The 72,089-nt window shown below is 40.4% G+C and overlaps 2 protein-coding genes across 2 annotated transcripts; one reads left to right on the top strand and one right to left on the bottom strand.

Moving 5' to 3' along the window:
- Positions 1-39,580: 39,580 nt before the first annotated feature.
- LOC128535825 (E3 ubiquitin-protein ligase TRIM39-like) lies at positions 39,581-43,216 on the bottom strand. The gene is made up of 7 exons (XM_053509889.1): positions 43,130-43,216; positions 41,745-42,301; positions 41,511-41,606; positions 41,209-41,442; positions 40,950-41,112; positions 40,825-40,860; positions 39,581-40,145 (listed from the first exon to the last, which is right to left on the bottom strand). Exons 1-7 carry the CDS (start codon positions 43,188-43,190, stop codon positions 39,598-39,600), a joined length of 1,695 nt encoding a protein of 564 aa, XP_053365864.1. The 5' UTR covers positions 43,191-43,216; the 3' UTR covers positions 39,581-39,597.
- A 25,112-nt stretch (positions 43,217-68,328) lies between these two features.
- On the top strand, positions 68,329-70,940 carry LOC128535816 (uncharacterized). The gene is made up of 2 exons (XM_053509881.1): positions 68,329-68,481; positions 69,658-70,940. The coding sequence occupies exons 1-2, from the start codon at positions 68,452-68,454 to the stop codon at positions 70,621-70,623; spliced, it is 996 nt and encodes a 331-aa protein (XP_053365856.1). The 5' UTR covers positions 68,329-68,451; the 3' UTR covers positions 70,624-70,940.
- The last annotated feature ends 1,149 nt before the right edge of the window (positions 70,941-72,089 follow it).

Here is a 72,089-nt window from a genome sequence, read left to right as displayed (position 1 = left end):
AAGTAAAGGGAGGCAGGTGTTGAAGAGTGGAAAGGCAGTTGGTGCTGATGACATACCTGTGGAGGTATGAAAGCGCTTAGGAGAGGTGGTAGTAAAGTTTCTAATTAGTCTGTTTAACAAGATCTTAGAGAGTGGAAGGATCCCCGAGAAATGAAGAAGAAATGTATTGGTGCCGATCTTTAAGGACAAGGAAGATGTGAAATATTAATAGCAATCAGTAATTTCTAAATTTTTGGAATAAATGCATATGGAGTGTTCCTTATCTACAATTATTTTATTTGATTGTCCTGCTGCTTTTATATGAACTGATATTGATATTTTGTCATAAGAACCTAATTGTTTAATATGAGCAACTAAAAAATGTTTAAAAAAATAATAATAAAAATACATTTAGTGTACATTTCGAATGTTTAACCTGATAAAACCTATTTATACCCAATTATTAAATATTAATGATTGATAAAATGTAATATTAAACATTACATGTTGTAGGTGACATTTACAAAACTATACCAGATTTTTAGATGAACCCATTTGGTTAAAAAAGTAATAATAATTTAAGCAATAAAAGTAGGCTGCATGATAAATGTTCAGCTGGACAGAAATACACTGGACTAATGTATTTGGCCAAACCTGTCAATCATTGAATTCAGGTGTTTCGGGTCCCTAATCCCCAGTGAAGGGCAATCTTACTGCTTCAGCATACAAATACATCTTGGACAATGCTATGCTTCCAACTTTGTGGCAAGAGTTTGGGGAAGGCCCTGTTCTAATCCATCATGACTGTGCTTTAGGTATTGTGTGATGAAACTATACTGTGTATAGGTAATATATTATTAATAGTATACGGTATATACAGTAGTACACTCATTATAGTATATACTTATATAATAAAAAGTATATACAGTATACAGCTAAACTTTGGATTGCGAGTAACGCGGCTACAGAAATAAGATAATAACAAGGTGGTAATATTTGAATTTAATACAGAACATAGTAGATGTTATAGGTAGAGGGACAAACTTGAAAGAGAAAGCATTAATTAGCAGAATAAGAATTGGTTGCAGCCCACCTTAATAGCACACTATTTATAGAAGTGTCTCTGAGTCCCTTTGAGTGGGGACACAACAAAGAAATGCCAAGAAAGTGAGACTTTTGAGCATGTATTGCTCTTGTGCAGGAAACATATGCAGGGGAGGCTAGACATGATTGCACAGCTCCAAGACCTACTAGACATAACAACATGGTATGAGTGGGGTTTTTTTGTACTTTTTACACAAAACTTTATTTGCTTGTTTATCACTGTCTAACTGCCACGTTAAATTATTGACAATCATGCACGCCTCAAATGCTTTTATAAGGCACTTCCTCTTATATCCTTTTTGTTCAATTTCAAAACCCACCATGAAAACTCTTCTGCTCCAGGCCTAAACTGCTTTAACTCAAGGAACGCCTTGAATCATGACTGCACAGCAGTACTGGGGGACGTAACTTTTTAAAGTAACTAATTACATTACAAAATTACTGTCTTTAAAAAGTAATCAGTTACATTACAGCATTGCATTCTGATAAAAGTAACTAGTTCGAGTACTTTTCCATTGCAGAAAATGAAAACTCCTTTGTGATTCCTCATGCATGTTGTTTTAGTCAAGACTCAACAAAGTTTGGGCCATAATCTGTTAACTACTAATACCAGAGGTGTGGACTCGAGTCATGTGACTTGGATTTGAGTCAGACTCGAGTCATGAATTTAATGACTTTAGACTCGACTTGACAAAATATAAAAAGACTTGCAACTCGACTTGGACTTTAACATAAATTCGCCAGTTCGCAAAATGATACCGAAGGTAGTTTCGTTTGGCTATAAAAAATTGGCTATATGCGCGGACCACTGAGCTTCTACGGAACGCAGTAAAGGCCAAAAAGGAACTAACTCTAGCCATCAGGATGTGTTTCCCTTGTTATCTTGGACATATTTAGAATGATGAACCTCAGCTGAGTCACTTGTAGGCTGTAAACATGTCAGTACATGCATTGTATTGTTTATATTTAATCACTGGTATACACTACCCATGATTTGTTTATGCTATTTTATCAAGGGATTTCTTTTAAATACAGTATATATTTAATACAAAGACCACTACGAGTCCTCACTGGACCCACTGCAATTTGCGTACCGTCCTAACCGCTCAACGGACGACGCCATCTCCACTACACTCCATCTTGCCCTCACACACCTTGACAAGAAGGACACATATGTTCGAATGCTGTACATAGATTTCAGCTCAGACAACACTATCATCCCCCAACAACTGATTGGGAAGCTGAACCTGTTGGGCCTGAACACCTCCCTCTGCAACTGGATCCTGGACTTTCTGACCGGTAGGCCTCAGTCAGTACGGATCGGGAACTGCACCTCCAGCACCACCACACTGAGCACTGGGGCCCCACAAGGCTGTGTGCTCAGTCCCCTGCTGTTCACACTGCTGACTCACGACTGTGTAGCAACACACAGTTCGAACCACATCATTAAGTTCGCTGATGACACAACCGTGGTGGGTCTCATTAGCAAGAACGACAAGTCAGCGTACAGAGAGGAAGTGCAGAGGCTAACGGACTGGTGTAAAGACAACAACCTGTCTCTAAATGTTGACAAGACAAAGGAGATGGTTGTTGACTTTGGGAGGACACGAGGCGGCCATTCTCCGCTGAGCATTAACGGCTCCTCTCTGGGAATTGTCGAAAGCACCAAATTCCTGGGTGTCCACCTAGAGAAGGACCTCAGCTGGTCCATCAACACCAGCTCCCTACACAAGAAAGCCCAACAGCGTCTCTTCTTTCTGAGAAGACTGAGGAAGGCCCAGCTTCCACCACCGATCCTGACCACCTTCTATAGAGGAACTATCGAGAGCATCCTGAGCGGCTGCATCACTGTCTGGTTTGGGAATTGTGCCATATCGGACCGCAAAACCCTACAGCGGATAGTGAGGACAGCGGAGAAGATCATCGGGGTCTCTCTCCCCTCTATTGAAGACATCTACACCACACGCTGCATCCGCAAAGCCACCAGCATTGTGGCTGATCGGACACACCCCTCTCACACACACTTCACACTCCTGCCATCTGGAAAAAGGTACCAAAGCATTCGGGCACACACATCCAGACTGTGAAACAGCTTTTTTCCACAAGCCATCCGTCTCCTCAACAAAAAGGGACTGGACTGATAAACACAAACACATTCACACAAACATTATCACACAGCTTAACTCAAGTACCTCAAAATATTGAGACTGGACTGACTAATCAACACAAGTGCAGACACACTGACCTACACCACCAAATTATCGTACACACCAACCTGTAAATGCTTCACTATTTTTAACAATCTTTTGCACAATGATCATTACTGGACTACATTTTGCACTAATTCCTCAATTCTTGCTGCTGTTTTAAGAAATGTTTATGTTTACCCACTACCTCAACACCATATTTTATGTTCTGTTATGTCGTGGTTGCGCACTGTCACTTTGTTGTTGGTCTTGTTTGCACATTTGCATGTGCACTTTATGTTGTCTGTAAAAATGTTACTTAGCTAGTTAGTTTTTGTTAATGTATGTTGTAATTTATGTTAGGTCTCTCTGTCCTGTCTCTGCTAGCCAGCTAACTAGGCCTCTTGGTTAGCTAGTTTAGTGTCTATGGTAATTTATGTTGTAAATTTATGTTGCATGTAGCACCTTGGTCTTGGAGGAACGTTGTTTCGTTTCACTGTGTACTAACTGTATATGGTTGTAATGACAATAAAGCCAACTTGAACTTGAACTTGAACTTGATTTCTTTCATATGCAGTTTGGGTTTATTCAAATAATGTGACCTAGTGAATTGACATCACGCGGATAAAATGCTAATTATCTCGCATGATAATAATAATAATAATAATAATAATTATTATTATTATATAATATTTAATTATAATAATAATAATTATTATTAATATTATGATATATAATATTTAACTATAATATAATAATAATAATTATTATTACTATTAGTATTATTAATGTCTTGAGACTGTATCTGACGGGTCTCTATTTTGGCATTATGGTTTTGCTGAAAAGGCATATTTGATATAAAATATCAGACAAAATACTGACATGTTTACAGCCTACAAGTGACTCAGCCGAGGTTCATCATTTTAAATATTTCCAAGATCCTTGGCTAGGGTTCGTCAGGGACACTAACTGTCCTTTTTATTCTTTACCGCGCTCTGTAGAATCTCAGTGGTCCGCGCATAACCCATCGCGGGCGGGCCTTCTCCTAAATGCGCGTTCCCTGTGCCCTTTTCATGGGAGTAGGGCTAAAAAAACGCATCCTGATGGGGGAACAAACTTCGACACAGCATGAGGTAGCCTACGTGAGTGTATCACACAAGGTAGGGAGCAAAGTTCTTTAATGTTATGTGAAAAAAACAACGTTATTGTTTGTATGAAGTAGCCTACTTCATTGAGAATATGTGCTACCATTTTACATTGCTACTAGCATTTACTAACATTTGTATTTTTATGTATCTGAGCAATGTTCTTTCATAAAAAAAGGTTTGTTTAATAAATACAGATCTTACAACCATACATAATCTGTATACATTTTATTTTTCTGCTAAAAAGACTTGAAAAGACTCGAAAGTCAAACCGTAGGACTTTGGACTTGACTTGAGACTTGTTGCCTTTGACTTGGGACTTGACTCGGGACTTGCCTGTCTTGACTCGGGACTTACCTGGGGACTTGAGGTCAATGAGTTGAGACTTACTTGTGACTTGCCAACCAATGACTTTGTCCCACCTCTGACTAATACCGTATCTCACCTACGCAGTTTTGCACGGTGGCTGCAAAAAACAAGTCATCATGATTCACCGCAAGTTTTGGCGCTGTGATTATGTTTCCATCTTTCTGCACGTCGGTCCTCACATAGTCAAACAGCATAGGTGAGATAGGGGTATAACAGCAGGGTTAACAGAGGGGCACAGGTTATTGGGGCGGGGCTTGTAGGACGAATTTCACACAAGCACACCAACGGATTGGGAATGACTGCTGTCTGGCTCATGGATTACATACGTTGTCTGTATAACGGAGTTCTTTTTTTGAAAAAAATAACTAAATAACTAAGTACTTAAATGGCAGACCTAACGCGTAGATTACTTGTTACATCAAAAGTAATCCAAGTAGTCTAACCCGTTACTTTGTAACACATTACAACCAACATTCCTCCACAGTAACATGAGCTACATTTGAAACATTTGAAACACAATTCCACTGGACTTGGGTAGGGTGGGATCTCCTTTAGTAAGTACGTCATCATGGGAATCTGAGGGATCACCAGAAACATTTGTTCTCTCAGCCTTTGTAAGCTCACATGCTTCCCTGTGATGAAGAGCTCATTTTTTCCACATGCATTCCCTCTGTATTTAATGTTAATCTACAAAGATATGTAACACTCACTGTAAAAACAACACAGGAAGCAATTTATTCATCTTATACTGTGTATAGTTAATATATTATTAGTTAATATTGTAGCGTTTTTCACTGCCACGAAGGGACTAGGAGAGACGAGTGAGCTTCCTTGCTGCCCAATGCAAATGGCTGGGAGTATTTTATTTAACATGGCACGAAAAGTCACACAACCACACATTCAACACAGATCAACAAGACACACTTCTAACTCACACACACACACCCTGGCCGAAGCCACTAACCCAAACACCTTTCCTCGACAGGGTGAACACCTAACAACCCCCTCCTGCAAAGCATGATGGTTACTAGTCCAAAACCCTGCCCACGCCACACTGCCCCCACCCGAGCTGTGACCGTCCCCGGTCACGATGGCGAACTCAGTCCTGAAAGCGTGACGGTGGTCGGCGCTGGCGTTGTGAACGCCGGGGTCTTTTTGCGGGGGAAGGAGGGCCGCTACCCTCTCCCTGAGGCTGACCGGCCTCCACAGAGTTTGAGGTCCCGCTGGCGTTGGGCTGGTAGAGCGCGAGGCGATCCCGGTGGAGCACGACCACTCGCGACCGCCCCGTCAACCTCACCCGGTAGACTACATCAGAGAGCTGGGCGATTACCGTACAGGGGCCCACCCAGTGAGACATGAGCTTAGGCGAGAGCCCCCTTTTCCTTCCGGGGGAATACACCCAAACCTGCTCCCCAGTGGCAAAGTCTCACCCTCGGCTGTGAGTGTCATACACGCAGCGCTGTTTAACACCGGCGTCCGCCAAGTGTCTACGCGCCAATTAGTGGACACGGAACAGTTTGTCTTTTAAGGAACAAAAATAATCCAACCCAGGCTTCATGGGTAAATCAGACTGGGGAGGTGGCCCGAACACAAGGTCCACAGGCGTGCGCAACTCGCGCCCGAACATTAGCGCAGCTGGCGTCAGCTGAGAGGACTCCTGCACTGCTGTGCGATATGCCCACAGCACGAGAGGCAAATGTTCGTCCCAATCCTTCTGCCGGTCGCTGGTTAGCATGGCGAGTTGGGTGGTGAGCGTCCGATTGAACCGCTCCACGAGGCCGTCACTTTGTGGATGAAGAGGCGTGGTGCGGGTTTTTTTCACCCCGAGGCGCTCACACACCGCCGCAAACAGCTCCGCCTCGAAGTTACGCCCCTAATCGCTGTGTAACTGCTCCGGGGCGCCAAATCAGCTGAACACCTCATCCACCAGCACTCGGGCGGTGGTGGAAGCGCTCTGGTCCGGCACAGCAAACGCCTCCAGCCACTTGGTGAAGTAGTCCATAGCCACTAGCACATACCGGTTCCCGCGTTTGGAAATGGAAAACGGCCCGAGAATGTCCACGCCCATACGCTCCATAGGTGCCCCCACCCGAAAGTCTTGCAGGGGTGCTCACGAGCGCTGGGTAGGGCCCTTCTTTGCCGTGCAGACGTCGCATCTGTGAACAAAGAGTTCACTATCCGTGTGGCAGCCCGGCCAGTAGAAACGAGCGCGCAACCGCTGCAGCGTTTTAGTGACTCCAAAGTGTCCCGCGCCCGCGTGCCCATGGACCATCCCTAACACACGTGCCCGCAGAGTCCGCGGCACCAGCAGCTGAAAAGATTCGCCAGCGCCGCACGGCCGTTCCCAGTGGCGGTAGAGTAAGCCCCCCCGCAACGCGAGTCGATTAAACTGCGAATGGAGGGCTTTTTCCTCTTTTCCCAGGTGAGCAACTGCGGCATAATCCGGTCTCTGGCCCGCGTTAACCCAACCTAGTACCCGCTGCAGCGCCGGATCCTTCTCCTGCTCGCCAATGAGCTGATCACAGTCCATCTGCGGCACAGGCGGAACGACTACAGGTGATGATTTAGGCGACGCAGTCACTCGGCTGCACGCCGGCTCGGTCGGCTGATTACCGACGGGGGCTCCGGAGGACTGCGCAGGGAGGATGTTCTCATTCACGGGGGTCGGAGAGTGTTTGATGTCGCGACCACCCACGCGCTCTTCAACCCGCTCGCAGTGCCGACAACGCTCTTTGCTACACGGCCGGCGGGATAAAGCATCAGCGTTAGCATGCAGTTTTCCCGCTCGGTGCTGAATGGTAAAATTATAATCCTGCAACTGCTCGAGCCAGCGCGCTAACTGCCCCTCGGGCTCTTTAAAGCTAAGCAGCCACACCAACGAAGCGTGATCGGTCCGCAGCGAGAAGGATTGCCCATATAAATACGGCCTAAAATGTTTAAGGGCCGCGACGACCGCTAACAGCTCGCGCCGCGTGACGCAGTAATTTTTCTCCCGTCCAGACAACGCGCGGCTGAAGTACGTGATAGCACGCTCTTTACCCTCGGAAACCTGAGACAGTACAGCCCCTAGCCCTACATCGCTTGCGTCCGTGTCGAGGACAAACGTACGAGACGCGTCAGGATATCCGAGAACGGGCGACGTGACCAGAGCTTCCCGTAACCGAGTGAAAGCGCGCGCGTGCACCCTGTCCCAGCGAAACGGCTGATTCTTTTTCGTGAGCCCGTGCAGCGGACTAGCGATCGTGGCAAAATCCTTCACGAACCGACGATAGTATGAGGCTAACCCGAGGAAGGTGCGTAGCTGCGACACGTTTAACAGTTCAGGCCAATTCTGTACCGCAGCAATTTTGGCTGGAACGGTGGCAATCCCTTGAGCGCTAATCACGTGTCCCAGAAACACGGTCTCTTGCCGCAACAGCTGGCACTTTTTCGGGTTGAGCCGCAAATTCGCCCGCCGTATAGCCAAAAATACCTCCCGTAGGTTAGCTAGCGCGACCTCAAACTCCTTGCCGTGCATCAGTAAATCGTCCAGGTAGACGACAACGATTGCGAGGAATCTCGGCCAACACTTTCTCCATCAACCGTTCGAACGTAGCTGGAGCGTTACATAGGCCGAACGGCATGCGCCGGAATTGCCATAGCCCTTGCCCGATCGAGAACGCGGTTTTAGGTCGCGCTTCCAGGGCAAGCTCTACTTGCCAGTACCCGCTACGCAGATCTAACGAGCTAAACCACGCCGAGCCCGCAATGTGTTCCAGCGCATCATCTATTCGCGGCAACGGATAAGAATCTTTGCGCGTTACCTCGTTCAACCGCCGGTAATCGACACAAAACCACCACGATTCATCCTTTTTACGCACCAACACAACCGGTGAAGACCACGGTCCGGACGCTGGCTCTATGACGCCCGAGTCGGCCATTTCACGCAGCTTCTGCTCGGCGATAGCTCGTTTAGCTAAGGGAAGGCGTCTCGGATGTAACCGAACAGGAGCTGCGTTACCCGTATCAATCATGTGCTGCACCAAATTAGTATGTGTGCACTCGCGCTCATCTACCGCGAAAATGTCCGCAAATTTATGTAAAAGGGACTTCACTGTGTCGGTCTGTGTCGGACTTAGCCCCATGCTGCTACACTGCATAAGCTCGGCCATTATTCTCGCTCGGTCTGCTACCGGATGTTTACATGGCGCGTCCACCGAAAGTTCCGCCCCCCTGGTGCGCGCTACTAACACGTCCGGCTGCGCTTTGGGAACTAGCAACCTGGCTAACCCGAAGTTACCACGTAACGTTCCGTCAGCGAGATTTAGTACCGCACCCCACCTTTCTAAAATGTCCAACCCCAAGATACAATCATCGTCAATGTCTGCCACAAAGAATGGATGAAAAAGACTGATTGCACCTACTTGTATTCGCACAGTGCGACAGGCCCGTATCTCCAAATAGCTCCCCGACACGGTGCGAATAGTCAAGGCTGGGGCCGGCAGCATACAACCGCGCTCGCCCTGTTTTAATACTCCCCAGCGCAGCAGCGAAGCGCCTCAGACAGGGATGACGGTGCCGCTAACCGAATGTGCTCGCGAAGCCTCGACGGCCGAATTCCCCGCAGGAACGCACGGCGAGCTAGCTCTTCCTGCTGGACGGGCCCGAATTCCGAGTAGCCCCGGCGTGCGAGAGATCTTAAGTCCATGGCGAACGCCCCCAGTGGCTCGGAGGCGCTCCGCTCGCGGGTCGCTAGCTCTTCGCACGCGGCCTCCTGACGGTCACCCGCGCCGAACCGGAAGTGGAGCGACTCCAGCAGCTTCGCCCAGTCCTTCCTCTCATCCGCCCGGAGGTCTTCCAACGACCGCAGCGCCTCGCCCTCTAGCGAGAGGGCCACCCGGACGGCTGTTTCCGCCGGGGACCAGCCCGCAAAGTCGGCGGCTAGCTCCACCTGGGCGATGAACGCGTGGGGCTTGACAGCGCCATTGTAGGACGGCAGGTGCAGCTGCAGCTCGCCTTGCCAGCTGACGGCGCACGGAGCTGTAGCTTGCTCCGGGGTGCGCTCTAACCCGTTACTCTCCATCCCACTTCTGACACCACTTGTAGCGTTTTTCACCGCCACGAAGGGATTAGGAGAGACGAGTGAGCTTCCTTGCTGCCCAATGCAAATGGCTGGGAGTATTTTATTTGGCATAGCACATAAACGGCACATTCAACAAGTCACACAATCACAAGACACACTTCTAACTCACACACACACACACCCTGGCCGAAGCCACTAATCCAACCACCTTTCCTCGACAGGGTGAACACCTAACAACCCCTCCCGCAAAGCATGATGGTTACTAGTCCCAAAACCCCGCCCACGCCACAATATTTACAAATGGCTAACCAATCCAAAACATAATCCACACTCGTAGTCAAAACAGGCTTAGGTCATATCAACAACAGGACTAGACAGTTCTCTCTGGTACTATACTCAAATATACAAAGGTCGAATTGAAAAACAGGAACACAATACAAAGACGCACGCGGTGGCACAAAAGGCATCTGAAAGGAGTTTGGGGTGGTCCTTTTATTCTGGTTGGTTGATGAGATGAACCAATCGCAACGTCCAGTGAATTATCTGGAGGAACACCCATCTGAAAAACAAACAAGTACCCAGAAAGAACAGCAGAGGGCAGGATCACGCAAACTCATAACACTCCCACCCATAAAATAAAACATAGTATGTTTTAAATACTCATTAACACGGGATAGAGAATCAGCAATTACATTTATGACAAATGTTCAAATTGTAACCTTGACAAATTAACGACCAGCGCATGAGACGATGGTTGGCATTGGACATGCGTTGGAGAAATATTAATGGGTTATGGTCCGTGTAAACATTGACAGGTTGTACAGTGGAACCAATGTACACTTCAAAGTGTTGGAAAGCAAAAATTAATGCAAGGGTTTCCTTTTCGATGGTACTATAGCTTAACTGATGTTTCAGGAACTTTTTTGAAAAAAAAACTGATGGGATGATTTAAACCATCATTCCCGACCTGTAATAGTACAGCGCCAGCACCGCTACCACTAGCATCAACATCCAACAAAAATGGCTTTTCAAAATCGGGGGCAACAAGCACAGGGTTTGTACACAGCAACAATTTTAGAGCATTAAAAGCAGCTTCACATTCAGCAGACCATTTAAATAAAATTTCTTTTCGGAGCAGTCCTGTTAGAGGACTCGCGACTACAGAGAAATTCCTACAGAAACAGCGATAATACCCGATCATTCCAAGAAATCGACGCAGCTCCCTTTTGTTCTGAGGAACTGGAAAATGAAGGATTGCATCAACCTTCGAATTCAAAGGACGAACTTTACCACTTCCAACCTCTTTCCCCAAATATGTGACAGTAGCACATCCAAATTCACACTTAGCCAAGTTCAGAGTAAGGTTAGCAGCTTTAAGTTGCTCAAAGACTCCATGCAAGGTTTTAAGATGATCTTCCCATGTATTATCATAACACACAACATCGTCTAAGTAAGCCCCACAATTAGACATGTTGGACAACACGATAGACATAAGTCGCTGAAAAGTGGCACCTGAATTTCGAAGACCAAAAGGCATAACCCGATATTGTAGGAACACGTCAGGTGTGGCGAACGCAGAAATTTCAGATGCGCGCGCCGTAAGGGGCACCTGCCAATATCCACAAACTCGAATATAGTCGAGTTTTGTCACAAACTTTGCGTTCCCGACACAGTCAACACAATCTTCCATGCGTGGCATGGGAAAAGAATCAGCTTTTGAAACTGAATTTACCTTCCTGTAATCAGTACAAAATCGTGACGACCCATCTGATTTGGGCACGATAAGACATGGAGAACACCAAGGACTAGAACTCGCGACAGCCAAATTATGTTCAAGTAAATACTGGGTTTCTTGTCTCATAAGTTCTCTTTTAACTGGATTTACCCGATAAGCATTTTGTTTAATGGGCGCATGTGAACTGACATCAATGTCGTGCATTAACACTTGTGTCATTGAAGGAAAATCACTGAACAAGGTTTGATAACTCTGAATCAAGTTTCTAATATCAGCTTGGTTAGAAACTGATAGGTGAGATAACTTGGAAGAAAGGTTCAACAAGGTTTCTGAGTTAGACAAACGTGCAGTAGTGAATGTGGCACTATTCATCATCAAATCATCCTTTTCTGGCGAGTATTTTGCAAGGGACACAACTACTGCTGCAACGGTGACAACAGGACGCTCCATCACAGAATCGTGACGGGTCATATATGCTTTGAGCATGTTGACATGACAGACCCGTGACTTCTTCCTACGCTCAGGGGTGGGAACAACATAATTAGTATCACTCAATTTTTCCCTAATTTCATATGGACCAGTGAATTTAGCTTTCAGTACTGCACCAGGCACGGGTAGTAAGACTAAGACTTTCTCTTCGACACAAAATGAACGTTGAACAGCTTTTTGATCATAACGAAATTTCATTTGGTCTTGTGCCGAGTCAAGCGATTGTTTTGCCAGTTTCCACATTTTGTGTAGCTTCTCGCGAAAAGAACTAACATATTCTGGGACGTCTTTCACGGGGGCTTGGTGAGTAGGGGATAAAAATTTGCTCCTGCAAAATTTTCAAAGGACCGCGCACCGTGTGTCCAAAGATCAGCTCTGACGGACTGAATCCGAGCGACGCTTGAGTGGTGGTTCGAATGGCAAATAACAGAAGGGGAATTTCCTCACCCCATTCCTTCGGTTGTTCAACGCAAAAAGTTCGAAGCATAGACTTAAGTGTTTGGTGGAACCGCTCGAGTGCACCTTGTGACTGAGGATGAAAAACAGTAGATACTTGGTGCTTAATATTTAACTTTTTTATGGCCTTAGCGAACACTTTAGACATGAAGTTGGTTCCTTGGTCCGACTGAATGCATTTAGGCACTCCAAAAGTCGTAAAACATTTGATGATGAAGAGGAATCGCTTCAGGATATCTAGTCGATGCACACATTAAAGTTAAGAGATACAAATCTGTACAGATATACAACATATGTTTTGAAATTTCCTACAATCTTCCATAGATACAATGCACACATTAGATTTTTTTTAAATACGTGTTATTTTACAATCCGCAAATGTTGTCCTACAATGTACATATTCAATGCTATGAAAACAAATATACTTAATGTAACAATGTAGTCTGTTATATTATGTGCAAAAAAATAAATCTGTAGGACAAAAAAAAAAAAAAACTCAATCCGTGGCGACAGTTTTGCAATTTGTCCCCTTAGTTTATAAACCGCACTCACAAATACTTAAACTGTTCCCTCAGTTTAACAAATCGTGGCCACGGATTAACAAACCGTACCCATGAATTTCCAATTCGTACTCTCAGATACCGTACTGTTTGCGTATTTATTCTTAACATCAAGACTTATTTTGGTGATTTTATTATAAGCTTTTTACCCAGAGTTAGATGCATGCTGCACTGTTAATGTTATTATTAAATAAGGCCTATTATTACACTGCATTCAGTTAGAGAGCAAAGGAATGACAACAAACTGTACATTATTTGTTTTGTATTACTTTTTACCTTCTCTTCTCCAAACTCACACTGCATGATTTTCAAAGTCATCGGATCACCATTGTTTTCACACTGCACTATCTGTGGTAGCATTTAGTTGCTGCTGTGTTCACACTGCACAATGAATTGGCGACAGGAGGTTACACACTGCGTGACTTTAGCTACTGCTAAACGCACACAAGAAGTGATAAGGAAACAACGCAAGATCATGCTGACATTGCAGTCTATAATTCCTCCCTGAACAAACAATAAAAAAAAAAAAACGTCCTTGTTTAAGGTCCCATATGGTCAAAACTGAAATTTCATGGCTTTTTTCATGGTAACTGAGGGCTAGGGGCTATGAAACTACGATATAAGTTTCAAAACAGTCAATCCACAGTAAAATGCACACAGCCTGCATAAAGTAGCTGTGCCTTTTCACAAGCTGCTGTGACGTCCAATCAACTCAGTCACCGCTTGCAGTCACCACCTCGAGCACCAACCACCATCCCACCCTTCTTTTGCCAAAACATCACGTCCATGCTATTGCTGAACAACAATAACATGAAAAGTCGAAAAAACGCTGTTCAGTTGATAGATGTCGAAACTACATCATTGCACAGGCTTCCGAACAACATTAATATAAAAGACCAGTGGCATGTCAGCTTCAGCATCTTTCACACAGCCATTCCATTAAACTTTAAAAAAAATTATTCAAAATTTAATTTAGTTAATAGAAGTTAATTGAAAATCCATTTATGACATTATTTTTGACAGCATTCGCATTTTACATGATTTTTTTTACAACAGCCCAAAACTTTTAACAGTACTACAGTAAAGCTTTGAAGGTAGGTTTTTCAACCTATCCACAATTAATACGATTCTGTTTAAAAAAATAAACTGTACACATACGAGGCGGGAAAGATGCCAATAGCTACACAGTATTTAAGGAAGTATTTCTATTTGTTACGACGTTGATATTTAAACCTTTGTAGTCAGGTAAGCATAATTCATAATGCTTCCTCTGTAGTGAGCCTGTGTGCTCCTTTAAACTGTCTGTTCTGCACTGCTATCACGGTTGACTGTTGTACCTTTATACTGACAGTATCACACGTGCTGCTTGGGAGTTAACCATGCCCACTTATTTAAATTTCGTGGAATAGACAAAATAAAATTATATTCCACGGTAACGATATATTCCGTCATACTGCCCAGCCCTAGAATACCTTTAATACAAAGTCCCCTTTAGACAAGTCAGTTCATTCCGTCACCATCTTTGAAATGCCTCTCAAGCATGCAAGTGCAGCTCCTATCTCTTTGAATGGAAAAACATCAACTTCTGTAAAAGTGTTCAGTAAGCTTACAATTAAATTTCATATGTGAAAAGACCAATGAAATCTGACAACAGTTTCATAAAGCTTGTTTCTTATGTTCACATACCATCAAATAATACTTTTTTTTTTTTTTTTTTTTTTTTCCGGCCTGTCAGTATCACAGATAACACATAGCAGAGTGTATGTGTAGCTGTTCTATCATCATTTACAGCCATTTTTTTTTTTTTTTTTTATTTATTTATTTATTTTTGTTTGTTTCCCATATTATAACAGACAAGACCGGGGGATCAAAAAAAGAGAAGAGAGTAAAAAAAAAAAAAAAAAAAGGAATAAAAATAAATGAACAAACAAACAATTGAGGGGAAAAAAAAAAAAAAGGGAAAACACAAAAAAAATAAAAAAATAAAAAAAGGGAGGGGGGGTGGGAGGGGGGAGAGAATACAATCAAAATTTGCTTCCGCACCTGCCGAAGAAAAAGAGAAAAAAAAACAACAGAAGACACAACAGCAGAGAAACCGCAGCCACAACCAACACCTGCACGACTCGCGGCAAACCACAAATCCCAAAACCTGTTGATTAATAAAATATTTTGAAATAAACATTTTGTTTTGAAGCAACAGCAAAGACAGTGTGTGTGTGAGCACCTGTTTGTACACCAGTGTAAACGTTTGTGTGCACACCTGTGTGTGTGAGCGCGCTTGTGTTCATAGGGCTCTTCCATGTAAATGTTTAATAGTGTGTGTGGGGGACCACAGTCCCGTCTCGCGAGGCATGGAGCAGATACGGCGGAGACACGGGTCCCAGACATCCAGAGGCCCCCCAGAGCACAGGAGTCTCAGGAGAACCACCGCAGGGACAGCCCCCCCACCCCGAAAGGGGCAGCGGAGAGCCCAGAGGGGGGTCCTCTAGCAGCCCCAGTGCAGACGCCCCAGGGGGCCGTGGTGACAGGACCGCAGGCTCCGCCGGTGGTCGTCCACTCCGAGGCAGTCCGGTCCCTGGGTCCAGAGATCCCAGGGCCCCCCCCATCCACCAGCCGGTGCCCAGCCAAGCCAGGAGAGCCAGATTCCACCCAGCGACCGCCGCGAGTGAGCCAGCGCTCACCCGAGCGCCCCGCCCCGGACCGAGAAACCAACAACCCACCAGCGGCTGGGGGCACCCCACAGCTGTGTGTGGTGGCAGAGCAGGGGGGGCCTGGGATGTTGAGAGAGGTGGAGTCTAGGACCTGACCTGACACCTAAACGTAGACAGCCAGGCACACACATACACAAACATACATTCCCACCCTCATACACACAAACAAATATTCACACACTCACACATGTAGACACACAAAAATAGACAGTATACACACTCACACTCCCCATATACCCACTTCCCTCCGTCGTGGGGACAGAAAGACCCCCCCTGGTCCCCGCAGCAGCGGAAAGGACCACCAGCCCAGACCCCGACCGAACGGCCAGCTCCTCCTCTCAGCCCCCGGCCCTGGACCGCGGATAGAGAACGGGGGGGTGGAAAAAAGGAAGACCCCCGCTTCTCTCCTCCCGCTCTAATGTAGTGTTGGTGTGTGTTGTTCTAAAGTGCTTTAAAACAAGGGAGGGGCAAAACACTAACCACCCTCCGGCAGCTCGTGTCAGCTCTGCCCCTCCCAATAACCCTAAATGTCTACATGCCACTTAAAATTAGGAAGTGGGCACTGGCACCAGAGGTAAGGCTGATTAAACAGCCCGCCCTCTGGACGCCATTCAGTGTGCCCACCCCCAAGGCCCTATATGTATGTGTAACATGACAGTAAGTAATGAGAGTGTCTAAGATGTGATATAAAATTGAGATGCAGGTGGTCACAAGGAGACAGGGAAGGAAAACCTCCCCTGCATTCCAGCAACACCCCCGCACCCCAAAGCCCTACCTGTATGGTGTTGTGATGGAGCGGGAAGAGGGAAGCATCGGGGATGGGGAGAAAATAATCGGAGGGGGCAAGTACCCCCCCCTTGGGACCAGCTCCCCTACTGACCCCCATAGGCACCCTTGTTGCCCAAAAAAAAAAAAAAAAAAAACCGCCCAGGGCCGGGGGCCCAGGCTCATCCAAACCAGGGCCCATGGCAGCGGCCCCACCGGCCACCGCAGAGCCCGGGGCAGCCCACCAGGCCCCACAACAGAGGGGAAGAAAAAGGAAAAAAAAAAAAAATTAATAAATAAAAATACTCCCACCCCCACATTCAGTCGACTCCCAGACTACATAGAACAATAGACACCCAAGTTAGGCCCGTCCTCCTCCTGTAATGGACCCCCCCTGCAAAGAGGACACTTGCAGATGGTAGAAACACGCTCACCAGCTGAAGAGGCCCCCCAGCTCCACCGATGCGTCGAAGGTTCCCGCCCAGGGTCGGGCACCAGGGCAAGCACCAAGCCACATCCCGGCAGCACACCAGCCAGGACCCAGGCCCCCCAGGCCCAGCCGGAACCCCAGCCCAGAGGTAGAGCGCCCCCAGGACCCCAAACCCCCCCCCGGACCTATCTCGGAGCGGTACGGCCGCCAGGCCGGCAACCTACGTCCGCCGACACGGGCCTCCCCAGCAGCGCCGCGTTGCGGACGGTAGGGTGGGGAAAAAAAAAAATTATAATAAATAAATAAATAAAAAAATAAAAAAAACACCGCCCAGGAGCCACCCACGCCCTCTCCAGGCCAGGACCGCAGCCCCAGCGCCGGACCCCCCAAGAAACCCACCCCCCGAGAACGCCCAGACGCCCCAGGCCAGCATGCCCCCCCGCCGCATCAGCAACCAGGACCAAAACCGGACAGAACTGCGGCCCCCAGCCACACTAGGTAATGGAGCCGATCAAAGGAGCCCAGAGAGATTGATCTAATGTGGCAGCAGACGCCGTGTCAAGACTAATATAGTCTAACAAACGATCTCTATATTGGTTGATATTAAGATTATTTCTATTTTTCCAATTCATGAGGACAGTTTTCTTAGCAATGCATAAGGCGGTGAAAGCCATGTGGATTGTGTTGACCTCTGTAGTGACACCCTCTAGGTCACCTAACAAGCAAACTGAAGGAGAGGCTAGAATGGAACATTTAAGACACTTTGATAAGTCTTCACAAATCTCATACCAGAATTTCTGAACAGGTGGACAGAACCATAGAGCATGTATGTAATTGTCAGGTGTGTTGTTTTGGCAGTGTGAGCAGTTGTTAGAAGCTGTAAGACCCATCCGGAACATCCGATGACCTGTGTAGTGCACTCTATGCAGAATTTTGTATTGTATTAATTGTAAACTGGGATTTCTAATCAATTCAAAAGGTTTTAAACATATCTGAGACCAGAAATTGTGGTCCCAGCTGACTGATAAATCTGCCTCCCATTTTGCAATAGGAATCGATACTGATTCATCTATTTTGGATAGTGTCCTGTATATTTTAGATAATAATTTGGGGGTCCTGAGGTTAAGGAATTCTGCCACTCTTGGTGGTATTTGTAATTTGATACGATCGGAATTAAATTTCTTTTTTATTATAGATTTAACTTGTTGATATTCTAAAAATCTGTTCTTGTTAATCCCATATTGATTGACCAATATATCAAAAGGAATAAAATCTGTCCCTTCGAATATATGTTCCAAGTATTTAATACCTTTACCACCCCAGTCCCTGAAGTTTATCATATTATTGTTTTGTACTATGTCAGGGTTGTTCCATATGGGAGTGGGTTTGCATGGGATTAGTGAAGACTCAGTCATTTTAAGAAACTCCCACCATGCTGTCAGAGAGGAGCTGATACTGATACTTTTGAAGCAAACATGTCGTTTGATGTTTGAGCTAATGAATGGTAGATCTAAAATCTCTATATTATTGCATAGTGCCTGTTCTACATCTAGCCAAGGCTCATCTAAGAGGGTGTGTTTTAACCACCCTGATATGTGTTGAAGCCTGTTGGCTAAGAAATAGTGGTGAAAGTTCGGCAGATCTAGTCCTCCTTTGTCCTTGGCCTTTTGTAGTGTTTTTAAGCTAATACGCGGGGGTTTACCTTTCCAAAGGAATTTAGAGATGGAGGAGTCTAGAGATCTAAACCAGTCAGATGACGGTTTGCTTGGGATCATTGCAAATAGGTAATTAATTCTTGGCAAAACCATCATTTTTATTGAAGCTACCTTTCCCATAAGTGATATGGGTAGAGACTTCCATCTGGTTAGATCATCTTCTATCGTCTTTGAGAGTGGGATGTGGTTTAATTTTGTTAAATCTGCTAGCCTAGGTGAGACATTAATACCTAAATACTTAATATTTCCAGATTGTAGTGGAGTGGAGGAGGAGGACTGAAAGGAGCAGTTAATCGGAAGAACAGTAGATTTTAACCAGTTTATTGAATAATCTGAGATTCTTGAGAAAGAGTTTATTAATGTAATTACCTCAGAGAGAGTGGTTTGTGAATGCTGGAGATAAAGTAACACATCATCTGCGTAAAGACTAACTTTGTGTTCTATATTCTTGCATTTAATGCCTTTAATCGCTATAGTCTGTCTAATAGCTGCTGCTAGTGGTTCAATAAAAATTGCAAAAAGTGAAGGGGAGAGAGGGCATCCCTGCCTGGTGCCCCTCTTAAGATGGAAGCTGGAGGATGTTTGGTCATTTGTCCTGACACATGCTGTTGGAGAATTATATAATATTTTTAACCAGTTTATGAAGGAGTTTCCAAAACCAAATTTGTGTAAAGTTGCAAATAAAAAATTCCAATTAACCCTATCAAAAGCCTTTTCTGCATCTAGAGACAATATTGTAATTTGAAGGTTTTTATTACATGAATAGTCTATCAGGTTAAGTAATCTGCGCGTATTTGTTGAGGAATGCCTTCCTTTTATGAAACCAGTTTGGTCTGGATGGATTATGAGAGGGGTTACCTTCTCTATTCTTTTTGAGAGCGTTTTGCAGATTATTTTAATGTCAACATTAATAAGTGATATTGGACGGTAGCTGTTAGGCAGTACCGGATCTTTGCCTGGTTTTAGTAAGAGACTAATGTTAGCAGAATTCATATTTGCCGGGAGTCTGCCATTTTCCTTAGATTCCTGCAACATTCTGTTGAATGTTGGTGCCAGAATTGTCCAGAATTCTTTATAGAATTCCGCTGGGAAGCCGTCTGGACCTGGAGCCTTTTTATTAGGCATACTGTTCAAGGCTTCCTGGAGTTCATCTGATGTCAGTGGAGAATCCAATGCCATCGCTTGGTTGTCCGATAATTTCGGAAGAGTTATATGATCAAGAAACTGGTCAACTTCTTCTTTAGACGGGTTCATCTGTGGTGAATAAAGAGATTCATAAAAGTCCCTGAAAGTATTGTTTATTCTTTCAGGGTCATATACTGTGTCTCCAGTTGAGTTTTTAACAGCATATATAGTTGTTTTTTCTTTATTTATTTTTAACTGGTTAGCTAGGAATTTACCAGATTTGTTACCATATTCAAAGTTTTGCCAGCGGAGTCTTTGTGCTAAGAACTGAGTATTTTTATCAATAATTTCATTTAATTCTAGTTTTGCTTTACATCTTTTCTTCAATATTTCCTTCTCCTGAGAGGATACATAAGCTTCTTCTAGAGATTTGATTGTTTCTTCTAATTCCTGAATATATTTATTTTCTCTTTTCTTTTTATGTGATGAGAATGAGATTATTCTACCTCTCATCACAGCTTTGCCTGCTTCCCAGAGAACAGATGCTGAAGTTCCAGGCTGGTCGTTATAGTCTAGATATAAAGCCCATTCTTTCTTAAAATAATTAATAAAATCTTCATCTTTAAGCAATGATGTATTAAATCTCCAGTTTTTAATTGGTGGAGTGTCCTTCTTGTTTTTTAAAGTTAAAGATACAGGAGCATGGTCGCTGACAGCTATGGTGTGTATTTCTGTGTCTGAAATGTCACCCAGCAGTGAGCTGCTGACTAAAAAATAATCCAGACGAGAGTGACTGTGATGAACTTTTGAAAAAAAAGTATATTCTCTACAGTTGGGGTGAAGAGATCGCCATGCATCGCAAAGTCCGTAGTCGCTCATGTACTGTTTAACTATATTAGTAGATTCCCAATTACGCTGAGTTCCAGCTGTGCTGAGCCTGTCCCTTTCTTTATTTAGTCCAAAGTTGAGGTCTCCACCAAGAATCAGTGCACAGTCTAGATGTTCAGAAAGTGCAGTAAAAAAAGTGTGGAAAAAGGAGGGGTCATCAACATTTGGACCATATATACTGGCAATACATAACTTTTTATTAAATATAGATAATTTAATGATTAGATATCTACCCTCTGGGTCTATAACTGTGTTGAGTACTGTAAATGTAACATTTTTATGTAATAAAATTGCTACCCCCCTTTGCCTAGAGTTATAGCAGGCTGCGAACACATTAGGGAACTCAGCTGTTTTAAGTTCATCTATAGCTGTGGCAGGTCTATGAGTCTCTTGTAATAAAACAACGTCTGCTTGTAGTCTTTTAAGTTGGTAGAATATTTTTAATCTTTTCTCTCTGGAGCCAGCTCCATTCACATTCCATGTGACAAGCCTTAGTGCACCCATGGATGTGTGTGTGTAGCTAGTATTGCCTGCTGTGTGTGAAGCTTAGATGAATGAAATATGAGCGAGCGTGTGTGTGTGTGTGTGTGTGTGTGTAAATACAGGATGTCCTGTATGTCTGTGTGCGCTAAGAGTACGGTGTGGTAGTATTGACGCTGAGTGAATATATATTTGGTCGTGCCGTGCCGATGTGTAAAGATATAAAGTGCTGTGTGTGTGTGTGTGTGTATGTGTGTGTGTGTAAATAAGGCGGGTGATCAGTACAGTGAGAGAGGTTAGTATTAAGAAAGACAGCAGAAGGGGGAAAGAAGAAAACAGGAGGGGATGCATGAAAAATACTCAAAAAAAAAAAAAAAAGAATAAGAAACTTGACAGAAAGAAAAACATTTATATAACCACATTTAAACGCTGTAGAGACTGACGGTATCGTGGTAACATATCAAATTCGATTACTGGAAGAAAAACGAAGAAATTTAAGAAATAAAGCGGATTCTTATCTGGAATGGTGTTAGTAAAGCCAGGGAGTTGTACTGGAGTCGCGGTTGAGCTGGCCGTTCACTTAGAGACGATCCACGGCGATGACCGCTCGGGAGCCCTTCTGGATTAGAGAGCGTCGAATTGGAAACAGAATTTTGCGCCGTTCCAGGATCTCTTTGGGAAACTGGTCGTTTACGCTAAAGTCCGTTCCTTTTAGCTCCCTGCCGCGACTTTTCACCTGCTCTTTCTGTTTGAAGAATCCAAATTTGGCCACGATAGGACGCGGCTTCGGAGCTCCAGGTCTTTTCGCACCCAGCCGATGGACTCTTTCGAGGGTGATGTTTTCCACGGTGTCTTCCGGAAGCTTCAGATACGTTTTCATGAAGGTTTTAATCGTAGCCTCTGCGTTTTCTTCGGCAGATTCCGGGATACCGGAAAACACCAAGTTTTCTCTCATGCTGCGAGATTGAAGATTTATGACGGTCTCTTTTATTTTTTTATTTTCCTCGTTCAGATGGGTTACATTATCATTTAGAGACTTGACCGAGTCCCGCAGCGGTTTTTTTGATTGCTAGAGCAGCCAATGTGCATGTGCAGTCATGAACGCGAATGTGTGAACGCTTCTTGTTTTTATGTGAACCAGAGCCTCTAACAGCTGCTGCAGTGACGCGATGGCTTTATTAATCAACAACTATCTCTTTCAATTAGAAGGCAGGGTTTATTTGCCATGTTGGATGGCACTTTGTTCCTTTTATAAGTAATAGGACTGCATAATATAAAGTCGTTGTTTAATACCAATTATTGATATGACAATGTAAAACTATAATTAACAGTGATGAGATAAGCATGTTAGTAATCTAGACAGCAAGAAAAATACACAACTTAACGTCAAATTATTTTTTTCTCTAAAACCCTTCTGTCTTTGACCTTATGCCAATCCTCTTAGTTTCTGTTCTCCTTGTTTGTTCTATCCGTCAAAATTCCGTTTTGGAGCTCCAGGACACTGTAGGAGAAAAAAAAGGAGAATCATTAAAATAAAAACAAATTCATCACCTGAACACAATACTTTTTAAAAACTTTTTTAAACAGCACTCATAAATTTGTAAAATATGAATTAACTGCATAAATAAAAGAATAAATAAGTGCAAACATGAGCAATTATGAATTATTTGCATTATAAATCAGAAAAGGTGTGAACTTTTTGCACCTGCTCCACAGTCTAACATACAGTAAAGGGCACATAAAGGTTGTGGCTTTGCTAATGATTGCGTTCAACATTAATAATATACCCATTACACTTAAAGCCATGACCACTAAAATCTGACACGGTTTTTCTCTAAAACCCCTCTGTCTCTGACCTTATGCCAATCCTCTGAGTTCCTGTTCTCCTTGTTTGTTTTGTCCGTCAAAACCTTGTGTTTGGAGGCGAATTCCATTTTGGAGCTCTAGGAGGCTCTAGGAGAAAAAAAGGAGGCTCATTTAAATAAAAACATATTCATCACCTGAACACAATATATCGTTGGAAAAACCAACATTAAAAAGAAAAAATATATAATAATAAAATAAGTACATTTAAAAAAGAAGTTGCTAGTTTTTTTTTTTTTTTTTTTTGGACCAATATGACAGCCAAAAACTAAAATCTAAAGCTAAAATATATACTGTTTTGCTTTTGATGCCAGCTGCCATTTCCATTTCAAATAGCACTGTAAATAGTAAGCTCTGAAGACATTTTAAATAAAACACAGTTTTCCCTTAAGGGTTAGGACTAGGCTACTTCACAATTATACCAATCTTGTATCAATGAAAAAATATTGCATATATAAGTCATAGAATTAGCATATTCATCAAGTCTGGTTGTGTGAATGTTGCGGTTCGATTATCAATATGAGTGGCACCCGCTACAGATTGTAGTCAATAAATCACACGGTCCATGTCCATTAAAAAGCTTTACTGTAAGCATACGTCAATATGTGTGTGGTTTCTACAAATGAACAATAACAACAAAGAATGAATATACAAAAAATACAAACTGTACACTTAAGAGCAGTAACAGTAATATTTCAATAATATGGATAACACAGCAGCATATGAATCAGGTTAAATGTATCTGAATCAAGCAGATATAAATCACATCAGATTTCTATATATTAATATTCACTTTAAGTGGACTATTAGATAAACAAACAGAACGTGGCCTTATATTATCGAAACTGCTGCATTTAAAGTATCTCAAATCACACGCAATATGTCTGTGTGATTGTAGCATACATACTAATTATTTCACAACAATGAACAACATCCAATAGCAAGCATTGTAGTATAACCTTATGATAATTCAATTAAGCAATGAACATATAAAACAATATTAAGTTACTTACTTCAGAATTTACGCACACAGTATGGTAAAATAGACTGAAATGGGACCAGAGTGGCGCACAGCTTGCTACAGAACTATCTAGAAAGTTAACAGCTTTTGTATGTGCCTGGGCATGTCCTACTTTTAACCAATTAGATTGCAGCAATATTAGTCACAAGTTTCTAGGCACAGTAACTTAAAGTTTTTGTCACAAAGTCAGGCCTTTTGTACAGCCGCCCCCTAATTTGTTGGACAAATTTGTAAATAGAGAAAGGCCTATTAAACTTTGTTATGGTCATCGGGTAAGGCAGGTAGTCTGATCAGACGAGCCACAGGCCTTGTGTAACTCTTGTCTTTGATATTAACCACAGCTGTACGGACTCGTCCGTCTAATCCAGGAATTACTTTGGCTACAGTACCTACTTGCCATAGAGCCCTGGGAGATTGATGGTCTACAATCATTACCACTGCTCCAATCGTAAGTTTTCAAAGTCTTTTAGCCATTTTTGCCGTTGTTGTAATCCTGGAAGGTAATGACGTACGAAGCATTTCCAGAAGTTTTCAACTAGAATCTGGCTGTGTCGCCATCTCTTGCGGCCGAGTATCTCCGATTCTGGATATATGACCTGTGGCAGTGCAGAAGTTGACCGTCCCATGAGAAGAGAATTAGGCGTTACAGGGTCAATATCTGCTATGTCTGAGGACACATATCCTAACGGTTTGGAGTTTAGTATTTCCTCTATCTTCACAAGTACAGTGGTGAGCACTTCTTCTGGCACAGATTGAGAACCAAGGGAGGTACGCAGTGCTGTCTTGATAGACCTAACCTCTCTCTCCCATGATCCTCCGAAATGCGGTGCATTTGGTGGGTTCAGACGGAAATGAATCTGCTGGGAAGCCAGGTGCTCTTTCAAAGATGGGTGAAGTGAATTAAAAGTTTGTCCCATGGTCGGAAAGTAGCTCATATGGTTTGCCTCTGCGAGCTATGAACCTCCTCAGGGACATGAGAAAGGAGTCTGTATCAATGCTTGCTAGCAGATCAATATGAATAGCTTTAGTGGTGAGACATTTAAACACTATCTCCCACCGTTTCTCACATCTGCGTCCTATTTTACACTGAAAGGGTCCAAAACAGTTGATCCCCGTTGAATAGAAGGCAGGACGGAACAATCTAAGATTAGACTGAGGAAGATCCGCCATCACGGGGATTTCTGGTCTCCCTCTCCACCTTTTACATTCACAACAGCTGCGTTGGTGTTTTTTCACTGCTTCTCTGCCTCTTATGATCCAATATTTTCGGGTCCTGGATGTAACAAGAGGCTGTCGAAATGTTGAATCAGAAGCTTGGTAAGAAGGTGTGCAGGATCTAGGACAATAGGGTGAATCGTGTCTGGGTCTAAGTGGTTACATCTACGGAGACGTCCACCTACCCTGATTACTCTGGCTTCATGGTCGTACTCTGGAGCTAAGGTGAGGAGTCGACTAGAGTTAGGTAATGGTTTACCTAGTAAGAGTTGGGCTGTTTCTTCTGGGAAACTTTCAGTTTGAGCATGTCTCAGAAGTTCCTGCTCTGCTTGAGAGTAGTCGTCAGCAGAGAGTTCACTTACATCTGCCGCCCTATTAAGGGAAATAGCAGTATCCTTTATTAGGTCTTGAAGTGATGTGTACTGAGAAATATCTGGGATGTCGCTACAACTGGAGGATGTTGTTCCACAGAAGGTAGAACTGCGGCATTCTTGGATGTCATCACATACAACATCATGTGGTTGTTTGGGCCAGGTACTGACTGGCTGGGTTAGAAACTGTGGGCCTTGATTCCATCTACTTTGCTCTGAGAGATTCACGAGTGTGAGTCCCCTGGTAATATCATCGGCTGGGTTCAATTCAGAATGGACATAGCGCCAGGCTCTTGTGTCTGTGAGGTCCTGTATCTCAGCCACACGCGTTCCGACGAACACCTTGTACTTGCATGAGTCAGAATGAAGCCAAGTCAAGACAGTTGTGGAGTCGGTCCAATAAAGTTCTTGATCGATTTTGATGGTGAGTTCTTTCCTCAAGGTGGCGGCCAGCTGAGCGCCAGTAAGAGCAGCGCAGAGTTCAAGTCGTGGTATAGATTGCTGTCGCCTAGGGGCTACTCTTGATCTTGCAGCAATAAATGAAATGTGGATTGTGCCATGTTTATCTTTGGTGCTGAGGTATGCAACTGAACCATAAGCACGTTCTGATGCATCGCAGAATACATGCATCGTGCGGTGGCTTGATGATAGATCAGTATTTGCATTGGTGTAACATCTTGTGAATGTGACCGTCGGTAGTTGCGACAGTTCGCTCTTCCAGGTTAACCAAGCCTGGAGTAAGTCTTTTGGGGGATCTGGATTATCCCATTCACGCTTTTTGTCCCATAAGCGCTGGACAATGATTTTGGCTCTTGTCGTGAATGGGATCAAGAAGCCTAACGGATCATATTGACTCGCAAGAGTTCTGTAAATCCTCCTCAATGTTGGTACAGAATCCTCCTGGTGTTTGTATCTGTAGCCAATAATATCTGAATAGCACTGCCAACGTAAGCCGAGAGTCATTTCTTGCGGGTCTGCTCCACTTTGAGTGAACCAGAGGTGACTGTTAGCCGATTTCAGCTCATCAGGGAAATGAGAAATCACTGTTGGAGTGTTAGTAGCCCATTGCCTTAGTTCAAAGCCACCTTCTGATAGCAGTTTCTGCATCTTAATCGCAAGAGACTGTGCTTGGGCAGTGGATGGCAAGCTTTGCAGGCAGTTGTCCACATAAAAGTGATGCTCTACCGAGAGATGTACATCTTCATCAGGCGTGCTGTGATCAAACACATGTTTCTGCAAAGTGAACGTTGCACAGCATAGGCTGCAAACTGTTCCAAATGGCAAGACCTGCCATTCAAAGATGGTAGGGGGTATTCCTTGATCCAAGTTTCTCCATAAGAAACGTAAAAAGGGTTTGTCCTCCTCCAGCAGGCCCACCTGGTGGAACATACCTTTTATATCGCTACTAATAGCAACTGGGTGTTCTCTGAAACGCAGAAGTACCCCTAACAGAGTAGGTCCAAGTGTTGGTCCAGGGAGGAGAGGGGCTTTCTCCCCTATGCTTAAATGAGCATTTAAATACAATTCTGTGCTTTTCATTGTGCTGAACAATGTGGTGTGGTATGTACCATGCATAAAGGGTTTTGTCTGCTCTCTCTGGTGTCACCTTTGCAATGTAGCCAGCCTCCTCTAGTTTCTGTACTTCCTTGACATACACTGCTGCGAGATCATTATTCTGTAGAAGGCGTTTCTCTGTGCGTTTCAGGTGAGCTGTTACTGCTTCTTTATCTGAATGCAGAAGAGGATGTTTAGTTTTCCAAAGGAGAGGGGTAGCATACCTTTGAACATCTCTAACTGCCATCCTGACTGTTTTTTCCTCAAGCGCTTGAACTGCTTGTGCATCTTGCTTAGATCTTGTGATTAATTTTTTCACTTCTATAAGGAAGTGTGTCCATTTGCCACAATTTCTGAACGTTGCTGAACAGCTCTGCATCTGGTGACAAATCTGGTGATCCGATCGACAAAATTCTTTCATGTTAGTGGCAGGAACTTCCAGACTACAACCCATTGCATTCTCATGCCTGTAAAATGTATTATACTGACGTGGCGACAGTGTAAAAACACCTCCCGACACCCTCCGACATGCAAGCCAAAAATTTAGTACTTTTGAACGGCAAACGAAGGAAAGGAATTAAGCTCTCAAGTGAGTAAAATAGACAGCAAGGTAAATACACAAAACTTACCGTCAAATTGTTTTTTTGCTCAACACTTTATATATATATATATATATATATATATATATATATATATATATATATATATAATTTTTTTTTTTTTTTTTAAGCATGGCAAATCTCTTGCATTCAATTTTTGAACCTGTTTTAAACACATACACACATGCATACACATTTTATAGAAATGCACTTGGTTAATTTAATTTGCCTTACATTGTTGAATAAGGACGGGTTCCAAAACCAAAAATCAACATTGATTAAATGTTTGTCTTTTCAACACAGAGAAGCGATGAATTATCAACATTGATTCAACAGTCTGATAATTGAGGGAAGTTATTTATATAGAAAACAGTCAAATCAGTATTTGACAGTGACAATTAACACATTTAGAAGGATAAAACCAGAGGTGGAAAGTAATGAATTACATTTACTCGCATTACTGTAATTGAGTAGTTTTTTGTGTACTTGTACTTTTTAAAGTAGTTTTTAAAATCTGTAATTTTACTCTTACTTAAGTATGTTATGTTTAAAGTATTGTACTTCACTACATTTTAAATCCTATTCACTACTGAGTAAAAAATAAATGAATAAAAAAAATAATAATACAAATAATACAAAGAGGAAACCACTATATACTGTATAATACCGTGGAAACCACTGCACTTATTGATTGATGGGCGTGGAGAACAAACACGCTAAATTCACACACACTAAAAAACGCTGGATTGTTTTTTCTACCCAAGCGCTGGGTTGCCTTTGTTGGGTCATTTTTCTGTGTTATTTACAGAGAGTTGGGTAGTTTTTGTGTAACCCAGCCGCTGGGTTGAAGTTTGGTGGCCCCTCCCCCAAAGTTCACCGGTGGATTCAGCAGCTGTGTCAGAGCTTCGTGTCTTTTCTTTTGAGCTCCCACACCGCTGATGACGGTTCATTTAAGGGAAAATGGCGTTAAATAAAAGGTCTGTATACACATGTTCACTTACCTGAGTCACATATGACTGAAAAATTATTACTATCTGTAAGATTTATTACTGTTACCGTGTTAAGGTTACACTCAAACTTTCAGGCTGTTCTGAGGTAAGATAATTTAGCTGACAATAGCTGCTAGTTAGCCAAAGAACCCCATCTGTGTATAAAAGAAACAGCTAAGATGATTTTCTGTAGAATGTTTGCAGGACAAAACTGTAACTGTAGTATTAGCATGACGCAGGCATTTAGTTAGGTTGCTAGCATTAGCAACCACATTAACATTAGAACTTTATTAATCTCACTGCTTAAGAGAATAAAATGCTGGGGTGTTACAAAACACTGACCCTCTCACAAATATGCAGTCCTGCTAACCCTCCTATTTTTCACTAGCTAGTAATTTACTCCGCGGTCAAAATTCTCTTGCGTTTCTCCCGAGTTATAACAATATTTTACACCTTTCCCCCTTTGGCATGTATGCTAATATGTCACCATTAACTGCTGCATGTAAGCTAACCAGGTAGCCCTCTTTAACCAAAGTTGCTTGTGACTCTGAATTAACTATTAGTCAACACGCCAACTACAGGAAAAGTACAAGAGCTGAACAGATAACTACTAGATGGAAGTAATAATATTTGGGTGATGTGCCAGTATGACCCCAGCTATGACAATGCATTTCCTTTGTTAACGTTTGTATCAGGTGTGCTCTCACAATGCTCATGTGATAAGTGACCGGCCTCTCCTTTAAAAGGGTCATATGCAAATAAAAAAAAAAGGTAGTTCTGTTTCCGGTTCAGTGGAACACCGAGTAGTGTGCATGTTTTTTCCTCCGTATAATTTAATATAAATTGCCGGTTATCATACGCAAGAATGGCTGTGTCAACAGGTTATGGGCCCAGGATAGAGGCGGGTAGCCGATGGAACAGATTGCATTTCGACGGAGACGAAAAGAACTATGAACTTTGGGAAACAAAATTTCTAGGTCAGATGCGTTTACTAGGACTGAAAGACACAGTATTATCAGAGCCCCCCGCACGTGGTGATGAAGATGAAGATGCTGCCAGCAAAAACGAGGAGGCATATGCTGAACTTATACAGTACCTAGATGACAAAAGTTTGCCTCTTGTCATGAGAGATTCTGCGGATGACGGTAGGAAAGCTTTAAGGATTTTGAGAGCTTACTATGCGGGGAAAGGAAATCCGCGAATAATTAGCCTGTACACAGAGTTAACCTCCCCGCAAAAGACGGCAAATGAAAGTGTAACTGATTATATTATTCGAGCAGAAACCGCAATTACGGCACTAAGAAATGCCGAAGAGACGCTTAGTGACGGACTTTTAATTGCGATGATTTTGAAAGGTCTGCCAGACTCGTTTAAACCTTTCACCGTGCATATCACACAAAGTGATGTAGACATAACGTTTGCAGAGTTCAAAACCAAGTTGAGAAACTTTGAAAGAACCGAAAACTTCCACAACAGCACTAGTGAAGATAACGTGATGAGAGTGAGTGCCACGACCCCAGACTGGAGGGGGAGAGAGCGGCTCGCATGTTCGGACATTACCTGCTACAACTGCGGTCAAAAAGGGCATAAAGCACGGGGGTGCCCGACCCAACATCGCAAAAGGCAGTGGTGCAGTTACTGCAAAAGTTCAACGCAGAGAGATGAAAATTGCAGACGTAAAAAGAGAGACAATGTTAAACAGGTGACTGATATAGAAGGCAATGACGAACACACCTTTGTCTTTAAAGCAAGTGACTACAAATCCTACAAAGTACAGCAGAAGGGACTGATGGTCGATACAGGCGCGACATCGCATATTATTACGGATATTAAAAAATTTAAACGCTTCGACGACAAATTCCACGCAGAAAAACACTATATTGAGCTGGCAGACGGGACCAGAGCGAGCGGAGTAGCGCTGAGAAGAGGTGACGCGGAGGTGTACTTGATTGACAGTGCGGGACATCACGTGAGGACGACGCTGAGGAATGCGCTATATATCCCGTCGTATCCGCAGAACATTTTTTCTGTTAAAGCAGCAACAACAAACGGAGCTTCGATCAACTTTCAACAAGGACAAGACGAACTCATTCATAAGGACGGTACTAAGTTCTGCATACAAGAGTATAATAGACTGTATTATCTAAACACTGTAAACGAAGACAGCGATAGTTGTAAGGGATGTTATGATATTCAAACCTGGCATGAAATCCTTGGTCACTGCAATTATGATGATGCAAAATGTAGTTGAGGGAATGAAAATCAAGGGGAAGGTTGACAAATCTAACCTAAACTGTGAAATTTGCACACAGGCTAAGTTTGTTCAGAGTAGAAACAGAGAACCTGATACATGAGCCAAAGCTGCACTTGAACTAGTGCACACAGATTTAGCTGGTCCAATTGACGCAGAAGCTAAAGACGGTTTCAAGTATGCTTTAGCGTTTACTGATGACTACTCAGGGGCAGTGTTTGTGTACTTTTTAAAGGCTAAGAGTGACACTGCAAAGGCCACTGAAAAATTCATTGCTGATACAGCCCCTTATGGGAGCATAAAGTGCCTTAGGTCAGATAATGGCACGGAATTCATGGCCAAAGAGTTTCAGTCACTATTAAGCAGGAACAGCATTAGGCACGAGACCTCAGCACCATACAGTATTCACCTCACCAAAATGGGACCGCTGAGAGAAATTGGAGAACCTTGTTTGAAATGGCAAGATGCATGCTCTTAGAGAGCAGTTTGCCCAAAATGTTGTGGACCTATGCTGTAATGACTGCTGCGGTAATTCGCAACAGGTGCTACAATAGTCGAATACACCAAACGCCATACTATGCACTGACAGGGAAGAAGCCTGATCTTTCAAAAATGAATGTCTTTGGTTCAGGATGCTACGCATACAAACATGACAAAAAGAAATTAGATGCACGTTGCGAAAAAGGGATTTTTGTAGGTTATGATAAGAATAGCCCTGCCTACCTGGTTTATTATCCTGACACAGGAAAGGTTTTCAAGCACAGGCTTGTAAAATTCATCACAAAGTATGTAACTGAACGTCAGACACAAACAGACATTTCAGTGTTAGATGATGATTCTCATGGGCAAAGATATGTGTCCACCCAGTTGAAACAAAACGTAGCTAATCATACTTCAGAAAAGACTCATGGACCTCAACCTGAGATTGAGAATGAGAGTAGTGCTCAGACTGAGGGAGGGGATGAAAGTACACGTTACCCTAAAAGAAATAGGAGAGCTCCCCAGTACTTGACAGATTATGTATCTAATGTTGATTGTAATGATCAGATTTTGACTAATGTTGACTACTGTTACAGAGTGTATGATTTACCACAAACATTCAGGGAAGCTATCAGTTCGAGAGAGTCACCGATCTGGGCTAAGGCCATGGAAGATGAAATTAACTCTTTACAAGAAAATGATACATTTACTCTAACTACTCTACCAGAAGGCAAACATGCAGTGGGGGGTAGATGGGTCTATTCTATCAAAAATAATACAGATGAGACCAAGTCATACAAGGCCAGATATGTTGCTAAAGGCTATAGTCAAGTGTTAGGTGTAGATTACAAAGAGACTTTCTCCCCAACAGCTAATATAACTTCGATACGAGCCTTGATGCAAATAGCAGCACAACATAATCTTGACCTCCACCAAATGGATGTAAAAACGGCTTATCTACATGCTCCAATAGATTGTGAGGTTTACATGGAGCAGCCGGAAGGATTTGAAGTGAAGTCAGACTTGGGTGATAAACTAGTCTGTAAACTGAACAAATCACTGTATGGTTTAAAACAATCAGGCAGGAATTGGAACAAAATGTTACATGATTACCTCACTGAGAATGATTTTGTTCAGAATTCAGCTGATCACTGTGTGTACAGTAAACAAACTGAAAAAGAGAGAGTGATAGTAATAATCTGGGTAGATGATCTCATAATTGCTGCCAGTGATAATTATTTGCTGAATAATGTGAAAATGATGCTGGCATCAAGATTTAAAATGAAAGATCTGGGAAAACTCAAACATTTCCTGGGAATTGATTTCCATCAAAGTGAAGGAGTTGTAAAGATGAACCAGAAAAGATACATATTAAGGATTCTAGAGAGGTTCAGTATGTCAGATTGCAAACCCAGGTCAACACCATGTGAGCAAAGGCTGGATTACAACAGTGATAGTGATCCTGTTGATCCAAAGAAATACCGTGAAGCAGTAGGTAGTCTGATCTATCTGATGACATGTACTAGACCTGATCTGTGTTGGGTTGTTAGTAAACTGTCCCAATACTTGTCTGAACCAAACGAACAACAATGGTTTACAGTTAAACATGTAATGAGGTACTTGAAATGTAATGAAAAACTTAAACCTGTGGCATATAGTGATGCTGACTGGGCGTCAGATTCAAGTGACAGAAGGAGTACAACAGGGTACTGTTTTAGTCTTACACAGAATGGACCTCTGATCTCCTGGAAGTCAAAGAAACAGTCCACAGTTGCTTTATCTACATGTGAAGCAGAGTATATGGCATTGTCTTTAACTACACAAGAAAGCATGTACATTGTACAGTTGTTAAGCAGTATGGAAAATGACTGTGTGTATATGCCTGTACAAATCTTTGAGGATAATCAAGGTGCTATTGCTTTATCAAAAAACCCAGTGTGTCGCCAAAGATGCAAGCATGTTGATGTGCGATATCATTTTGTTCGATCGGCACTCAGTGATGGCAAAGTGACAGTTGAGTATTGTCCCACAGAAGGAATGGTGGCTGATGTCATGACAAAACCAGTAACAAAGTTGAAACTAGAAAAATTCAAGAGTTTTATGTTTGGTATGTAAACCCAACACATGAAAGAGAATGTATTTATGTTATGTTATTATAAGTTGTTATATGACATGTATATGTAGTATAATATTGTATTGTAAATATGAGAGCAAGTGGGGGTGTTAACGTTTGTATCAGGTGTGCTCTCACAATGCTCATGTGATAAGTGACCGGCCTCTCCTTTAAAAGGGTCATATGCAAAAAAAAAAAAGGTAGTTCTGTTTCCGGTTCAGTGGAACACCGAGTAGTGTGCATGTTTTTTCCTCCGTATAATTTAATATAAATTGCCGGTTATCATATGCAAGAATGGCTGCGTCAACATCCTTATTAATTAGCTTAAAATTAATGCGGACTACATGATCAACTAGTCTGGCTATGAGGCCCTTAACCCTTAACTGCTCAGATGTATAATGAGATAAAAAATGTAAGTCGCTCTGGATAAGAGTGTCTGCCAAATGCCTAAAGGTAAAAGGTAAGGTAATTATGCGCTAAAATGCCACGATATAGCCATTACATTATCAAGTTATGCTTCAGTACTAAATGCATGTTTGCAATTGAGATTTTTTTTTTAAAGCTATGAAACACATTAGCACTCACCTCACAGTTGCTATAATTTAATGATTATCATAAGCAAAAAGTGTAAAACAAAGGATTCACATTTATTACATTTTCACCCAGAACGGGATTCGAGCCAGGGTCTGGACGATTTTATACTATTGTTTAGGCAACGCCACACCACGTGGAAAGCGGCAAAAATGCTTCAATTTCATTGGCTGTCACTGAGTGTCAGCTATTTACGACTGGCCCCTCGCGGAACGCAGAATCCCCGGGATTTGACTGCGCTTTCTCCATTCGTTATTGCCAGGGGCGGACTGGGACCAAAAAGTGGCCCTGGACTTCCACTACAAGGGTGACAAATATGCAAAGAAAAAATCAATCAGGAAGGGGCAAATACTTTTTTTATGGCACTGCACATGTAGTCAGATTGTTCCAATGAGATTAAACTGTGCCAGGTGGAGTTATAGCACTTTCAAAATCATACTAACTACACTGATATGAATAACTTTGAATTATATGAATAGCTTTTTACCACCCTTGTGACTCAATAAGAGACAATGCAAAGAATATTTTCTAACAGCATGTAAATGATACATGTTGGCAGTATTGTCTTGCATCTTTTAAAATACATAAATAAATTAAAAAAATCACAATACTGACAAAATGTCTCATTTTGCTGTCAAACTGTTTTTAAGCCTCCTGGGTCTCTGTGAGACTGGTGCTACTGCACACTGAAAATATTAGTTTTATATGTTGTTTGACCTATTATTCTCTCCTTTGTTTTACAAATATGACCCAATATATGTTCAGTGAAACTTTGTTTTACGTTTTTGTATTGTGTTATATTTTTATAGTAAGTAGTTTTCAAAATTAACCTTCACTTAAATGAGATGTGGGATGTGGTGCGCTGCTGGATCCAGCCTCACTGTCCCTGACCTGTAATAGGCAGAATCTGTTCATTTGAAGCATTTCACAGCATTTACCTCTAAAGCTTTTTCTTATTTTCGCGTAACCTTTTCTTCTTCCTCCTTCTTATTTATGGAAATTATTATTAATTTGCTCAGAAAATTTGCTGCATCAAGAAAGGATCAATATCTAAAGATTTAAAGATGCCCACGTGTGTGAACAAAGAATACAATCTTTATCTCTAAAATTCTGGAAAAGGTAGGATCACAGCAGCTATGTTCATATCTACATAGGAATAGCATACATAAACTGTATCAGTCAGGATTTAGGCCTCATCACAGCACAGAGACAGCACTTGTTAAAGTAGTAAATGACCTCCTAGTGGCCTCTGATCAGGGTTGTGTCACTATACTTGTGTTACTCGACCTCAGTGCAGCTTTTGACACTATTGATCATAGTATTCTCCTTCACAGATTAGAAAATGTAGTAGGAATTAAGGGAACGGCCCTCTTATGCCTCAGATCCTATTTGACTGATCGTTATCAGTTTGTAGATTTAGATGGTGACCATTCCTCATGTTCTCAAGTTGAGTTTGGTGTTCCACAGGGTTCTGTTTTAGGCCCACTGCTTTTTTCCCTTTACATGCTTCCTCTAGGCAACATAATTCGTAAACATGATATTAGTTTTCATTGTTATGCTGATGACACACAAGTATACGTTTCAGCAAAACCAGATGAGAAAAACCAGCTTACTAAAGTTGAGCAATGTGTGCAGGACATAAGAGATTGGATGTTAATTAATTTCCTTCTGCTTAATCCTGATAAGACAGAAGTTCTAGTCATAGGACCACAAGCAGCTAGAAGTAAGCTTTCTGATCACACTGTAATTTTAAATGGCCTTTCTGTTCCATCAAGTGCAACAGTAAAAGACCTCGGTGTGATTATAGATTCAAGCCTTTCATTTGAAGCACATGTAGATAATATTACCAGGATAGCATTCTTTCACCTCAGAAATATTGCCAAGTTAAGAAATATATTGTCACCAAATGATGCAAACTATTTCATGCTTTTATCACGTCTAGGTTGGATTATTGTAATGCCTTACTGTCTGGTTGTTCAACAAGGTGCTTAAACAAGCTTCAATTAGTCCAGAATGCAGCAGCGAGAGTCCTCACTCGAACCAGAAGATATGAGCACATCACCCCTATCTTATCCACATTGCATTGGCTTCCTGTAAAATTTCGCATCGATTTTAAAATACTACTCTTGACGTATAAAGCATTAAATGGTCTCGCGTCGCAGTATCTGAGTGAACTGCTAGTGTCTTACAATCCGCCACGCCTACTTCGATCAAAGGATGCAGGCTGCTTGTCAGTACCGCGTATTATTAAAACTACAGCAGGGGGCAGAGCTTTTTCTTACAAAGCCCCAAAGTTATGGAATAGTCTTCCAGTTAGTGTTCGGGACTCAGACACAGTCTCAGTGTTTAAGTCCAGGCTAAAAACCTATTTATTTAGCCAAGCATTTTTATAAATAGATTTGCCTTAGGTAAAGGAGCAGATCTGGGGGACTCATGGACGTAGAGTATTATGGTGAACTGGTATGTTTGGATGCTGTCTTCCTCACTCTCATTGATCACTCAGGTTTGTTGACGGTGAGGTGATTGGTTGCTTTACATCTCTGGAAGCCCTCATGTCTGTGTTTCCTTCTGGCTCTCCCTTTTTAGTTATGCTGTCATAGTTAGTCCTGCCGGAGTCTCTGATTGCACTCTGCACTAAATATACATTCACCTTTTACATTGTTCGACTGTGACCATACCTAACTGTTATTTCTCCATCTCTTTGGCTCTCTCCTTTTCTGCTCTCTCCTCTCTCTCTCTCTCCCTCTCTCTCTCCTTTTTCCTCTACCTATCTCTCTGTCGAGCTATACATGTCGCTCCTGAGCTGCCAGTGATCCAGACCCCCTCTGCCCGCTGGACCTCTCTAACTCATCCTGGAGTCCTGCTTCTGGTTGGAGATCTCATCACATGGATGTCCCCGTGTGGTCTGCCTGGAATGCGTGTGGTGACGGGTTGGTTCCACTTTTCCATGAAGGTGGTCCTGTCCTCGACTGATGCAGACAGCTGTTCTCTGAGGACCTGTAACTTCAGTCGCTCAATAGTTCAGGACTGGAATTTCTCACAGTCTACCTGAGCCTCCAGGAACAAACTGGACTTTAATCTTACACATCTCCTCTTATACTGAACTTCCAGTCTCGCATATTATTATGCACATCAATCCCTGCTATCTGTTTTCACCCAGATGAGGATGGGTTCCCTGTTGAGTCTGGTTCCTCTCAAGGTTTCTTCCTATTACCATCTCAGGGAGTTTTTCCTTGCCACTGTCGCCGTCGTCCTAGGCTTGCTCATCAGGGACAATCATATAATTTTTATTCATACACATTCACATTTCATACAAACTTAATACTTTTGATTGTGTAAAGCTGCTTTGTGATGATGTAAATCGTTAAAAGCGCTATACAAATAAAATTGAATTGAATTGAATACAAAAGTGTATAATTTTTAATAAAGTTAGCCTAATACAATATTGTTTCCAATGCTGAAGCAAACATGATTTTGTTTTAGTCTATTCTTTGAATACAACGCGACAGCGCGCTCCGAGGTGAAGCGCACCCAGTTACTGTAATCCCCCATCTCACCTTTACAACAGGTGTGAAGTCATCAAACCGGTTTCGCTGCTGGGCGAATTCGCAGAATTGGGGTTTTTAAAACAAATTAACAAGACCGAGCAGACGTCTCTGCCTAAAATGTATTTCGCCAGCAAAACATAGGGGGGAGGGAGTCTCAAGTCCTTGTTAGATGGTCTAAGCCAAGCTTTTGCCTAAACCCTTGAAGTCGGTACTTTCCCTGAAATTAGAGTGTTAGCTCAGGATACATATGAATTTCTAAAAACTGTGCTACATGCAGAGGCGCATGCAGATTCAGCAGGGGAGGATGTAACCCCCTTAAGTTTTGCACTGTGACTTTAACACTAGAACTACCAGAGAGGGGCCATTTGGCCCTATCCCCCTAGCTCTACCAGAGAGGGGCCATTTGGCCCGGTTGTTTTTACCTAATATCCTTAATCACGTGTGAACAGATGCCTTTGTTCTGTAAATGTGGCAATTACTTACAGAGCGACGTACAAGGTGCTATTGACTTTACAATCAGGGATCACAGTCATCTAGGAGCAATATGTAAGGGGCCATACCATGGGTACAATTGGTGTAGAAAAAATTTATTCAAAGATTCCAAGGTTCAAAGCGTTTATTTTCTTAAACAAAAAACATACAACATAAATTCAAATTCAAATTTTATTTGTCACATTCACATACATACATACACGGTATGGCATGAAGTGATATGTATTGCACGACTGCCCAACAAATTGACACAATAAGAAAACACAATAAAATTGAATAAAAAGAAAAGCATAGAAGAGGCATACTGAAGACAAATGGTATGTAAATTCCACTCATTTATCTCCACGTAGCCTTCTCCCAGCATAAAAACTACTACCACTAATAGAAAAATATATATTTACATAAGTGTGCAACATCTGGTGTTTGTGTATGTGTGTGTGTGTGTGTGAGTGACCAGTATTTTAGCAGTTCATTGGTGTGATCTGTTGGCACATATCTGGCACTGCCACTCAGTTTCCTTTTTGCATTTTCCACATGTGTACTTGTAGCAGGCTACACAGCGTAAGCTTGCATTATTTTTCTTGCACTGGAAGGTCACCTGACACTTGGCCCTTTTCCCTGGGTGTGGTGTGGCAGGTTGTTGCCAAAGCAGCTGCTCCTTGTCCACCATCCTTGCTTGCATAAACTGCTTAGCAAGCTCAGTTGCAAGCTGCGCCAGGAAATCCACCCTTCTCTCCTTCACTCCAGTGCATGCCTGATACAGCACATGAGCATTCATTGCTGCCATGTCAATCAAGTTGTAAAACACAGCGACTGGCCATCGCCGTGTTCCTGCCCGTACGGTGTACTGTCGAACCTTCTGGTCCAAAACATGTAGCTGTTAGGTTGACTCCCATTTTTTGATTCGATAATCGAGATTGAGCATGAATTTCGATCGATTTCGAAAGACATTTGCTTAAGTATGTAATATTCTGTAATGGCAGATGGCAGAATCTCTCTCTCGCTCTTACACACACACACACACACACACACACACACAGAATTCATATACTCTTACAGTCCTTTATTAAGAAGAAACTAACCTTGACATTTTTATATATATATATAAACATTTGATTATATTTGTGTTTAAAGAAATTTAAAGGGGAAACACATTTTTGTTTGGTTTTATTTACACAGACACCAGCAGCTGAATTTAATATTTTTTTATTATGTTGAAATTCCTATATCGTTTATTTCTGTAATAATTTACAGTTCACACAGTTTTATATTTATTAATTAATAAATGATTAAATCTGTGAAGTAAAAATTTTATTCAGTCTTACATACAGGAGAGATGATCAGTGGTGCTGAGTTTTTACCTCCTTCATTATTACCAGGACTGAAGTATGGATAGAGTTTCTCAGTGAAAGACTGACCAGTGAAAGAGTAGATATGAGATCTGGACTTCACATCATAAAAGGAGACCAGACCCTCCTCATAATCCACAAACACCCCCACGGTCTCCACCTTCTCTCTCAGTGTAAGGGGAACAGAGAAATCAGCACAAGCCTCATACTGATTCTCATTCTCCAGTACTACAGTCCAGAATCCATCCTGAGGTTGCAGTGTAATCTCTCCATTCCTGTTAATGGACTCTGTGGCGACTCCAAGATCCCAGTCAGTTTTCCCTCTGACCTGCACCTCATAATAAAATCTACCTAAGGAGAAACTCTGCTTTGCCAAAACCATAGCATAATAATTAAACCTCTCTGGTGTATCAGGGAGATCCTGTCGTGTGTCTCCATGTGTCACTTGTTTTCCATCAGCAGACAGGATGAGATTGGGATGAGCTGTATCAGGATCCAGAGTCACATCCACTGAGGGAAACACAGTGTGTGATGTGAGTATAAAGATACAAAACATTAAATAATCACACAGTGAATCATATTCATTAGGATTTTAAAAGGGTTTGTAGAAGATTAAATTAAAACTTGTACATTTTATTGTAGGAGTTTGTATTGATTAAAAATGCTTTCCTCCTAAAAATTTACTTTTTTTAATATAATTGTGTTTGTATAGTTTTTATTTTATAAGTGTGACAGAACAAAAGAGAAAAACATTTAAGATAAAAACCTATTTAATATTTCTATTTAAAAACACAACTTTAATATTAATTGGAGACACTAATTTAAAACCACATATTTTACTTCTTATTTCAAATGCATGACTGTAAAACACTGTTTTGCATATCATTAAAATGACATCCTTTAAAAAGAAAATAACTCAATGACTCATGCAATTAAAAAAAAGAATAAAGTTAACTTCTGTCTAAACATACAGGTTTCCTACATTATTTTATGAGCAAAGATTTTCGTTAAGTAGAAAAGGGTTTAATGGCTTTACCACATGTCAGAAACAAGAAGCCATAGTTAGGAGAATAATGAGAGACACTTTAAGTCTTTATTAGCTAGACAAATAAAATAAGTCTGATGATGCAGTGGTGTAATGCTGATATTTACATTTTTATATGAGAGAAAATCAGTAACCTCACTGTACCTGCATACTGCTGAATTCTCTTCAGTTCTGTGGAAACTAAATACAACAAAAAGATCATTTTCATTAATAGGCAGATTAAAGCTAAAAATAATAATTACCTTCACTATTATATGAATAACTCTCACCTGTTTCCTTTAACTTGTCATTAAGTGTTTTAGTGAGTTTCTCATTGAGAGTCTGCTGAAGCTGAGACAGAGCTGTCCTCACAGTGTCCCCACTCAGGTCAGTGTTAATACTAATCTCAGTCCAGTTCTTGGTGTATGGAAGGCTGCACATGAAGGAGGAAATCTACAGTAGAGCAGGAGAAAGGAGAAATCCCTCAGCATGGTGAGTGTTGTTCTGTGATGTTCTGCCTTGCCAGTGAGCAGATAGAGGAACACTGACCTGTAGGAGGTGGAGATGCTCCTCACTGTGTGAGAGCTGCTCCAGCTCAGTGTCTCTCCTCTTTAGCACAGTGATTTCCTGCTCCAGCTCTTTAATTAGTCCTTCAGCCTGAGTCTCTGCTGCTTTCTGCTTCTCCTCCATCACCTCCAGCAGCTCAGCCTGACTTCTCTCAATAGAGCGAATCAGAGCAGTGAAGACATCAACACTGTCTGCTTTCTCTTTCTCTATGTTTCTCTAAAGGAGGAACACATTTTCACTTGCAGTTTCGACAATGAATAATACATTAACTAGTTTCAACACACCTTGCTGAGCTCTGCTGAGTGTTTGATCTCTTGGATGTTCTTCAGTCGGTCCTGAATCATCTGCTGCACATCTGTCTGTGTTTTCCCAAGCTGAGTCTGAGAGCAGAGCAGAAGACAAAATAATTTATTTGCACTACATTTACATTGTCATGGAATTTAAACTCTCTACTTCTGCAGAAATGTCTGCATTTTCTATAACAATGTCTAAAGCTGATGTTATTCAGTGTTTCTCACCTTCCTCTCTCTGCTCTCCTCCTCTACAGTAACAGTGTTGTGATTCCTGTGGTCTCCTTCAGTGCAGAACTGACACACACATATCTGATCATCTCTACAGAACAGCTCCAGAGCTCTATCATGTTTCTGGCATACGTGGTCCTCCAGGTTCTTCACAGGGTTTATTAGTTTGTGTTTCTTAAGTCTTGGAACATGATTATGAGGTTCAAGATGAGATATGCACAAAGTCAGAACACAATCCAGACAGGATTTCAGGGCCTTCAGCTTCTCTCCAGTGCAGGCATCACAAAGAACATCAGGTTTGTCAGGAACACTTTTCTTCTTGAAGTGATCTGCAACCTCTCTCAGTGTTGTATTAATCTTCAGTTTAGGTCTCTTGGTGAATTTCTCTTTACATAATGGACAGTGAGAGTGTTGACTCTTCTCACAGCACTGTGAAAGGCAGCTCTTGCAGAAGTTGTGTCCACATGGAGTGGTGACTGGATCAGTGAACACATCCAGACAGATTGAACACAGCAGCTGCTCTTCAGACAGGAGATCGCTGGGGTCACAAGAAACTAAGTGTGATAGGTAAAGGTTACACATTGTTTATAAATAGTGTAGAAATACTGCAATTTGTGTCTACTTTGTGTCTATACAGTTCGCTCCTGTAGTGTAGGTGTGAAAGTCATAAACCAGAAATTTTACACATTTCCTTGTACTAATTTTAAAAAAAGGCACTTTTTTGTGGTTATAAAGTGTTTAAATCATTTTTGTAGAGCGCCTTTATTAATTTTGCAGCCCAATGTATTTACAAGTAATCTGTAGCTTTTACATAACAGACAAAACACAGAAATACCTGCAATAAAAATAATAAATGACAGTGATTATAACACAAATTCTAGTGCTGTGTTTTAACAACACATTGTGTTTTAAAATACCATGTTTTTGTAGGTTCTCTCAGATCTTTGGACTTATATTTTCCCTTTATCATAATTTGTCCTGCATTATAGTATACATTTTACCTTACAATCATTTATTCGTCAACAATCATTAATTATATTGTCACTGAATTATTGTACTATATAAATAATAATTAGTTTGATAAATCCTCCATAGTTACATAATCAGTGTCTATGCCTTTGTAAGATGTGTGTACATTACACACACTTAATATAAAAATGTCAACCGGAAACAATGAAACCAATGAAACCATGTATTGAGATCATGTTAATAAGAAAAAATAATTTGGTCAATATTTCTTAATAGTGATAATCTTTCCTAAATAATGTAACAGATGTTACATTATTACAAGCTGTTACGTACATACATGTTACATACAGTACAAGCTGTTGTAAATAAATTGTAACTACAGAAACTTTTAACGCATAAACTATATAACTTACATAAACGTTGTTCTTCCATGCTCCTCCTTTTGCTTTTTGTTGGTGATGAAGATTCAGCCATTTACTTCCTCTTGTGTTTTAACCTTTTCAGGGAAGAATTCACGTCATTGACTTCAGACATGTAACAGTAGGAGGTTTAACTGATTAGACTCTCGTTGTCTACACTGTTGAAATAAAGCAGTGACACTGGAAGTAGTTACACGGATATAAAACACCACACCCACACACACACACACACACACACATTCCTCACTTTTATTAGATTGTAATGAACACAGACTTTTACTGATCATTCTCACAGTTTTCACAGTCTCTCTCTCTCTCTCTCTCTCTCTCTCTCACACACACACACACACACAAACCTGTATTTTTGTTAATTCATCTTAGCTTCTTTCAGCTTAGATTAGCTCACATATTTGGGCAAATGTAATCATTAGATATAAAGTATAATAATTGCACTGTATGCTGGAATTAGTTCAACACTCCACTTTTTAGAAGTTAGTAAACACAGTAAACCTTTGACCTTATTCATCACTTTTTCAGTCTTAATTAACCACTGATCATTAAGGACACGTGTTTAACAATTATTATAATCAGCTTGTATTTCAGTGTCAGTATTACAGCAGTGTTTAAGAGACTCTGTCTCCATCTGACATTGATAATGTTGTTGGCAGTTTATCCTGATACATCACACAATAACAAAACCTCCAAACTATAAAGTACTATATAAACCTTGACAGATGTACATACCTTTACTTTTACTTTTACTTCTTTTCAGGGAGAGAGAATTTAAATTAACAAGCGAATATCCTGCAGTTAATTTTGAAAATTAATGTGAAAACACAGGTGTCTCCTCGATAAGCTAACACCTTTCACTTTCACTTCAGTCACTTCCTTCTTTGGTTGAAAAAGGGGCATTTTTACATATGATCACAGTGCAGTGTGTCTCCAACCTCTCCAGCTTCACCTTTGCTCATGTTATATTTATACTTGGCAAAAGAAGAAGGGGACGACAGAGAATGAGGTGGCTGGATGGAGTCACTAAAGCAGTCGGTGAGAGTTTAAATGGACTTTGGGGGATGGTAGAGGACAGGAAGGCCTGGAGGAACATGGTCCATGGGGTCACGATGGGTCGAACACGACTTCGCAACTAACAACAACAACAATTTATATACTCATTTAAACTGAACTGATAAAAAAGGCACATGATGGGAACCTGTTCAATTGGGTTAAGGACTTTTTGGACAGAAGACCTGTTCAGGTGAAAATAGGCTCAGAAGTATCAAGCCAGTGTAACATAGAAAATGGGATTCCCCAGGAAAGCGTGTTAAGTCTAACCTTGTTCTCTATTATGATTTACTGATATCTTTTAAAATCTTTGAGCAGATATTAGGAAATCACTTTTTTAAAGGCTTGCAGGGAATGAGTTGGTGGACAGTATTGAGTCTCTGAAGCATATATATATATATATATATATATAGCCCTTAAAAGAAGAAAGATGGTTTACGCCAGTACAGTTAATGGAACAGCAGCTAAATCTGTGTTGTCAGGCCTGGATATAGGGCAACTCAGGTGTGTATTTAGGAGCTGTTAGGACCACCCAAAAGTATTCTTTAGGTTAAAGTGGGTGAAATGCCATTAAGGCTATGTAAAAAACAGCTAGTGATTAATTACTGCCTCAATCTACAGTAAAAGGGCAAGGAGAAATCCACCCGCCGAAGAGAGTGCTGGAGGAGTGTTCGGGGAAGTAGATGTCTCAAAAGAAAAGTTTTGGTTGGAAAGGAGTTTAGCTGGCAATAGAGATCAGTGTATATGGTGAAGATTTGGATGCAACTGTGGTTTGGCCTTTTAGTCCCCTCTGTGTATTAGAAATGCCAAATGTTGATTGGAAAATTTTAACAATCAGGCATGTTAATATCAATATAGGATACAAGTCTTCACTGATGGGTCTAAGGACCAGGATTCAGGGAAAAATCCACATGCAGTTACTAAAACTATTACAAATGGGAGAGTAGCAAGAGATCTTTTGATTTTCTGAGTGTATGTACTTTGGAGCTGTAGGCATTACTGATGGCATTAGAATGGCCTGAACAGGTCAATGTCGTGATTTGTAGTGACTCTATTCTGCAAAGTGAGCTTTAAATAACAGGAAAACTGAGGAGAATGAAGTCTATAGATGGCAGTGATGTAACTCACAGCATGGAAAAAAGTTTTGAGAATGGCATAAATATTAATGCAACTTCTCACAACCATCCTAAACACTTTGGTGACAAATAATGCCTTTTTCAGCATGATGGAGCACCTTGCTATATAATCAAGTCGCTCAGGGAACAAAACGTTGAAATTTTGATTCCATGGCAAGAAAAATAATCAGACCTTAATCCCATTGATTAACTTCAAGCATTGACTTTGCAAGAATGGACTGCGATCAGTCAAGATTGATTAAGTTAATTAACAGCATACCAGGGCAAATTGCAAATACTGACTCTTTCCATAAACTTAATATAATGGTCATTAAAAGCCTTTGTACGGAGCCCCTCTGGTGACATTCAGGAAAAGAATACATATTCTGTGGCCACGACTTATTAAAGGTGTGGAAACGGGATACTGTGTTGCAGCCATGACTTAATAAACTGTAAGAACGAAATAGTATCTCATGGCTACATGTGTTGCGGCCACAACTTAATAAGGCATGGGAACAACATACAGTGACGCACTGCCACAAAATACTATTTTGTGGCCACACCTGAATAATAATTATTATACACCTTAATTATACAAAATAGCATATATGTGGTTTGTCAACTGGATACTGTTGTGGCTGCAACTGACCTGCATAGCGATTAGCCTCTTGCAAATTAACTTTCATTTTAATTTTAATCTTGGAATAAATTGCAATGACATACCCAAGTCGTTAGTGAATAGGTATGGATTTATTCTCAGCAAGAAACACTTAATTTGGTTGTTTAAATCACATGGGCTATATGCTGACCTCTGGCAAAGTGACAGATTTCATTGTGCACAAGCTTGAAAAATCTGGCAGATTAAATGGCTACAGAAGGATGTACAACAAATGCTTGAAAAATAGTTTTTCTGCAAAACGGAAGATGTTAACCCACTAGACGTTCAAGGCGACTAAACTGTAGGCATGGTTTGCTCCAGGGCCTAAGTACATTCGGAATGTAGATCCTTATGATAAGTTGAAACCAAATGAAATATGCATCAATAGTTGTACAGTTGTGGGCAATAAGAATGCATGTGTTTTCCCGCGTGATGCCGCAATTTGGCGCGTGGCATGCCATGACTTGCCGCAAGCAACATTCAGGAATTTAAATAAATGTTTTGTGCTTCACTGAATATCCACCAGATGGCGCATGGAAGGACTCTATCTAAAAGCCGGACCAAGTACAACGGAGAATTATGTATAATTAGTTTGCCTAAAACAATATTGTTTCCAATGCTGAAGCAAACATGAATTTTATTTTGTTTTACAACAGATATTTCATAATGAACGTGTGTGCTGTATATGTGCTTCATATTATTTTTATAAAGATAAAATATGATGCCCAAATTCATGCTTTAAAAGTTTCGTATACAGTGGAACCTTGGATTAGGAGCATAATTCGTTCCGGAAGTGGGCTCGTATTCCAGAACACTCGTAAACCAAATTTAATTTTACCATAAGACATAATGGGAACTTAAATTATTCGTTCTACAGCCCAAAAAAGTAAATACAAAATATTATGTAAAAATAAAACAAATTAATCTGCACTTTACGTTTCAAAAAAGTAAAAAATAAATCCCGGCAGATAAGTGTTTTCCTTTGTGAACGCAGGCGCTGTGTATGTGTGTGGATGTGTATATTTGTGTGTGAGGCTAGAGTAAGTGGAGACTCTTGCTTTTAGCCCCTCCTGTCTCCCCCTCCTCATCTTACACATTAAAACTTTCTCCTCTCGTTTAAACATACACACACACATTAATGGAAAGACTGTTGTTCTCTTCTAAATTATTAAAGCTTCTCCGCTTTTTAAAATGTTGCTCGCCACAGCTTAACAGCTGGTTAATTCATGCTCGTGTAATGAGGAGATGGACAAACTGGTCAAATTCAAATTTTATTTGTCACATACACAGTCATACACAGTACGATATGCAGTGAAATGCTTATACGACCGCCGGTGACCTTAAAAAGAAAAAAAAAAAACCTATATATAACTATAAAAGAACGGTCAAAACCCGTTCTTTTATTTTCTGCATTGTCGGGCTATAGTACAAACTTTCGGGTGGATCCTGCACTTAAATCCAACAAAAAAAACTACTGAAGAACAAAACTCAGGCTCTATATCCTAGCTTACATCTCACATTCGCGTTCATACACACCGGACTGCATTACCCACAATGCATCTCCCGCACTGGGCTACACTTCCGTAAACAGCGGTCATGAATCAATGTCTCTCTCCTGCTAGACTGTTTTATCTGAAAATTAGCAATAAACATCGTTAATGACACTCGTGTGAGCGCAAACTAACAGAATCACTGCTGTAAAGTAAAACAGACAAACAAATGACCCAGCACCTCACCTCTGAAAAGGTTTGCGACAGAGCAGTATTTCTTCAAAGAGCAGAGTGTGTGTCTCTAGCCTTAATTTCTGTGCGCGTGTGTGTTTGTGAATGGGGGTTTCTCACACACACACACACACACACACAGCCGGCACAGTGTCAAATTATGCACGCACACGCACACACCACGATGAAGAAAAAATAGATGTTTAACCTTTGTATTGAGAATTTCTTTTGGTTTACTCGTGCGCACACACATGTGTTATAAGTGACAGGGGTAGCTCAGTGGTTAAGGCATTGGACTACGGTTCGGAAGATCCCAGGTTCAAACCCCACAACCACCAAGTTGCCACTGGTAGGCCCTTGAGCAAGGCCCTTAACCCTCATCTGCTCGGATGTGTAATGAGATAAAATGTAAGTCGCTCTGGATAAGAGCGTCTGCTAAATGCCTAAATGTAAATGTAAAAATAAGAAATAGTACACGCTCTGTACCCACGCGCTTCCAAACACAAAATAAAATATGTTTTACACACACGGGGTCACAGTGTTATAATAAAATAATAACAGCTGATAAACGCGTGCGCATATATGAGCGGATTTATCGATAAAACAACAGACATGAAATAAAAAAAATAACCACAAAAATATGTACTACTCTCTGAATACAACGCGATAGTACGCAAAATCCCGGGGCTTCGACTGCACTTCATTCGTTAGTACTGTAGTAGTACACTAAAAAAAAATGCTGGGTTTCTGTAAACACATCATTGGGTTGTTCAAAATTCTATATTATTTGCTATGAATACTAAAAGTGCTGCATGATTGAACTCAATGCAAAAAAAAAGAAAAGAAAAAAGAAACTTCTCCGTTCTGTCCCTAGACCTTTTGTTCTGCTGTTTATGCAGTAAACCCATGGGTAAACACAATGATTTAAGAATTTAATTAAACACGTATATAAAAGTGGCATTTTACTACGTAGTAAATCAGCGCTCAGCCGCACGCAAAAAGTTTTCCAGAGCGCACCGGCAGAAGTTGACTAATGATTGTGAATGCGTCAGGAAAACAGCAAGCAGACTGACTCTGACCATTTAAAAAAGCTTTGCGTTAATTTTCTGACGCGCTCAAGTTCACCAAAAACAATACAGACCAGCGCAGCTTATTTGCTTATTTTAGAAAGCTTATTTGCTTTCAGACATTTACAAAATCATAAAGATTTTCGTTATTGTGAGTGCGCTTAAATAAAAGTCTTATAAAGGCTATGTAGTCTTGTATAGTTTTATTATAATTTTTGCACATTAATCAGTCCTTATCTGTTACTTTTTTGAAGACAATAGGATTTTCAGCCTGTCACGGCGTGCCCCCAAATCAATATCACTCCTCGCTCACTAGTTACGCGAAATTAGGCACTGCTGGTGAGCTATCCTTGCTAATGATCCCGGGCTTGCATCCTGCGCTATAAAAAACTCGGGGTTTGTTGGGTTACAGTGGATTTTACTACACGGTGCAAGTGCAACGCGCAACAGCGCGAAAATGCGGCATGCAAGCGGGGCAAATGGAACGCATCCCAGGGACTTTAAGAAGCGAGATATGGGAGGGGCCAGTCCGGCCATCCGCGGAGAGCAGAGTCAGCGCAAGCGGACGGAGACAGGAGCTGCTGTAGCTGCTGTCCTATGGGCCCATGCTGTTTGTTGTTCCTTTAGTGTTACTGTGTGTGCTTTACAATGCCAGACAACATTTAAATACAAATTATTCACCCTCCTCAGGTGTGAAACAGATGTTCTCACCTATACATTCCGGGAAACTGAAATGCACTTCTCCCCACTTTAAAAACCTCTTGAATCTGAGGCTCTTCTGGAGACTTTCAGTGATTTAAATTTGTGTAATTTTAATCTTCTGGATTCTAGATTCTAGAGTTGACATTGATACAGTTTTTAATCCTTGGAATGGAAGAAATTGAGATTTTCTGTATGATAGCATAAATTGCATTGTTTTTAATCACTCTATACACAATAATATTCTTTGGTATTTTTATTTAAAAAATAAAAACAGGTATGGGGCTATTTTGGTTTATTAATCCTCGTGCCTGGCTTAGGTTTAGTATTCAATGCACACCGTTTGTACAACTGTTATTTGAACTATATCATAACACTCAGAAAGACCTTTTATTTGGGTGACATCAAGTGACTGATGTGCCTAACATTTTTCAGCAGATCCTCTGTTTCACTAAATAATCCTTGACTTTTCATGAGTATGTAAGACCTCTTAAAAGCGCAGCCATTTACTTTCTTTCCATTTACTTATCTGAACTGAGTCGTTTACATAAGTCACTGATCAATAGCTCATCATACCAATTTATTCATACAGATGTTTCTGTTTTACATGGAAATTTACAGGTTTGTTACAGAGTGATTTACTCTGACAGAGCCACCAGAACAGTGGCAGCTGGAACACCTAAAACACATGCAGGATTATTTTTTTATAATCTAAATAAAAATGCTTTTCTAAATGTGGGCTATTGTTATTTACTTACAATATTTGTTCATTTAATTTAAATGGGGTTTGGGCTCCGGGATGTTAAGCATCGTGATCCTCAACTTTACTTTCTGTGATGGCGTGCGCCTGTAATGGGTGTGCGCCCAAATCTACTATCGCTACTCGCTCACTCCGTAGGCTCCCTGAATAGGTGGCAAAGGGACGGAGCCGCCTATTCGTGCCAGCTGGCGATAATTAACGTTAATAAGATTGCGGGCTTATAGAGTTACTGCATTATGTTTCAAGACATTCTTAATTGAGATTTTTCTCCTAATTACCTTGTCCACAAACAATTTGACATACACTTATCAACAGAAACTCTCCGTGTTATCATGAATTGCATTTTATATGAATGTCACATATGAGACGCACGCACAAACACATACTTATATAATATATTCACATACAAACACATGCTGTATACACATAAAAACATAATATATTCAGTAAATCTGTGAATTACACTCAAAGTAATTATGAAGTCTGATTTGATTAGGACCATTAAACATTTTATTTCTATTTTATCTATGTTTTGCTGGCGAAATACATTTTAGGCAGAGACGTCTGCTGGGTCTTGTTAAATAGTTTTAAACACCTTAATTCTGCCAATTCCCCCATCCGCGAAACTGGTTTGATAACCTACATCAAAGGTGAGAAGAGGAATGATAACTGAGCGCGCTGTCACGTTGTATATACTGTATACACACACACACATCTATATATATACACTCAACAAAAATATAAACGCAACACCTTTGTTTCTGCTCCGATTTTTCATGAGATGGACTTAAAGATCTAAAATTCATTCCAGATACACAATATTACCATTTCTCTCAAACATTGTTCACAAATCAGTCTAAATGTGTGATAGTGAGCACTTTTGCTTTGCTGAGATAATCCATCCCACCTCACTGGTGTGCCACATCAAGATGCTGATCTGACATCATGAGTAGTGCACAGGTGTACCTTATACTGCCCACAATAAAAGGCCACCCTGGAATGTGCAGTTTTTTGCTTTATTGGGGGTCTGGGGACTCAGAACCGGTCAGTATCTGGTGTGACCACCATTTGCCTCATGCAGTGCAACACATCTTCTTCGCATAGAGTTTATCAGATTGTCAATTGTGGCCTGTGGAATGTTAGTCCACTTCTCTTTAATAGCTGTGCGAAGTTGTTGGATATTAGTGGGAACTGGTACACGCTGTCGTATACACCGGTCAAGCACATCCCAAACATGCTCAACGGGTGACATGTCCGGTGAGTATGCTGGCCATGCAAGAACTGGGACATTTTCAGCTTCCAAGAACTGTATACAGATCCTTGCAACATGGGGCCGTGCATTATCTTGCTGAAACATGAGGTGATGTTCATGGATGTATGGCACAACAATGGGCCTCAGAATCTCATCACGGTATCTCTGTACATTTAAAATGCCATCAATAAAATGTACCTGTGTTCTTCGTCCATAACAGATGCCTGCCCATACCATAACCCCACCACCACCATGGGCCACTCGATCCACAACATTGACATCAGCAAAGCGCTCACCCACACGACGCCACACACGCTGTCTACCATCTGCCCTGAACAATGTAAACCGAGATTTATCCGTGAAGAGAACATCTCTCCAACGTACCAGATGCCATTGAATGTGAGCATTTGCCCACTCAAGTCTGTTACGGCGACGAGCTGGAGTCAGGTCAAGACCCCGATGAGGACGACGAGCATGCAGTTAAGCTTTCCTGAGACGGTTTCTGATAGTTTGTGCATAAATTGTTTGGTTATGCAAACCAATTGTTTCAGCAGCTGTCTGAGTGGCTGGTCTCAGACGATCTTGGAGGTGAACCTGCTGGATGTGGAGGTCCTGGGCTGGTGTGGTTACACGTGGTCTGCGGTTGTGAGGCCGGTTGGATGTACTGCCATATTCTCTGAAACGCCTTTGGAGATGGCTTATGGTGGAGAAATGAACATTTAATGCACGAGCAACAGATCTGGTTGACATTCCTGCTGTCAGCATGCCAATTGCACGCTCCCTCAATGCTTGTGGCATCTGTGGCAGTTTGCTGTGAGACAAAACTGCACATTCCAGGGTGGCCTTTTTATTGTGGGCAGTATAAGGTACACCTGTGCACTACTCATGATGTCAGATCAGCATCTTGATGTGGCACACCTGTGAGGTGGGATGGATTATCTCAGCAAAGCAGAAGTGCTCACTATCACACATTTAGACTGATTTGTGAACAATGTTTGAGAGAAATGATAATATTGTGTATCTGGAATGAATTTTAGATCTTTAAGTCCATTTCATGAAAAATCGGAGCAGAAACAAAGGTGTTGCGTTTATATTTTTGATGAGTGTAGTTGCAAGCAGCGATGAGTGGGCCCAAGCACCCTGCGCCATCACTACTCAAATGCACCAGACAGACAGTGGGCACATGCATTTAAGGGCACATATCAATACCATCATGAGATCAGTTTGGAAAAAAGGAATTTTTATGTCAAGACCTCCAATAAGCCAAAGATGCTGAAAAAAAAAAGCATCACTCTATGTTGTCAATTAATATCAATTAATATGATATTACTCAATGTAATGTCACTCAATATGATGTCACACAGAAAGTTATTAACCACTTTTCAGCATAAGTTTAAAGCATCATCACGGCTGACCCGTTTGAGAAATCTAAAAATCCGTTTACAATTTTGCATCCTTAATATATTTAGATCACATTGTCCTGGTTTGGTGGTTAAAGATAAATCCCCTAGGAGGAGTACTGTACATCAAAATCCATTGGGTGTGTTTTGCAAACGACCCAAAATAACTGGCTTCCTGTTGAGTTGAGCCAATGACATGCAATGCAAAAGTTGTTCAGCTCAATGAACTCTAAATGTGTACCGGGTTTCTTGTACATACATGCAAGTGTGTATGGGCTATGCAGCAAAATCTTGTGTGAGGCCCCCGGGCTAGCACTTTCAGGGATCCTAATGGCAGCAAATTCCAAACTGTCTGCTGATTTTCATGACTTTTTGAACATGTTAGACCCTTTAAAGCCCCAAATGGTGCAAAAAAATTCTTAGAAGAACAAGAGGGCTCTTACACACTTTAATGACAAAGGGTTGATGTCATAGTGCTTGGGCCCTAATAAATTAATATGTTGATAATGAGGATAATAATGATGGCGATGTGTGATTCCCTTTTTCCATTGAGAGCCAATTTGTGATGAGGCCATGGAGACAGATCAGGTTACAGAGCTTGTTCAGCTCCAACCCACAAAGGTTTCTCAGGACACGGAGACAGAAGTTATTTTGTCCTGCTCTGACTTTTACCCCGTAGAGTACATTTATAGTCTCTTACTACCAAAGTAGGTTTATATTTACAACTTTTAGACTCTAATGTTTCTTTACACCGGGGATAATGGCAAACATTTTCATGGGCTGGTGCTCTTACCTAAAAAAAGAGGCAAATCCCTCCTCATCACAGACCTTACTTTTGAGTGTCACATTATCATGTAAAATATGGTCTTGTAACTACTCTAAATCAATTTTAAATCAGTAAATTGTTTTGAATTTGAAAGATTCATAAAATGAACATGAACATAACACTGTTGGCTTAACGGGGACCTATTACGATAAGTCTTGGGTAGTAGTTTTGAATGTCAGAATGTACCAGGAAACTGGTGTGAATGTTTTAAGCAAACTTTTAAAAATTTATTATATCTTAATATGTATTATATGATATCTATTTTTTGATAGGGAACAGCTAGTTTTGTTCATTTATGTTAAATGTAGCACCTTGGTCCTGGAGGAACATTATTTCGTTATACCTCGTGCTGAACTGTATATGTCTGAAATCACGATAAATGCCTACTTAACCCGACTAGACTTGATTTGTTTGTTTGTTTGTTTGGGCAGGCAAGCAGTGGGCAGTTTTTGAGATTATCATCTTTTATGTCATACTGTGGGCATGTTACCATGCACTGCACCACGTTACCTCCAATCCTCCAGCACTGCTCGCCTCATCCCACCATCTCTCAGGGATCGAGGGCGGCATTCATCCAGGCTCTTTTCTGTTCTGGCACCTAGGTGGTGGAATGAACTTCCTCTAGATGTCCGTACATCAGAGACTTTGACTATCTTTAACTGACGACTCAAGCCGCACCTGTTTCTCCAGTACTTCAACTTACCTCCCCAAAAATAAATAAATAAATAAATAAAATAAAAAAAAAACCTCTTCTTAGTTGTGTTGGACTAATGGCACTTAGTTATTAACCTAGTTAACCCAGTGTAAGTATGTATCCAATTATGTAAACATTAAAGCACTTTTTGTAAGTCGCTCTGGATAAGAGCGTCTGCCAAATGCCTAAATGTAAATGTAAATGTTGAAGAACAAGAACAAGATAAGTGAGAATAAAGGTTGTTGTTTTTGTTAGTCTTTCGGCTCCTCCCGAAAGACTAACAAAAAGGCTATGTGTTATATGTTTAATAAAAATAACCTGCGCGATATAGACAGCATGAACATGACGTATTTATTAATAACCTCCAGCAGCCAACATGACCAACAACTCGAGCACAAGCGAGGGCCACCAGGGAGAGGCGGGCCCCTTTCTTAAAGAGCACAACACATCTAAAGTGCAACACATCAGGATCTATTAATTATAATAAGCTAAGAGAGATTATTCGCTGTAATGATCTACATCCCCTTCCTTTAGCTGAAACCTCCTAAAACTGAAAGAAGAACATTTGGCAATAAACGTATTTGCTGCATGACATTAACTTAATCGACAACCAGGAATGTTAATGGCTTCTCATAAATCAATATAACTGTCACAATGAGAAACTGAACCATTATATACGCAAAAGACTATCTCTGCTTTAAGAAAACACATTAACAAATAATAGTATTGGCAATATAGAAATAGCCATAATAAACATTACTTTAGCAGGTACTTAAGAAAATAAACAAAGTGTCACTTATTTGGTCATTAGTAAAGTTCACTGTTCATATCTTGGGTTAGGCCTGCAAATGCGACCTGAACGTGTTCTGTAAGGTGTGTTGCCGGCCTTGGTAGGTGACTGTATTGTGTGTTTTGGCAAGTCAGCAGGTGTGGATTCAGGCTGTGGGAGGTGTATGTGTGATGTGTGTGGTGCAGCAGAAACATAGTTCGGTGTACGTGCAGTGGTATTTTGAACGTCAGTGTCCTCAGGCGTGAGCCCTGATGGAGGGGGCTCTGCAACAGGAAGGATGTGTCGTCGGTTTCTCCTGTATGTTCTCCCATTGCATTGTATTGTGTAAGATCGAGGTTCCTTGTTTACCTCCTTCACCACGCCGAGACTGTCGTATCCTTTTGGGGTTTGCATTCTGACAACTTGGCCCTCTGCCAATGGTTGTAGTGGACGACTTGAGGCATCATAATGTCTCTTTTGGGTCATTCTCTTATGGAAGAGTTGTGCAGTTACTTTCTGGGTGTGTTTAGGAGCTGGTTCTAATAATTTTGAGTTAATGGGAATGGTTGACCGTGTCTGTCGTGACAACAACCGTTGTGCAGGTGAACCTAATGTTGGGTCACGAGGAATGTTTCTCAAATTTAACAGATTGAGGAACACGTCTGTCCCGTCCCTGTGAGATTTCTCCATCAGCTGTTTGGCACTGCGGACCGCTCTTTCTGCCAGGCCGTTTGACTGCGGGAAATTTGGGCTACTGGTGACATGGGTAAAGTCCCATTGTTTGGCAAAGTCTCTGAACTGTTGACTTGTATACTGCCTAGCGTTATCAGAAATGAGTGTGTGTGGTGTGCCATGCACAGAGAAATGTCTCTTTAATTTTGTGATTACAGCTGACGATGTCATGTTACGAAGAAGGTCAATCTCATACCAACCGGAGAATGAGTCTACTAGCACCAGGTAGTTTTGCCCGCGCCATTCAAACATATCTGTTGCCACGATAGACCAGGGCAAGTCTGGAACTGGATAGAGTTTCAGTGGTTCTTTCTGTTGATGCGGCTTTGTGCTGTTACAGATTGAGCATGTGAGGATTTCTGCGGTGATATCAGCTGTCATCGTTGGCCAGAAGATTATACTTCTTGCTCTGTGCTTGGTAGCATGCAGACCAGGGTGGCCTCTGTGAGCTATTGTGATATATTCTCTCTGTAGTGAACGAGGAATTACTGTTTTGTGGCCTTTCACAACAATTCCATCCTCTATAGCTAGTTCGTCTCTATAGGGAAAGTATAGACGCACAGCGGGACACAGGCTGTGTTCTTTGCTTGGCCAGCCTCATTGAATCACCGAGCTAAGAACCCGTAGCACCTCATTCTCAGCCGTTTGCTTTCTGAGTTCCTCCAGCCGAGTAGTGGAAATGTAACTGACGGACATGACCTCGAATGTGTCATTTTCAGTGTTTGGAGAAACTTCTGTGTTTGGAGCGCGTGATAGGGTATCTGCAAGATACATGTGTTTACCCTTCTTGTACACCAGAGTGATGTCGTAGCACTGTAATCTAAGCATCATTCTCTGTAAACGTGCAGGGGCTGTGTGAATAGGCTTCTTCAAAATTGTCACAAGAGGCTGGTGGTCTGTCTCGACAACTGTTGATTTCCCATACACATAATCCCTGAACTTAGTGCAGGCAAATACAACTGCCAGCAGCTCCTTTTCTATCTGTGCATATCGCGTTTCTGTATCTGTGAGTGTGCGGGACGCATATGCAACCGGTCTGCCGTCCTGCATACATGCAGCACCGAGTCCAAAACATGAGGCATCACAGGTTAATGTGACTGGTTTTTTTACATCATAGTATGATAATACAGGTGGGGTGGTCAGACACGCTTTGAGGGTGTCAAATGCATGTTGATGCTGCTGATACCAGCACCATGCAGTTTCTCTGTGTGTCAGCTTCCTTAAGGGTGCAGCAACATCACTGAAGTTTGGTATGAATTTCCCCAGGTAATTTACCATTCCCAGAAAGCGCTGCAATGTAGGAACATCCCTAGGAGCCGGCATTTCAGAGATTGCTTTTGTTTTTGAGGGATCTGCCTTTAAGCCTTCGCTAGTGAATATATGACCCACATAGCTAACCTGGTCAAGGCGGAATTTACATTTGGCGGAATTTAGTTTAAGCTTTACCTCCCGTGCTCGATTCAGCACTCTTTTCAGATTGATGTCATGTTCTGCACGATTACGGCCTCCGATGATGATATCATCAACAATGATTGCACAGGGGTATCCTGAAAACAGCTGCTCCATTGAGCGCTGGAATACTTCACTTGCTGAGTTTATGCCAAACGGCATACGCAGGAACCTGTAGCGCCCAAATGGAGTGCTGAATGTAGTCATCATAGAAGATTTGCGGTCTAGGCGTATCTGCCAGAAAGAGCTCTTTGCATCCAACACTGAAAATACAGTTGCCCCCGACATCTGGGACGCTACTTCTTCTACACTGCGCATTGGGTGATGAGGTCTCTTTAAGGCAGTGTTGAGATCTTTAGGGTTTATGCATAATCTAATTTCTTGTCCATCCTTTTTGTGTGTCACGACCATGGACGAGACCCAGTCTGTTGGCTCGGAGACTGGTGTTATGACGCCCAAACTCTGCATGCGGTCCAGTTCTGTTTTGACACGGTCCTGCATCGCCAGTGGAATGTGATGTGCAGGGCGAACTACAGGCTGCACGCTTAGGTCAAGTGTCATGGAGTAAGTGATTGGGAGTTCCCCAAGTTCATCAGTGAACAAATCTTTGTATTCTTGAAGAATTTGTTCGGTGTTGTTCTCCACATTGACCAGATGAACATGTGGGCTCATTGTGACAATTCCCATGTCTAAACATGCACGAAATCCTAACAGTGGTTGGACATCTTTATCCACCAAGAAAAAAGGAAGTGAGTGGCTTTGTCTTTCAAGGCTACACAGCAGTGTAACTGATCCTTTCGTCTCAATTTTGCCTCCACCATAAGCCACTAGATTAGGCGTACTTTCCTGCTTTATTGGTTGTTCATTTTTTGCAACTTTCTTGAAGATCGTTTGTGACATCACGTTACACTTCGCTCCGGTGTCAACTTTCACCTCGATTGGAGTACTGTTTATGTGCAAAGTGATGAATCCTTCTTCATGCTCGGCCATGGAAGGGTTAACAGTATCAACACACATGTCAAGTCCAATGCCATCGACGTAGAAAGTGTCATCATAAACAGGAAGGTTGTCCACTTCAAGTTCATGTACTGTCTTTTTGTAGTTTGTTTTCTTTGAAGCACATTGGTAATGTGTTCTGCAACATTTTTTAAAATGATTCATTTTCTTGCAACTGTGGCAAATCTGTCCAAACGCTGGGCATTTTTCTTTCTTTGCCACATGACTGTTCCCACAATTTTTGCAATTGGCAATGGTGAGTGAATCATTCTGTTCATTTCTAGGCTTTTGCTTTGTGTGCTGGCGCCTCCTGCTGGAAACTGGGTATATTGCATCCACATTAGTGGGTGTTTGAGGCATCGCCAAAGTTTTATTGTTTTCCTCGGTCATTTCATGAATGCGACATATTGAGATGGCTTTTGTAAGAGTTAAGGCGCTGTCCCTTAACAGCGCTTTCCTTAAGCCTTCACTTTTGATACCACATACTATCCTGTCACATATTAGCTCGTCAGTCAGCTCCCCAAAGTGGCATGCTTTTGCTTTAATCCTGAGATCACTGATAAATGACTCAATGGTCTCACCTTGTTTCTGGTTTCTGGAGTGGAACTTGTGCCTCTCCATTGTTTTGTTTTGCTGTGGATTGCAAATTTCACGAAATTTCCTTTTTAAGCATTCGGGATCCTCTCTTGTTTCGGCGGGAGTTATGACAGCACCATTTTCACCTGGCGCGCGCACCTCTGCTGCATAGACAAACGAACGCTCTCGTTCTATGGCCTCCGGTCCTGCGAGATTGAGGAGGATATATGCCCTTGTCTTGGCAGGCTTGTCGTGGTGGGCCGCTGCGATGAAAATGTCATACTCCTGCTCAAAGATTCGCCAGTTGTCGGCAACATTCCCTTCGAAAGAGAGCGGCTCGGGTCTCCGAAAACAATCCGCCATTGGCACTCAGTGCTCAACACGCTTGGATGAGAAAAAAAACGTTTAACGAGTAGTTTGTTCACTACGAAAACTATTTACTCGTAGGCGAAAAGTTCGTGCCGTATTCTGACACCATATTATATGTTTAATAAAAATAACGTGCGCGATATAGACAGCATGAACATGACGTATTTATTAATAACCTCCAGCAGCCAACATGACCAACAACTCGAGCACAAGCGAGGGCCACCAGGGAGAGGCGGGCCCCTTTCTTAAAGAGCACAACACATCTAAAGTGCAACACATCAGGATGTATTAATTATAATAAGCTAAGAGAGATTATTCGCTGTAATGATCTACACTATGGAAATCATCACCCAACTGGAAAAGGAAATATACAGTATGAGCCAGGTGACGAAACTGCAAGTCACCATGAATGAGGCCTATTAAACTCTTCTTTAGCCTGTGGAAAGCATGTTAATAAGCATTCAGTATCTAATGTCCTTCACACATTCCTCAGCTTTATTAAACTAGTGTCGGTCAACTGGCTTTGCTGAGACAAATAATTATGTGTCAACAGCATAACAGTGGAAACTAATACCATGCTGACGTATTCAGTTAATCGTACGAAGTATATAGAAAAAAAATAGCAGTGAGTCTAAAACACAACCCTGTGGAACACCAAATTTTACTTTAGTATACATACACATCTAATTTGATCTGCTTTGTGCATGCGCGCCCATTAGAAAATGAACGAATCACTCTCCGAAACTACTTGTATTTCTAAGTCGCGTTAAACACTCGCGAAAAGAACAAATCATTCATGAACAACCCATAACTACAGAAGAGGGCCCTTCCCTTAAAACTCCTACAACTCTTTTTCAAATGTATCAATGAGAATATTACACTGGTCTAGAGCTTAGTGTGGTATGTTGTGTGTATCGTACATACAGTAGATACTGTAGCCTTAAATCCATATTGTACATAGCTCATTTGATTTATATATTTGTGAACGTCTATGAATTTTAATGTCTATGCTTGCTTTTTTTCTGTAATCTGATGCTGTAATGAATGTCCGTCAAATCAGGGCACAATAAAGAAGTTCTACATTAACATTTTGTGTGAGCAAATTTTACTAAGTTAAAACTGTCTTTGGTCGCAATCAAGCCATTGTGTGTGGCATGAGATAACATTCACAAAGGCAAATCAACCGACTGTACAACCTACAATCTGTACATGTTTACACTGTATGCTTCTTTGTGGGAGGCACAAAGGCCCTATAAAAAGGAAGCACTGGTCAGATGTTCATTAGTCATCTGGTATTAAACTGGTCATTTTACATGACTGCTTAATTGACAACCTGCATCCTAAAGAGGTAAAAAAATAAAAAAATTTATATTAAATTGCAGCCGTCGTATATTGTTTCTTTTTTCTGACTTTTTTGCTTTTTATATATATATATATATATATAAACACACTTTTGACATGAAAATTACATAAACAAGACATAAACAAAAAGTGTTTGGACATGTACAAAATATATAATTAGACCACAGTTAAAAACATGTCAAAAGTGTGTTTATATATATATATATATATATATATATATATATATATATATATATATATAAACACACTTTTGACATGTTTATATATATATATATATATATATATATATATATATATATATATATATATATACACACTGTATGCTTCTTTGTGGGAGGCACAAAGGCCCTATAAAAAGGAAGCACTGGTCAGATGTTCATTAGTCATCTGGTATTAAACTGGTCATTTTACATGACTGCTTAATTGACAACCTGCATCCTAAAGAGGTAAAAAAATTAAAAATTTTATATTAAATTGCAGCCGTCGTATATTGTTTCTTTTTTCTGACTTTTTTGCTTTTTATATATATATATATATATATATATATATATAAACACACTTTTGACATGAAAATTACATAAACAAGACATAAACAAAAAGTGTTTGGACATGTACAAAATATATAATTAGACCACAGTTAAAAACATGTCAAAAGTGTATTTATATATATATATATATATATATATATATATATATATATATATATATATATATATATATATATATATATATATATATATAAACACACTTTTGACATGAAAATTACATAAACAAGACATAAACAAAAAGTGTTTGGACATGTACAAAATATATAATTAGACCACAGTTAAAAACATGTCAAAAGTGTGTTTATATATATATATATATATATATATATATATATATATATATATATATATATATATATATAAACACACTTTTGACATGTTTATATATATATATATATATATATATATATATATATATATATATATATATATATATATACACTGTATGCTTCTTTGTGGGAGGCACAAAAGCCCTATAAAAAGGAAGCACTGGTCAGATGTTCATTAGTCATCTAGTATTAAACTGGTCATTTTACATGACTGCTTGATTGACAACCTGCATCCTAAAGAGGTAAAAAAATTTAAAATTTAATATTAAATTGCAGCCGTCGTATATTGTTTCTTTTTTTCTGACTTTTTTGCTTTTATATATATATATATATATATATATATATATATATATATATATATAAACACACTTTTGACATGAAAATTACATAAACAAGACATAAACAAAAAGTGTTTGGACATGTACAAAATATATAATTAGACCACAGTTAAAAACATGTCAAAAGTGTGTTTATATATATATATATATATATATATATATATATATATATATATATATATATATAAACACACTTTTTAACTGTGGTCTAATTATATATTTTGTACATGTCCAGTTTTTTTTTTTTTTTTTTTTGAACACTTTTTTTTATGTCTTGTTTATGTAATTTTCATGTGGGAGAAATAGTTGAACTATTAATAAGTTTTACAATCGAAACATTTTAAAATGGTTCTTTAATCTTGATGTATTATGTGTCGTTTAATAGGGGGATAATTCACATGACGATATGAATAATTTCATCAAAGGGCAGCATGTGAGTTTATGTAGACTGGCTAAGCGAGTGACTGCTGAGCATCCCATAATGAAGTACTTAATAAAGGAGATCCCACCCTACCCATCCCCAGTTGAATTTCAGGTTTCAGATGTAGCTCATGTTACTGAGGAGACAGGATTCAAGGGAATACTGAATTCTAAGCTGTTTAGGCCTCATAAAAGTGAGTTTTTATGGTGGGGATTAAAAATAAACAAAGAGGAGATAAGATCAGCAGAGAAGCGCTATATGAAGAGGAACTTCTTAAACAATGCACAAAAGCCTTTTTTGGAGAAGTTCACCACATCACCCCTGTTCCAATTAGAGAAATCCAGATTTGGCAATTATCACTTTACATTTCCCTTCACTGAGCTGATGGAAAGGTACAAGGAACAAAACTGTGCAGGAGAGGAACCAGTTCTCAGAGTATACGGTACCATCCCTTACAAACAACAGATTGTGTACACCATGTTGATTCACAGTCCTGAGGATAAGAAGCAGTTTAGAGATTACCCACTTCATGGATCGAGTGAATGGGTTCGTTATCAGGATGGGAAGATTATCTGGAAAGCACAAGCCATTTGTGGAACCCACTGGTATCAGTTTGTTTCAGGAAAAGCAAAAAGGTTAAATACACATCTGTTTTACGTCTGGGATCAGGTTAGTTTAGTCTTTCATTTGCCTAAAGGAACTAAAGGCCTAAAAATTCCCAGACAACGACTTATAGAAGCCCTTAAGGCTTGTGAACTTGATGAGATGGACCTCTCTGGGTACCAAGGTCCTAAAAACAAAAAGGAGCGTTTCTTGGAAGCTAAGATTAAAGTGAATGAGTTGAAAAAGGAGAAAAAAAGAAAATGAAAGCAAAGGATGAATTATACATGAATGAATATAAAATGATTACATTAAATGGAGGTAGACCTATAACTTTTAATTATTTAAAGCGACAGTTAGATGGAAAGAGGATAACAGTCAAGCAAGAGTGTTATGATGGAACATGCAAATTCCATACACACAGATGCAAGGCAGGACTCAAACCCTCAACCTGGGAGGTGCAAAGCCACAGTGCTAACCACATAGGCATAATTTCAGATGCTTTGTAGTAAAAAACAATATTTGTAATATCGGGCCAGGAGGGTGTATTTAAGTAATGACACAGTAGGTATTCACACTTTTACACAAACCTTTAAGGAACCTTATTTTTTGGCATTGTGAAGCACTTTGGTTAACCATGGTTGTTTTTTAAATGTGCTATATAAATAAATAAATTATACCTATAACTATAACTGGATGCATGGTATGAATGGCAGCACATTCTTGCATAATCAATTCTCGGTGTTTGTCAGAGTTTGTTTGTGGGTTTTTGTTTGTCCACCTGCCTATTGAGGATTGATCACAAGTTTTTAATGGGATTAAGGCCCAGGGAATTTCCTGGCCATGGACCCAAAATTTTGATGTTTTGTTTTCCAGGCCATTTTGTTGTCACTTTTGCCTTTTGGAAAGATTCTCCATCATTCTGGAAAAAGCTTTGTTCATCACTGTTCTTGAATGTTCGTGAGAAGTTGCTCTTAGAGGATGTTTTTGTATCATTCTTTATTTATGACTGTGTTCTTAAGGCAAAATTGTGAGTGAGTCCACTCCCTTGGCTATGAAGCAACCCCACACATGAATGGTCTCAGGATGCTTTACTGTTGGCATGACACAGGACTGATGCTATCTGTTCTCAAAATGTTTAACCCTGGCGGTATTTTTACTTCAAAAATCAATAAATTGGCACTTTGTCTAGGGGTGCCTGAAATTTCAAATCTAAACATATTCATACACCCAGTGCATCAATGAATATAATTATAGGATCTGAGCAACTCAGTTATCATGTTACACAGTTATTTTTATTTCATTAATAGTGAGTCATACAAAAAACAAAAAAAAAACCTGGCCATAAATGTTTTGTTGAATAAAATCACATATCTGGAAACAAGTTTAAGTGTCGTAGATTGTATTTTGAGCAAAACCGGGTGAAAATTGTGATTGTTGTGCATTGGACTGAACTAAGAGGATCATAAGTATTTATAAAGACGTATCCTACCATATTTTCAGCATAGAAAGCACTCTAGGACTGGAGCTCTAACAAGATAATGAATAACGGTGTAAAGTGTATTGTAGGGCAGGAAGGGAGAAATTCGGGGCATGATTGGTTTTGTGTGAACATCACTGCATTTCTGATGAATGAAGCTAATACAGTATTTTCTGTATGTTGGCTATCCAGTAGCAAGTTAGGCAAAGTTATACCGCTTTTATCTCTTCCTTTTAAGAGTGGTTTGTTTTTCCCCCCGAAACTTTAGCTTTCCAGATGTAGGTGCCAGGCTCCTGATTACTAGATCTAAAAGAATTTAGGGAGGAAGACCGGTAGGCACTTTAGGAAATACAAAATAGATAGATAGATAAGATACTGTAGATAATTGAAACACTAATTATTATTATTTTTTTTTTAGAAATTACAATTATTTAAAAATTAACTCATTATCATGAAAGTTAAAATAAATCCAGAATTAAATAAATTATTATGGTCTTGCTTATATTATAAATGTTGCTTCTGTTTCATAATATTCAATTTTGTTGTAACTTGTTATTCATGTCATTTGACAAGGAATTACACAGAAACACACACAGAGTGAGACATAACCTCATTAAACATGTGCACTGACATTATTGAAACCGATGTTGGGAAGGTGAGTGCCATGCTCCACCGCAAATATTTGTCATCCTCGTTCTGACAAATCATTTCATTGCAGCTAAGTTTCCATTTACCTGGCAGGTATAGGAAGAGACAATGTCCATAATATAAAGGTAGTACTGGTCAAATAACAGTCATTAGAATAACCTTGATTCATTCAGATATTCTTATTTGCCTCATTAAAAAAATATATTTATTGTGCTATTATCTCTCTTATGTAAATTCTATAAGAATTAACAAATGATATGCCCGCTTAGTCAAAAGATAATGGAAGATTTGGGTTACCCTTCCGACCCAATCTTCCACAGCTGAGCTGGTTAAAGAAACATGAAGTCTTGTAAGGACAAAGATGATAAATTTTACAGAATATCTGGTTAAAAAAAATTTTTTTTTTATGAAATAAGGCTATATACTACCAGAGTGTTTCTGGAATTCTAATGATTAATTTTAAATGATGTGTGTTGTTTTCTTTTATATTCATAAGGGTTTGATATTTCAAGGGTTTTACTTTGTCATTCTCAGGAGTAAATATATGTTTGGAGTGATGTTTTAAAATGTTTTAAAAATAAAATGTTAAAGGAAGATGGGCGAGATCCGAGACCAGACCAGAAGGTGGCGGTAATGCAACTTATTGAATGCCAATCTGCGTAAAGTCAAAGTCAAAGTCAACTTTATTGTCGATTCTGCTTTGTGTACAATACATACATATAACAGATAACATCATATCAGTATAGATATCCGCATACCTTTTTCCCCCTTTGAGATCTGATGTGTTTTCAAAGTGTATATATACTGTACATAACAATATAAAACAATGTAAACAAAACAAAAAAAAAGATTTTGCCATTTGTGTTTTTAAACAGTATTAAGAATCAATAAAAAAAAAATCGCTCTCTCACACTGCGTGTGTCCAGGATATAACAGATTGGATGACCGATAACTTTCTTTTACTAAATTCAGATAAGACAGAGATATTACTTATCGGCCCAAAAACCAACACACAACAGCTTTTACAATTCAGCCTGCGTTTAGAAGGATGTACTGTTACTACCAGCTCAACAGTAAAAGACCTGGGCGTAATATTAGACAGTAACTTGTCCTTTGAAAATCATATTTCCAATATCACAAAAACAGCCTTTTTCCATCTTAGAAATATCGCCAAGCTTAGGAGCATCTTATCCGTATCTGATGCAGAAAAGCTAGTTCATGCATTCATGACCTCCAGACTGGACTATTGTAATGCATTACTAGGTGTTTGTCCTGCATCCTCAATAAACAAGCTTTAGTTAGTCCAAAATGCAGCCGCCAGGGTTCTCACTAGATCCAGAAAATATGATCATATAACCCCAATATTATCATCCCTGCACTGGCTACCTGTTCAATTTAGAATTAATTACAAAATAGTATTACTTACATACAAGGCTTTAAATGGTTTAGCTCCCACATACCTAACCAGTCTTCTGATACGCTATAATCCACCACGCTCCTTAAGATCACAAAACTCTGGACCCCTTGTAATTCCCAGAATTTCAAAATCTACAAAAGGGGGTAGGGCTTTTTCATATTTAGCTCCAAAGCTTTGAAATAGCCTTCCAGACAGTGTTCGGGGCTCAGACACAGTTTCCCAGTTTAAAAGTAGACTCAAGACGCATCTCTTTAATCTGGCATACACATACTGCTAATACCCTGAACAATGGCATTTATGCTAATTCTTTTCCAACTGTTCTTCCTTTCTCTACCCATCCCGAGGCATCTGGAGATTGTGCCAGCTCCCTGTGAAGATCTTGAGACATCCACAGAAGGACCAGCTCCAGCTGGAGCTGACTCAAACCTGTGCTGAACTGAACCCCATAATAACATGGACAACTTCTGTTATACTAATCTTCCAGCTGCCTAACACACACAATGTTGTTAAATAATTCCTGTTATCCATTTTCACCCAAATAAGAATGGGTTACCTGTTGAGTCTGGTTTCTCTCAAGGTTTCTTCCTATTGCCATCTCAGGAAGTTTTTCCTTTCCGCCGTCACCCTCGGCTTGCTCATCAGGGACAATCTCACAATCTCATTATAAACTAAACACATTTAGATAATACACATTTTCTCACTCATGCACACTTCCATAAATTTCCTTTCATTTTGTGAAGCTGCTTTGAGACAATGACGATTGTTAAAAGCGCTATATAAATTAAATTGAATTGAATTAGTCGAACAAAATTATTTTATAAGTTGACTAAGTTTAAGTTGAGAAACCTCAAAAATCTATTAAATCCAGTTGCCTTAATAGTTTCTCTTTCTCTCTCTCTTTTCTTTAAAACATTAAAGCCATACAAGACCAAAACACAAAAACAGGAGGGCTATTGAAATTTTTTAAACATGAAGTAGAGAGCCTAAAGGTGTAAAGCAGCAGAACTTAGAAATTATGGTTTTAGATTAAAACGTCCAGAAAAAAAAAAGTTTTATTTTTATTGTTTCAGATGGCCCAAATGGTGGCTTAGTGGTGGAATTCGTAGAAAACTTGTTCTGACCTGAATTCCAACTTCCTGGTGACTTTGGTCTACCAGGAAAACTTTAATGTTGTAAAAAACTGATCTTAGAAACACTTACAATCACTCACTCACTTATCTTCTATACCACTTCATCCTGTATTAAGGGTCGACCTGAAGACTATCCGCGGAGGCTTAGAGCACGAGGCAGGGTACACCCTGGATTGGCAGGGCGCCAATCCATCGCAGGGCACACACACACACACATTCACACTCTCATTTACACACTACAGGCAATTTGGGAACGCCAATCAACCTAACCTGCATATCTTTGGACTGTGGGAGAAAACCGGAGTACCCGGAGGAAACCCACCAAGCACGGAGAGAACATGCAAACTCCATGCACACAGAGCCGGGAATCGAGTCTGGCCGCGAATCGAACTCGGACCCTGGAGGTGCAAGGCGACAGTGCTAACCACTACACCACCGTGCCACCACATGTACTGTAAAATCAATTTTGGTGAGGCCTAAAAAAATTCAGCTCTCGCATACCACCTTATATACATCACCACCAGTAATATTAAAGAGGATAGATACTTGGTTAGGATTCTACTTGCAGCTTATTAAATAAGTCTTTCAGTAATATCCAAAAAATTAAAAAATTAGAATAAGCACTAAGAATTGAAGGATTTGTTTTTGAACACATGTTATAAATGGATAATCTAGGTAAAGAAAGCATAAGGACACTGCCTGCCTCACTTAATTTCTCCTTAACAGTAGTTTCATTTCCCCACAAGCTCACTTCCTCACTACAGTCCTTAGGTTTCTATTTTCAAAGAATCCCTGGGAGATACAATAAGGGAGGGGACAGAACATGATATAAATTGAGCGGTGTTGGGATAACAGTCATCCTTCATTCGTCCTGGCTCTCTGATCCACATCCTGAGAAATGGCACAATGGAAAAATCCACAACAAGCGGTAAGGACATAAAAAAATACATTAAATTATTTACATGCTTTTAACCCTCTGGGGTGCGCGCACGCATATATGCGTTTTAACATTAAAAAAAAATTCAAAAATGTCTTCCCCTGATGAAGCCAATACGAACTTAAATTACACTTACAGTTTTGATCGTACAGACAAGATCTATATATTAATCAAATCTGTAAAGTGTCTACGTTTTTTTTGTATGCACACATGTTAAAAATAAAACTTTGTGCATAAAAAAAAATAAAGAAAGAAAACAAACCGGGTGCGCTGTCTGTCTCTTTGGTCTGCGTGAACTGCAGGAAGAAACACGTGATTAAAATGAATTGAAACTCAGCATGTGATCCCGCCTCCCCGTGTGCCGGGAAGCTTTCATGAACAGCGCGTTCACAGGGAGGCTGGATCACATAAGCTGTAAAGAAAAAACAGCATAAAAACTGATTATTTGTTTTCGAGTTGAATTGGTAAATGTAAAAGTAGACAATTCAAGGTTTTTTTTAGATATGTATTTTGCATTATGTATACGCATAATGTTTTTTTCCTAAAAAATGCAAACACAACAATATATATATATAAGGGATGCACCGAAATGAAAATTCTGGGCTGAAAACGAAACCGAAATTTTTGGATGCACTTGGCCGAAAACCGATACCGAAACCGAAAATGGCTTTATTAAAAACATGTTTAAAATATTTTTCTTTTTGTTTATATTAAAAAAACTACAAATTAATTAAGCAATCAAACTTTTATTGATAATAAATAACAGTAATAAGGCTGTTTAACAATAACAAAACTTGCTTCCAAGTGCTTCCAAACCGCCGACATACTCCGTGTTTGATGCGTAATGACAGCGCGAACGAGACGGGAGGATGGGAGAGGCGTGGCGACAATTTCGGCTTTTATGTTCGGCGCTTTCTTACGTTTCGGCCGAAACCGATAATGCTATTTCGGCCGAAATTTCGGTGCATCCCTAATATATATATATTATAAGTAGCTGAAAGAAGCACAAATAATAGAGCAGGTCCAAACATCTTAAGGGCCCCAAAATCACCTTGGACCTCAGAGGGTTACATTTATTATTAATAACATATTTGTATATTCTATATAAGATTAAGAAAATATTATTATTCATATCAACATAAGGTAATTTTTTGCATATCTTTGTAGGGTACCATCCAGCACAGAATTAATTCACGTGGAAAACAGGAGTACTTCATCAAAGGGCAGCATGTGACTTTAGAAACTCTGAGAGAGCAAATGTCCCTCCAGGACCCTCAAAATCCTATGATGAGGTATTTAGAAAAGGACATCCCACCCTACCCAACTCCAGTTGAATTCTGGGTTTCAAAAGTAGCCCATGTTACTGCAAAATCAGGATTTGATGGGATACTGGAGTCTGAACAATTCAAGCCTGGAGCAGGAGAGTTCTCATGGTGGGGCTTGAAAATTAACAAAGAGGATATATTAGCAGCAGAGAAGTTCTACAAGGAACAGAACTTAGGACACCAAGCACAAGAGCTGAAAAAGCAGGAGCCATTTCTGGAGAATTTCACACTGTCACCCTTATTCAAATCAGATACATCTCGCTACGGTAATTATCGCTTCACGTTTCCCCTGAGTGAGCTGATGCAGTGGTACAAGGAACAGAACTGTGGAGGAGAAGAGCCGGTTCTCAGAGTGTATGAGACCGTCACCTACAAACAGGAGATCATGTATACTGTGCTGATTCACAGTCCTGAGAATAACAAGCGTTTTAAAGAATACCCGCTTCTTGAAAGAAATAAGTTGGTTCGTTATCAGGATGGGAAGATTATCTGGAAAGCACAAGCCATTTGTGAAACACACTGGTATCAGTTTGTTTTAGGAAAAGCACAAAGGCTATATAATCATCAGTTTTATGTCTGGGATCATGTTAGTTTAGTCTTTCACTTGCCAAATGATGCATCTTTTAAAATCCCCAGAATGCGCCTTAAAGAAGCCCTCGATGGCTGTAAACTTGATGAGATAAATCTCTCAGGGTACCGTGGTCCTCAAACCAAAGAGGAACGCTTCTCGGCAACTGAAACAAAAATGCACATTGAAAACGATGGAAGTGAAAGTGATGGAAGGTTTGAATTTAAAAAATGGTGGTAGACCCATGAGTGGAAATGATTAAAAATAGCAGTTAGAACATGAAGAGGATAAAAAGCAATCAAACATTGTGAAACATATTCATGGATTAAAAGTGCAAAATACAACTCATACAATATATTTTACCCTACTATCATATTTCACCACATAAGATTTCATACTTATATCTCTCATGTTATTTCTATCATTTTATAATCATGATATTTTTTCACATATGTTTTGCAGTTTAAAAAATTTGTAATGATACTTTTCTGGATTTGTTATAAGTGCACAAATTATACAAATTATGTAACAGAGCAAAATAAAAGCTTTTTTTTATCTTTAAACTTCTCTGTCATTTAATTTTCTTTGGTTATAAAAATGTTAATTTTATGATTAGGAAGTTTTTCATCATGTGTGGCAGCCTGTAACTTTAGTATAGACAATCCATCTATCAGCTTGGCTTTGGTAGGTAGAAGGAAACCGGAGCCCCAAGGAACAGAGACCGCCTATTTTAACTAGTGGTATAGAAGATACGAATGTGTCCAAAAACACCTGCACAAAAGCAGCAGGTTTTATCTTAATTATCTCTAACGAGACACATCGTACATCCAACTACTGTGTTAGAGTTTGTCAGCAGTTGGGTTAAATTAAACACTAGATGTATTTGTTCGTGTGACATGTAAGACAGGGATAAAAATCAGTTGCAAATTCTAAAATTTTAATTAATATAGTTCCCAATATGCTGACTTATAGCTAATGCCAATATTATTATTATTATTATTATTTTAATAGCAATTTTTGAACTATGGCTTGCTGAGTAAACAAGAAATGAACTTTGCCCAGTAGTTATGGACTGCTATTAGAAACAATGTGTATTTATTAAGTAAAAGTTTTAATCATGATTTATAATTAATGGGCGAAGTTCATTTCTTGTTACCCAGCAAACCAGAAATGAACATTGCAACCACTATGCAAAGTGCATTGTGCCATAACGTTGTTGCCTATTCTCTATTCTTTACTCTATTCTAAATCTTTCTCATTTTTTGTACATCTGGCTGCTTGGTCACAGGGCAAGATGGCAGGATGACAATTTGAGCCCAAATTTAAATAATAATGTTTTACAGAAGAATCTAAAAGCATCATTGTGACTAGAAGGACATTATGGCAAAAATGAGTTTGTTATAAGTTAAAGAAAGATATCAAACATTATACAGTATGAAGAAAGATTTAGTTTATGTCAAACAAGATATCAGTAAGCAGTCATACAAGTCATCGAGGAGCAAAACATAAAACCTTCTTTCCCCACAAGGTCTATAATAAAATATTTTTTAAACAAAATTTCGAAATTATTTCCTACAAGAAACCAATCTCTTGCAACAAGAATTCACATAATTAATGTGTACAAAATTATATTAATTCTCATTATGTCATTTAAATACGATTTAATTGAATAAAAGCCAATGGTCCTTTTGATTCACCAACATGGA

Source organism: Clarias gariepinus, chromosome 13 (assembly GCF_024256425.1).
Source record: "Clarias gariepinus isolate MV-2021 ecotype Netherlands chromosome 13, CGAR_prim_01v2, whole genome shotgun sequence".
Taxonomy (NCBI): domain Eukaryota; kingdom Metazoa; phylum Chordata; class Actinopteri; order Siluriformes; family Clariidae; genus Clarias; species Clarias gariepinus.
The sequence above is the reverse complement of the archived record's forward strand: the minus strand, read 5'-3'. Positions and strand labels throughout refer to the sequence as shown.

What these genes read in the sequence shown, in the direction of transcription:
- LOC128535825 (XM_053509889.1), bottom strand. Translation starts at nt 43,190, where the DNA reads ATGGCTGAATCTTCATCACCAACAAAAAGCAAAAGGAGGAGCATGGAA. An exon ending in CATGGAAGAACAACGTTTAT is followed by an intron (nt 42,302 to 43,129) that starts GTAAGTTATATA and finishes TATCACACTTAG; the next exon opens with TTTCTTGTGACCCCAGCGAT. An exon ending in TGACAAGTTAAAGGAAACAG is followed by an intron (nt 40,861 to 40,949) that starts GTGAGAGTTATT and finishes TGTTGTATTTAG; the next exon opens with TTTCCACAGAACTGAAGAGA.
- LOC128535816 (XM_053509881.1), top strand. Translation starts at nt 68,452, where the DNA reads ATGGCACAATGGAAAAATCCACAACAAGCG. An exon ending in GGAAAAATCCACAACAAGCG is followed by an intron (nt 68,482 to 69,657) that starts GTAAGGACATAA and finishes ATATCTTTGTAG; the next exon opens with GGTACCATCCAGCACAGAAT.